General features: G+C 40.8%; 4 protein-coding genes and 1 pseudogene across 7 annotated transcripts; 1 reads left to right on the forward strand and 4 right to left on the reverse strand.

Annotated features, from left to right (window-relative positions):
* Window positions 1-385: 385 nt before the first annotated feature.
* LOC117710269 (glyceraldehyde-3-phosphate dehydrogenase pseudogene) lies at window positions 386-2,791 on the reverse strand (annotated as a pseudogene).
* A 1,712-nt stretch (window positions 2,792-4,503) lies between these two features.
* LOC117711519 (olfactory receptor 1P1-like) lies at window positions 4,504-10,034 on the reverse strand. Its single transcript, XM_076936334.1, has 2 exons — window positions 9,771-10,034; window positions 4,504-6,871 (listed from the first exon to the last, which is right to left on the reverse strand). The coding sequence occupies exon 2, from the start codon at window positions 6,782-6,784 to the stop codon at window positions 5,834-5,836; it is 951 nt and encodes a 316-aa protein (XP_076792449.1). The 5' UTR covers window positions 6,785-6,871; window positions 9,771-10,034; the 3' UTR covers window positions 4,504-5,833.
* A 4,560-nt stretch (window positions 10,035-14,594) lies between these two features.
* LOC117711954 (olfactory receptor 1A1-like) lies at window positions 14,595-21,011 on the forward strand. The gene is made up of 3 exons (XM_076936335.1): window positions 14,595-15,035; window positions 17,264-17,324; window positions 18,226-21,011. Exon 3 carries the CDS (start codon window positions 18,231-18,233, stop codon window positions 19,167-19,169), a length of 939 nt encoding a protein of 312 aa, XP_076792450.1. The 5' UTR covers window positions 14,595-15,035; window positions 17,264-17,324; window positions 18,226-18,230; the 3' UTR covers window positions 19,170-21,011.
* A 7,198-nt stretch (window positions 21,012-28,209) lies between these two features.
* Window positions 28,210-37,777, reverse strand: LOC117711667 (olfactory receptor 1A1). Of its 4 annotated transcripts, XM_076936337.1 has the most exons (4): window positions 37,484-37,777; window positions 35,199-35,338; window positions 33,166-33,372; window positions 28,210-30,884 (listed from the first exon to the last, which is right to left on the reverse strand). In XM_076936337.1, the coding sequence occupies exon 4, from the start codon at window positions 30,877-30,879 to the stop codon at window positions 29,941-29,943; it is 939 nt and encodes a 312-aa protein (XP_076792452.1). In that variant the 5' UTR covers window positions 30,880-30,884; window positions 33,166-33,372; window positions 35,199-35,338; window positions 37,484-37,777; the 3' UTR covers window positions 28,210-29,940. The 4 variants fall into 4 exon arrangements, 3 of the variants coding, with proteins under 3 accessions (XP_076792452.1, XP_076792453.1, XP_076792451.1); XM_076936338.1 differs by lacking the exon at window positions 35,199-35,338; XR_013111202.1 differs by lacking the exon at window positions 28,210-30,884 and having other exon boundaries at window positions 32,715-33,372.
* Window positions 37,778-50,469: 12,692 nt separating this feature from the next.
* LOC117711695 (olfactory receptor 3A1-like) lies at window positions 50,470-55,815 on the reverse strand. The gene is made up of 2 exons (XM_076935231.1): window positions 55,250-55,815; window positions 50,470-54,145 (listed from the first exon to the last, which is right to left on the reverse strand). Exon 2 carries the CDS (start codon window positions 54,137-54,139, stop codon window positions 53,192-53,194), a length of 948 nt encoding a protein of 315 aa, XP_076791346.1. The 5' UTR covers window positions 54,140-54,145; window positions 55,250-55,815; the 3' UTR covers window positions 50,470-53,191.
* Window positions 55,816-71,782: the final 15,967 nt, after the last annotated feature.

Genomic DNA, 71,782 nt, shown 5'->3' on the forward strand with positions numbered 1-71,782 from the left:
TAGTCTAGGTTGACATCGGTGGTCTTTAGGATATGCATAAGACACCTGTCCAGGCCCTTCTGGCTTTTAGCATCTCTACGCAGAAGTCATGTGTAATTCTGATAGGTCTGCCTTAATATGTTACTTGGCCTTTTTTTTCTCACAGCTTTTAATATTCTTTCTTTGTTCTGTACATTTCGTGGTTTGATTTTTATGTGGTGGGGGGATTTTCTTTTGTGGTCCACTTTATTCGGTGCTCTGTAAGTTTCTTGTACATTTATAGGTATCTCTTCATTAGGTTAGGTAACTTTGCTTCTGATGTCCCTAGTACCAGCATGGCCTGGGGACCCTTATGTTGGCTGGTCTCCAGAAAAGTAGGCTGGGTTGTGGGCTGGAAAAATGGAGTCTAGTAAGGCTGATGGGTAATTTTTAGGGGAATATGGCAGGCAGTGACTTGGAGCAGGGCCTTATCCTGGTTGTCTCTGGTGCCAGCAGATGTCTGAAAAAGTATTGGGTGCAGTTTACTGCTGTTGGGTATGGTTTGGCTGGCAGGGTCTTGGGGGATTGTGGTGGTACTTACCTGGTGTCCTTGGTGCTGGAAGGCCTCTGGGAAAGCAGGCAGAGTTGTTGTTCTATCAGTTGTTAAGTGAGGTGCTGCTCTGGATTCTCCACCTATACCTATGGCTTTGTCTATGTAGCCTGTTATGTCTATGATCTGTCTTTATATATGTCACAGCTCAGTTGCATGGTAAATGTACATGTAGCATGCCTGTGTCTTCTTATTTGGATATTGGCCCTATTACCACATAATATCTGTGTCTGTCCTTGATAAATTTTCTGTTGCTCTGAAATTAATTCCGTATGGAATTAACATATCCATTTCTTTTCCTTTTTTCTTCTTAAAATATTAATTGGTAATGTAATGCATTCATTCTATAAAGTGAGAGGTTTCTGATGTTTTCATTCAAATATAATATGTACCTTGACCATTTTCATGCTCTGTTGCCCATTCCTATCACCATTTCTGTTATTATTACCCCTTTAATTCACAAATAGTCTCCCTTCTAGTTTCATGGCATGTTTGTGCATGTGCATTTATGAATGCATGTATTATTGCTAATCTTGGTGGTCAACTTGATGATGTTTGGCTACCATATAGGAGACATACCTTTCGACTTGTCTGTGAAGGTATTTGCAGAGGGAATTAGTTGATGGGGGAAGACCCACCCTCAAAGTAGACAAGTTCCAATAGGTGAGCCTGACATTTTTTAAAAAATACATGGAGAGAGTCATATACAAACACCTGGCTTCATCCTTCCTAAACATCTCTCCTCCGTTGCTAACATCAGACTCAACTTTCTCTGACCTTCCAATGCTTACTCAATACCAATGCTTCTTTAGGGAGCTCTAGCCTTTCAGTGCCAAATAGGACCACAGGAGTATCCAGCAGGTTCCCTGACTCTCTAGCATCCAGACCACCATTACTGGACACTCCAACCCTTATTGTGTATGTTTTGAACTCTCTCTCTCTCTCTCTCTCTCTCTCTCTCTCTCTCTCTCTCTCTCTCTCTCTCTTTCTCTCTCGTCTTCTTCCCTAGAGAAACCAAGTTAATGTTTTTTTTCTAGTTTCTACACACGAGGGAAAAAGAGAAAAAGAGACGTTTGTTATCCTGGGTGTGGCTTGCTTTGTTTAACATAGTAATCCTCAGTTGGATCAGTGTTCCTGAAAATAACAGGATTCTGTTATTTTTAATGGATGATTAAAACATCATATGTATTTGTACCACATTTCCTTTATCCATTCATCTGTTGATGGTATAGGCAGATTCTTGACTCCTTGACTGTTACAAAAAAATGGGAAACAAACAAAACAAATACAAACAAAAATGAAATGGCTGGTTTACCTCCAAACACTTCATAAACCACATTAAACCTGTCTGGTCTAAGTATACCAGTTAAAAGACATTGATATAATTGGACTAAAAATAAATATTTCAATAGCAGGCTCACTACACTTTACCAAGGTTCTTAATTTAAATATTTCAAAGACTGCTTGCTTCATCACCTTTTTGATATTATTATACATGGCACCTTTCTTCAGGAAGCATTTCAGATCCATGACTGTGGGAAGGAACACACAAGGCCATGCTAGTGAGCTGCCTAGTCAGTTCTGGGATGGTCTTGCCTACAACCTTGGCAACATCAGTGGCTGCAGGGATGATGTACTGGGCAGCCCCATGGTCATCACATGGCAGAGTTTCAGAGTGGCCATTCTTAGTCTTCTGAGTGGCAGTGATGGCATGGACTGTGGTCATGAGTCTTTTCACAATGCCAAAGTTGTTATGGATGACCTTGGCCAAGGGTACTAAGCAACTGGTGGTGCAGAAAGATTTGCTGACAATCTTGAGTGAGTTGTCATACTTCTCATGGTTTACAACCAACACAAACACGGGGGCATTGGCAGAAGGGATGGAAATGATGACTCTCTTGGCCCCACCCTTCAAGTGGGTATTCTCCATGGTGGTGAAGACACCAGTAGACTCTACAACATACTTGGCACCAGTATTATTTATTTGATGTTGGCAGGATCTCACTCCTGGGAGATGGTGATGGCCTTCCCATTGATGACAAACTTCTCATCCTCAGCCTTTATTGGGCCATTAAACTTGCCATAAGTATGGAACTGTAGACTATGTAGTTAAGATTAATGAAGGGGTCATTGATGCCAATAATATCTGCTGACAGATGAGCAGACAGCCCTGGAAACCAGGTGCCCAATATGGCCAAATCCATTTATTCGGGTCTTCACCATCATGTCTAAAGGATGATGCTGGCATCATACTAGAAGATGTACTGTCTCTGGAACAGAAGGATCAGAGAGCTGCTTTGAATAATTTAAAATGGTCACACTAGGTATTACATTTTATACATCAAAACTCATCAATTCTACATAAAACAATTACCAGACTATGCTATTTTCACCATAATGTTTCAAATATGGTATAAAAATTCATTTTTAGCCATTCTTTATTTTTAGCTATTGTTTGTGCCCTTTCAGTAGACAATGCGAAAGGATGCACACCACTCTTCTAACTATGGTATCTGATACTGATTACTGTGAAGGCATATCCTTGCTTCTATACAATGATTCAAATCCACAGACATTTACTTGAATAACTCTTAGTGTTTCCATGAACAAAATAATTGTTAATTACTTCAGTCATTATAAAAAAAAACATAAAAATTACCAAGCACTTGGCCCCTGAATAGATAAAGGTCTATGCCATTTTAGTGCCATGCTGCAGTGTGAGCCTAAGTGATGGAATCTTGAGAGAGTGGTAGGGAATGGGGGTGATGATCTTGAGTCACACCCTTGGAACAGATCTACAGTAGTGGGGATATTTTCCTATTTGATTGTACTTGTATCTACAGTTCATAACTTGACACAATCTTCAAGGGGACTGTGAATTATGGGATTTATTTTTATCTCTGTTTGGGAAGGAGAAATACTGGATACATTTTAACACCAGAAATAAATTCAAGCCCCATGTTATAGGATAGAAGTTGGCTAAAAAAAAAGAGCTATAATTGGATCTGAGTGACAGAGGCAAGAGTTGTACTGAACACCAACCTGGTGCACTCCCCTGGGCTCTTTTGACTGCCACATTTCTGAAGGTTCTGCCTGGATCATGACACCACCACTGACATCTTCACTCGTGTCAGTGGCCCTTGGCTCAGCTCAAGGAAGCAAAACTTCTATGTGATCCATTAACATCCATGCCAATCTCTGGTGATGATTGCAGTCCTAAGGGAAGACTCAGAGGTGCATGTCCCCAAAGCAAATATACACCATGACATGTACAGTCAGCCAAGGTTTGACAAAATGAAGACCCAGCTAAGCCCATTAGTGGTACCAGTGTGTAAGGTTGCAGAAGGCCATCTGCTGGCTTATGTGCAACCTTTAAGGGGCCACATCCCTTGAGAAAATTATTTATTCTTTCTCCTTCAGTATTTATCAACTGCCAACAGTTCCTCATTAGTAAATGAAAATATATGTATAATATAAAAAAGAAAATCTGGAATAAAGTTAGAAAATAGTACACTTCCCATAATATTTAATTAAAATTATATTATCTTCTCATTATAAAGTATTCATGAATCTTTTTTTTACTTAAAAATGTGTCAGTGATTTCTATATTGTTGAAAGTTTTGTTTTTAACATCCCCAAATATGTTTATGGTTTATAACTTTTATGAAATAAATAGAAATAATTTTTTGTTTTCCTTGGGAAAATATACTTACTCCATTCAAGTTGAAAAGCCTTTGCCATCTGATATTGACCTTACATGTCAATATTTTCATTATTAATCCATTCTCCATGACCTCATTAATCAAGCTTTTAAACATTTATTAAACTTTTATTTTTATTCTTAAGTTTTAAACATCTTAAATTAATTAATTTGATCTAGTTAATTTATCTTATATAATTCATATATTTTATTATATATGATAAAATATGTTGATAAATAATAATACATTAAATTCTATAAAAAATTCACTTTCCCCTATTTTAAAGTGCTACACAGATTTTTAGAATTATGAACCCTGAAACAGACAGTTCTCCATGAGAAAAGTTACAAAAAGGATAGTCACACATATCTCAAAAGTGAGGAGAGATTCTGAAGACTATCATCAGACAGTGCCATTATTACAAGAACTTCATAGAGTGTACTGACATAAACATAAATGGTTCAGATCATCCACTCGATAGCCTCTGGATGTAGTCAGGAACTTTGTAAACACAAGATAGGAATCTGCCCTTAGCAGAACAAAGAACATTGTTTAACACAACCTTTTTGCAGGTGGAAGGAGTTTCCTCTAAAATGAAAAATGGTATAGTGAATACATAGACAGTTACCACCTAGTCTTTTATCACCAGCATCAGTGCTCTGTATTGTGTATAACTACATGTGCTAGGCTTTCACACATGGGCTCTGCAGTGGGTTTGTTTAAGCCAGTGTCACCACGAACAAGGGAGCAATGTGTTTCTAATGACAATAAAACACAAGGTCATAGGAAAGTAAGAATCGCTGTGGAAGAGAGGATGGAAAGAGTGTAAGGGCCAGAGAACCTGGGGGAACACTGCAAAACAATGTCTTCTGGAAATGACAGGGATATTACACCCATGAGCCTTCAACAGCTACAGTTGCCTGCACAAGTCTGTACCAGGTCCCACCCACAGTTTAGGAGCTACACCCAATCAGCTGCTGCTAATGAGGGAGAACCAATTTTTTTTATGGAAAGCAACTGTGGTAGGTTGCCAACATCCCAGTGCTCAATAGAAACCCCTTGTGTATGTGGGGAACATTAGTTTGAGTCAGTAGAAGATATATACATGTGAGTACATGTATACGTGTGTATACAAAAGATGAGGAGGACATGAGACTGGAATGTGGGGGAATCATTGGAGAAAGTGGATGGGGGAGGGTGGATATGAGTGAAATGCATTGTGGATGACAGTCTTCAAAATCTTCACTTTCTTTTGGACAAAAAAAATTGAATCTTCAGCTCCGGCATAATTGTCCCCATAGAAACAGTTGTCTTGTATGCCATCTGTCATTGACTAAACCATCATTCTGGGATACATGATTATAAAATAAATGAACAAAGAAGCCATTCATAGCAAATCAAAGTCTAAAGAAACATTTTCATTTTCCTCACATCTAAGAAATTTGAGGTGAGGAGCCAGGGAATGGGCTGAGAGGAAGCACATGTGGGATTCAGAAGGAGGTAGGAATTTCTGAAAGCTCCTCAGCAGAGCGGACCGAGGACACCTTCAGTTTCTCTGCATAAGTCACTTGGTCCAGGAGAAGACTTTGCCCTTGAGAATTCTGACCAGTGCTCCCTTCATGTCTTTGTTCCTCAGGCTGTAAATGAAGGGGTTCAGCAGGGGAGTCACCACTGTGTACATGACAGCAGATGCCGTGTCCTCTACCACTGAGTTAGAGGAAGAGGATGAGGGACACAGATAAGCCCTTATCACTGTCCCGAAGAACAGGGCCACCACAGAAAGGTGGGACCCACAGGTAGAAAAGGCCTTGCACCTCCCCTGTGCAGAAGGGACCCTGAGGATAGCTGACACAATGCGGATATAAGACACAAGGATGAGCAAAAAGGGGATTAAGATGACTGCACCCCCTAGGAAGAGAAGCACAAGCTCATTAATACGGGTTTCAGAGCAAGCAATCTTCATCAGGGGTCCTAGGTCACAGAAAAAGTCTGGAATGACCTTCTTAGAGCAGAAGGAGAGCCGGAATATGAGGAAGGTGTGTGTCATGGCGACAAGGTTTGTAAGGGTCCAACATGCTGTCACCAAGAGTGAGCAGCGCTGGAAGCTCATGATAATTGTATAGTGGAGAGGGTGGCAAATGGCCACAAAGCGGTCATAGGCCATTGTGGCCAGGAGGAAGATGTCCATGTCTCCAAAAGTCAAGAAAAAATAGAGCTGGACCAGGCATCCTGCATAGGAGATGGTCCTGCTTTGGGTGTGGATGTTCACCAGGGCCTTAGGTACTGTGGTGGAGGTGAAGAGGATGTCAGCACAGGACAGGCTGGCAAGGAAGAAGTACATGGGGGTGTGAAGTCGAACATCAGTACTAATGGCCAGGACAATGAGCAGATTCCCAGCTACAGTGACCAGGTACATCCACAGGAACAGCAGGAAGAGGATGTGTTGCTGCTGTGGCTGTTCTGACAGTCCCCAGAGGAGGAACTCAAAGGTGCTGGTCTGGTTCCCTCTTGCCATGAGCACAGAAGTAAGAAGGAAAGTCTTGTGTTAGGTTTCTGAGACGTTTCACTCCAGATGAGTGCTCAGCAAACCTTCCTCTGATCTCTAGAGAAAATGACAGTGTTTGCATCATAACCATCCTGTACATGTCTAGGATGCTTAATACAGCCTGCTGAAGATGTTCTTCCAGAAAGTTCAGCAAGATGCAAATGATGACCATTCAAATAGTCTTCTTGTATGCTTTTCTACATTTTATCTGCCCAATGTGTCTCTACTTGTACTATAGTTTTACTTAGTTATGCTCTGAATATCAAGGAAGATTTGTTCAGTCACTATCATGTGTCTTATAGCTGCTGAATGACAACTCTTCTCCTGGTTCAGTGCCAGATAACTAACACAGAAATAATGTTTAACCCCTGACAACCTTTCAATCTCAAGAGAAGGGCATAACTACCTACACTGAAATCTTAGATAATTTGGATTTGGTTTGCCATATCCATGCAAACCACTCTTGGATCCATGGGCAGCACCTCTTCTGATGCATCAGTGTTATAAACATAATATTCCCAGTCTTCTAGAAACTGTTTCTAGTAGGTAAGAAAACTACTTAGTGAAGACCTGTGATATCTAGACTACTCTTCAAAGCTTCAGTGAAATAGGAAAAAAGAAGATCAAAACTTCTGTTGTCTAGAATTGCAAAGAAGAAATTTTCCCTAACCTAAAGAAAGAAATGTCTATAAATGTACAAGAAGCTTCTAGAACACCAGAAATGTGGTGGACAAAAAAAAAAAAAAAAAAAAAAAAAAAAAAAGAATTTTTTTCTTACAATATAAAATCAAAAGACTAAATGTACAGAACAAAGAATGAATATTAAAAGCTGCAAGGGATAAAGGCCAAGTAACATATAATGTCATCCTGCAATAATAAATATAAGCAGTTTTCTAGATTCTATGGATAGTTTTAAAGATTAAGAAGGCCCAAGGATTTTAATATATCCTGGAATGTTCTCGTGTCAAAGATACCCATTCATCAAACTCTATTCACACTAGCAAGCATCTCTCGAGAACTTTCTGAGATTCTGTCTGGGGTTTTCTATCTCGTTTGTGTTGTTTGATCATTTATTTCCATTTGCAGCTGAGGAAGCTGGCACTCAGAGAGCTTGCCTAATGCACACAGAGACTTTTCCAGAACTCCAAAATTTCAGACTTTGGCTTGGACCATATCAAGTTGATTCTTGCCTCTCATTTTTAGAGGAAGCTAAAGTTGTGTCTCTCCCATGGTTAGAACTCCCTCTGTAGGTGGGAGCAGATGATGTTCTCAAGGCTAGAAGTGTGACATCCTCTCATGCCAATATGTGCTGTGAGCTGTATTAGGATCTATGAAGGGAGACTAGTCACTAGATGATAGATAGAGACTAGAGATATACATACAACTGATTTGCCCAATTTTGATAACCAAAACTAAAATTTTATAAAAATTACAGGAGTCAAATGGCAAAAACAAAAATATCTATAAAATATCTAAGAATAAATACAAGTAAAGCTTAAGATACACATAAAGAAAACAATAAAATTATATTTTAAAAAGGTGATTCTTTTTATTTTAAAAGAGAAGGATAAATACCCATATTCTAGAGTGAAAAAATTATTATCATAAGAATTCTAACCTTCCTCAAATCAAAAAATGATTATAATACAATTCCAATTAGATCAGTAGTCTTATTTCTTAAGTCTAACTTCAAATAGTGAGCCAGCTCCTCTGCATTATACCATTCACTTGATAATTCACGACACTCTCTATATGCTAAGGTTATTTTGTTTTCTTTCTTTTGATGCCTTTCTAAAATTATTTCTTTTATCTTTTGAGATTATAATATAATTACATCATTTCCCCCTTTCTTCCAAACTCTCCTACATACCCTCATTTTCAATTCCTTAACCAGGAAGATTTTCTGTCAACCCTTACCTAGAATTCATTTCTGTATATTGATACTCTTCCTTATATATGGGATATCTCTTCAACAACCCCTATCTCATTCCTTCATTAAATTTTTATTAGTTCCCAAAGACTCTAAAGCTTTTCCAGAACTGGCTAGCTAGCCTGAAATTAAATTTTACTCTCTGTATTTTAATACAACAATAATTTGCCACAATGATTAATAAACCCAGCTTTATCACCACATGTAAGGCGAAGCCTTTATCCATCAGTGTTGTTCTGCAGTGTTTGAGCTAATGTCAGGTACGAAGTGAGGTACAGTATTGCATATGTCTCCTGAGCCAGAAAGGCATAAACACTGGACATACATAGCTCAGCTCCTCCATTCTTCCCTCAAAAACTGGGGCACATGACAGTGAAAGAAACAAAAATCCAGTCACCCTGACTTTATGTGGAAAGTTCTGACCCAAGAACCAATAAATTAAAACTTTTTTTCCCTTCTGCAATTGTTTTCTATGGGCCAACTATGCACTTGTCTTAATGCAGACCCTAGTTTATAGGATCTATCCTACAGGCAGAAACTTCTCAGGCAAAGCATATACCATTCCCCTTCCAGAATACTGTTCTTTCTGAATGTGTGTTCTAGAGTGAGACTATGGCACTCAGTCACCCTAAAGGATTCCCTCCATATGAAGGATAAGATTTCTTTCACTTGTCTGTCCTGCCCATAAGGATGGCTCTGCCTCACTCCAGGCTTTTTGTTCTCAAAGCCTTCATTGGTCACATCAGCCCTCAAGACTTCCTCTCGATCAGCTCTCCCTGCAGCCTTTTTATCTGGACCCTCCCTCACTAAAAATGTTTGTAGACTGCACTGACTTCCTTGGAATTGCCTTTTGGCTGGAAAGACTGAGATGTATATTGTCTTTCCTTCCAAGGACTGCAGTTACCAGGACTTGGTTGCCCTTTCACTGTCTAATGATCACGTCTGCCCTCCTTTCCTTGTTCTTTGGACCTGGAAAGCAAGCCTATTTAATTGAAGGATGATGTTCCACCCCAGTTTTGAGCTCACCACATTGCTGGTGTCTGTCCCAGCCACCATCATAATGACCTGGTGCCTCTTCTTTAGTCCTCTATGTTGATTGATAAAATCTGAAAAATTTCCTGAGACTCTGAGACTGTTTCCCTTTCAGGTGGAGTCTAATAAGATCACAGCCAGGTGCCTCCTTTGGTACCCATGGAAGTCCTACACATCTCTGGTATCAGGACTGCAAAGTATGCTCTGTTTCTCAACATCAGGACCCCAGTAATACTCTAGTGTTCCAGGCTTGGGCTACCAGAGGACTTACCTACCTATTTCCCAGAAGAACCAATCTGAGAGCTTATCTCTTGTGGGATACTGGAACTTAGCAATTGTCCTAGATCCCATATATTCCCTCAGGCACAATTTATTGACAAGGAGAAAAATGTGGTCCACTAGCACTAGAATTCTTCAAAGAAAATTTATTAACTATCTTTTTCTTGGACTCTCCTAGAGAAAGCTACCTCATTCAACCAAATAAAATCTTGTTTGGCCTATGACATTATATACAATCCCCTTTAATGTAAATAATGAACTTCTGTTGAAATTGTTTCATTGTGTAGGTTTAAGATTACATATATACATATATATGTATATTTAAAGTATGTATATGTTTAAATATTTATTTATATAAGCACAAATACATTTTATATCATATATGCATATATAAAAATAATCGTTAACATTCTCTTTTTGGTGTGAATTTTTCTGTCTCTGAAGGTCACTCCATTAATAGCCTAGTGCTGTTAGAAGTAAGAGAGTAAGACTCCAAGATTGGTGGGAACAGACCAAAAGACAAGCCATATTACATTGTAGGGTTCCTACTGACTGAGTCTTGAATGATAGAACAACAAAAGTGTGATGCTAATGGATCATAACTAAGTGAATAAAATAATAATAAGTATATGACACTGGTATACGTGGACGAGTCAGTAGATGGATGGATGGGTGAATGACTGAATCATGAGAGTGGAAGTTAAGGGAAGCAATAGAAAGACAAAGCAAGAAAGAATGCCCATTCTTAGAATACAATTCAACTAGTAAAATTGAAAATTGAAAAAGCAATACTGGTGAAATACTACAGCAATTTTTCAAGCTACTTATAGTGAGACCAGAAAAGTAGAATCTACTGATACACATTTCTGTATATGTCACCTTTCCCAAATGATCAAAACTACATGCCTACACTTGAAGCCATCATGTGTTTTCCAATATGATATATTACAAAAGAAAAAAAGTAGTGCATGTGTATTCCTGGCCAAATCACTGAACCTACTGATAAAACAGTGACAATAATTCATAAAACACATTGTGGAATGATGTGTACAAGTTGCTGGTCTAGGAGGTTCAGCCCTTGCTCCCCAATAACAACAATGACCTAAATACTGGGAGAAATTACACTTACACATGTTCCTTCTGTTGTTCAATGAAGACAGACAACCTGTGACACTTTTTGCGTCTGTAGTGTGGACTCTCCTACAAAAGAAGCCCTTGTGTATTCAGGTTTTGATTATTTGTCTGGGGATCTGGTTTCAGTCTGTACATTGACATTGTCAAGTGTCTCCTGTTTCAATGTTGTGTAAAGATTGTTTTACATCACCTCTGATTGGTTAATAAAGAACTGAACAGCTATTATCTGTGTAGGAGAGAATAAAGTAGAACTTCCAATCCTAGTAAAAGGGTTTCTGGTAGGCATCAGAGAAAGGGGCAATTTGCCATGAGAATTTACCATGAATAGGTGGCTTGGAAAGAGTCACCATGGGAGAACACTAATAAAGCAGGGCAAGACAAGAAGTCAAATAAAGTAGGCCAGACCACCATTGTCAGGCTAAAACAGCTCAGTATTTGGGCAATTATAATGGAAGAAGGTTAAAAAAAAAAAAAAAGGTTTCTGTGTTATTATTTAAGAGCAAGGGTGAACATAGAAAATCTCCATACAGCTGCTTGGCAAGAATCTCCCTGTTGGGGACCGCACTAGCCCCAAGTTGGGACGGCCAAAATAAATGTTGCAGCCCAGGCAAAATGTTGAGGCCCGGGCCGACCCACGTTTGGGCGGCCACTGTATCCCGGCCCAAGCTGCTGCTCTGGTCTGCAGGTCGGGTTTCAGCAAGAGCGAGGGTGAGTGCAGATTCTACCTAATCTGAGATTCGTCTCTGATGATCCCTCTATAGTCTCTGATCTCAGTCTATATATTCTCTGATCTCTGGTTCTGTCTTTTATAGTCTGACTTCTAAGCCATGCCTCTAAGTTACACCTTTAATCATGCCCTTAGGTCTTGTCTCTAACTCTGATCTCTATACTTCTAAGTATACTATTAAGTCACACACCTTTAATCTCACACACCTTTAATCTCAAGGTATCTAAACCAAGATTATCCGAGTGTTCTCAGCTGTTGTAGGCTATTGTAATTTAAATCTCATGTCAGGGTATATGGCTCAAGATGGCTGCAAAGCTGATAGCCGCTTTCTGCTAAAAGTCGGCCCCCAACATCTCCCATGTTAAAAGGACAAGGAAATGGGCTTCTTGGCAGGAATATGATATTGGTCAAGGACAAGGAAGTAGGCTTCAGGCAGGAATCTAAATTTTAGGCTAGAACAAAGAAGTAATTTCAGGTAGGAATCTAAATCTTAGGTTAGAACAAGAAGTAGGCTTCAGACATGAAAATGACTTTGGGCTAGGACAGGGAAGTTGGCGCAGATATTTTGGTCATCCCGATAAGCCCTTAGAAACAGTGATCATGGGAGTGTTCTCAGAATTTTGTTTATTGCCTTGCTTGTTCTTTGACTATTTGTGTTTATTATCTTGCTTGTTCCTTGACTATTTGCATCTATTGTATTACTAGTTCCTCAACGTAGAACTGACCTTAATACATGCACGTAATTAAAATGGTATAAAAGCAAAAAGGAGGAGGGGGATGGGATAGGGAATTCTAGGGAGGGTAAATGGGGAAAGGAGATGACATCTGAAATCTAAATAAATAAAATGTCCAATAAAAATGATAGTGAAAAAAGAAAATCCCCATACATTTATGCAGCCCTTGTCTCCCATTTCAGTGGGTCAGAGGAAATGAAGGGTAGTGGGGTGTGTGTCTAGGTGAATCACCATAGCACTTAACTGAAGACATTTCTTCAAAGAAAACTGCTTCTCTCCAACACTGAGTACAAGGCTGAAAACATCAAAGAAGCTGCAGAGTGACTGAGGCAAGTCAAAGACTAGGAACCTGTCAGTGCTATACTTTACAACCTAGGAACCACCACAGCACTCTATGTATCATTACCACTCTCTATTTCTGAAGGTATGTTACACAATCATTCCTGTTTCAAAAAAGTATTCAATGACAAGAAAAAGAGCCAAGATGGATTTTTCCTAGAGACAATTACAGGTCATCTCCCTTACCTGGAGGAAAACTTCCAAGATCATTATGTCTATTTTGGGAGGAGAAAATGGTCACAATTCTTTTGCATTAGCCAACAAAACCCATTTTCAGTGCCCACAGAAAACACTGACAAATATTATAAAATTAAAGCATCATTTTTCTTCTATGTCATTAAGTAATTCCTTTCATGGGTACCCAGGAGATATAACACAGAAGAGACTTTAAGAAGGATGCCAACACCCCTAAATGTGTTAACTAAGAAAAAAGATGCTAGTCATAGTATACCATGATGTCTGTGTCTGGTAGTCCATGGACCAGACTTGGGACCAAAATCTATATACAGAACAGATATAGCAGAGCCAAAAACATGGTGCAATCTCTGATATATCTGCCAAAAATATGCTTCAAAATGTTTCAATATTGAATATATATATATATACAGTTTAGGATGTAGAGCTTGTCACATGACTACCAGTAAAATAGTGAATGCATAGTAAATTCTACACACTTTTATACAGAAATAATAGAACAATAAGAGAGGTGGGACTTTGGCTCAGTATTAGAGCACTTCTTTAGCAAGTACAAGGCCTCCAGATCAGTCCTCACCTCTGCAAAGAATAAAAGCAACAAAAGGAGTTAATATACCCAGAGGTTATGTGCCTAACACTATGTCAAGAATATGTAAAATTTAAAAATACATACTATTTTAAGAATTAAGTATAGTTCAATCATTTTAACTTTATGAGGATGTGTTTATTCTTATTACTGTTTTCATTTCAGTGTTATATAAAATAAGCAAATGTTGGCTCAAAGTAGGTACAATCAATATGCATCAAAGTCAGCAACTCATGAGCCAGCCTGGGCTCACAAGTATTCGCCACTACTTTCTGTAGAAGGCAGTGAGCTCTCTGCCACAGGAGGTACTAAATCACAGGGCAACACCCATCATTAGTGTTACTATAAAGGTGACACATGCACACAGTGCTCTAGATGTCTGTAGATTCTTTCTATCTCTTAGAATCTAGAAAATCTGGAGATCTGCTCTCAGCATGCTACATTAAAGAAAGCATAGTTTGCAATCTAATGCTTCTCTGACCAATTTCTAGTGAAAAGATGCATTGTTATTCTCTTTCTTAGAAACTGTAAACAGCAGAAAGACTTATGTATAGGCTTTCAGAAATACCAAGATCTCAGTCATATCAGGGTCCTTGCAACTCCCAAGTGGTTGTTCTTAGTAGAGTCTGAACAGCAGTGATAAGGAGATCCCAACAGAGAAGATGGCACAGGTCATCCCAAAGCTTGAACCCTGGAGACCCTCTCTCTAGGAAACTGCAAATTACTGTTGGGAGCCACTGTGTCCCCTAAGGCCATAGGCAGAGAGGCATTTCCATCAATCTCAACAATTATTAGGAGTTGACCCTGGATGACTATCTGGGAGAGTGATGTTTCAGGAGACTTTATAAGATGCTGGCAAGTTCCCACTGTTTATGCTAAGATCTATTGGGCTGCAGTTTGGGAGACCTCTCCTCTTCAGGCTTAATGCAGATCAGCACTTTTTGTTGTTTCTGCTCAAGGGCTGGAGAGGAAGAGAGCTCATGGATTCAACCCATCCCATTCTCATGTCCATCTAAACAGCACCAGGATGCTGCTCTGAGCATGCCTGGACCCAGGTCCTAGTCTAGCTGCTTACAATGTTTCATTTATGGAACAGGAGTTAAAACTGTGGGGACAGGATGTGTTATCACAATGTCTCTGCTGACTACCTGATAGGTCTGAGGACATTGGAGAGAGAGCACTTATGACAGCATGATCTAGGCACACAGCAGAAGCAGCCATATCACAAGCCTGATGTTCTGAGATCCCCAGAAAGTCTCCACAAGGTAAGTAGAGTCATCATGTCCTTTTATCAAATCATTTACTAGGTGAACTGAGTCACTGACACTCAGACAGAGAGGTTAGATGGACACAATCACAGTCTGACCTATGTTCTGAAGATCTAACTGACAAAAAAGGCAGATGGACAGAATTCCTGTTGACCACAATTTTTCTGGTACTTTGTCCAAGAACACAGAGCAGGGAAGGGGGCAGTCGTGATTCTGCTATCCTAGTCTATGCAATTTCTAATCTCTGAAATTTGTTGCATGTTTGTTGTGTGCCATGAGCATGTGGAGTACAGTCATGCAAATGCAGAAATTCAGGGTCTTAGGAGAGGAACTGCCAAGATGTTTCTGCTCCCACTCTTTTTTGGGTTTCACAGTGGACCCTTTGCAAATCAAAGTCTTAGGATTGGAATTACTACAGAATTCAGACAAACATTTGAAGCGTATTTTTCCCTTGTCTCTTCTATCTAGAAGACAAGGGCAAACAATTGGTTTCACCAGTCCTTGCAAAAATTTTTCTTAGTACCATAGCTCACGTCAAAGCGAGAATATGCTCCACGGGTATAAATATTAGTGGTGAGCTATGTGCGAGGCTGAGAGTTTTCGGGAAACTCAGGCATGTTCTTGTTGATGCATCTTCACCTCTTCTCTCTAACAATACAAGGTTCATTTTGCTTCTTGCCTGGGATTATACAGAAACCATCTCTTCCTCCCGACATGACTCTAACATCTAGCACCATGGACTTCTTTGCCTTAGCCCCTACACTCAACAAACCACTCTCCTCTTATTTCTTGTATCTTCTGTTTCTTTGTTGATTATACAGACCATTTCTCCTTTTCGATTGCATGTTTTCATTATATTCTTGAACTCCACACTTTTATTTTTTATAATTATGTAATTTCTGCAGTGGACTGTCTATACCCATCAACTTGTTGCCACATTTATTAGTCACTAAGTGTATTAAATAAAGGGCTGAGCATCTCTTTTCAGAAGGGGTTAGGGGGAACTACATTCAGTGTGCTGATACTTGTAAATAGAAAGTTACTGAATAAAGCCCTTGCATTGGTTAACAACCCTCCACAAGACAAACACACATTCCTTTTTCATGCTGATTCCTTCTTAGTCGTCAGCCTTGTCTGTACCCCTCTGCCTCGATGGGCTGATGTTATTGTCAGTTGTCCGAATTTCTGTCTGGGGTTTTCTCCACAATAAGAAACTTGGACTTCCATTATGAGTTAATGGTTAAGAGTGAGTGAGTTGGGAAAACTCTGTCATGTGTCACACATGCATTTATAAGCATATTTTTAGATCTATAAAGAGCAACTTCTGTAAACAAGCCTAGTTTAGACAAGGAGAACACAGTTAAAACAATAAAGAATAGTTGCTGGATTGGGTTACAAGGCTGAGGAGGGTTCACTGAAGAACTGAAGAGTCTACAGTGTGCTTGTGAGTCAGTAGGTAGGACATACAGCTATAACACTATAGGGCCAGGAAAGAAGTTGATGGAGTGAGATAGCTCAGAAAACAGAAGAATATAAGGGTGAGATAATGCTTGATACATGGATACATTTTTTTCCTTCTTGGGAGCAAGGGGGACAATATAGAGGCATCAGAAATATATTAAGAAATGGTCCTTTATGGAGCAAGATATTCCAAGATGAGTCCAGGATTTGGGCCATTGCTTTTGTGAGTATCATGATGAACTGTGGGAATAGCAGAGTTGTGGATGGATTTCAGTAGGTAATAGCAATGCTCGATGAAGAGTGTGATAGGTCTGCCTGGGATCTGGGCTTAAGAGTTCTAATCCCAAGACTGTGTGATTTCTCCTCTACCGTTGGGCAGCTCTGGGAGAAGAAAGTGGAAGAATGGAATGCTGTCTACAGGGTGGCATATTTGGGGCAGATGACATAAGTAACCCACTGTCTAGAAGGCAGATGTGAAGGTGGAATAACTGGATGGTTATCTTGATACAACAAACCTAGAAACCACCATGAATTTGAGTTGTATGTGGTTTATAGGAAATTATTAACCTGGGTGAAGAACACTATATAATTAAATGATGTTAGCCAAAGACCACCCACACTTTTGTGATTACTTTCACCTCAGTCTTTGTTGTACTGATCCTGTCTCACTTGACATGATGCAGGGTCACAGAGCCCTCTCCAGCTGTGAACACAAACCAGTCACTTTCCACTTCTCAACAAAAAATTCTATCTCTCTTTCTTAGCTTCCTTGAAATATTGTCTTGAGCTCCGTGGGCAGACTCTGAATTAAATCAACACCAACAGGTAATATCTTTATTTGAAATCCAATTTATTATCACAAAACTGGTGTTAAAAATGCAAGAACATCCAGAAAGTACCATGAGAAAGACCCGGGTGTTTGGTATCTAGAATATTATTTCTTCTTCTTCTTCTTCTTCTTCTTCTTCTTCTTCTTCTTCTTCTTCTTCTTCTTCTTCTTCTTCTTCTTCTTCTTATTATTATTATTATTATTATTATTATTATTATATATTTTTATTTTATTATTTTGTATTATTATTTTATATTTTTATTTTATTATTTTGTTAGTAGGACTTGAATTCAGTGATCCTCATGACTTATAATCTTCCTATTTCACTGTATACACTCTATACTATGAGATCACTCTGTGTTTGATCAAAGAAACAATAACAAATTGTAGGTTAGTTTTTCCTAGAGGACGTTTGAATTGGAGTACATGATAAGAGTGTTCCAAAGGCTGCCTCCCATAGGATGGTTAGCAAGAAAAGTGTGATTCTGGCCTCTCCCTGAAGTTGTAAGGCTCTTAGGAGCAGAGACTATGCCCTATATGTTGAACAAATAAGAAATAATCATAATTGTCTCATGTTTGTGACTTCTCTTTGAGGTCAAGCTGTGAATCTAAATCATGCAATGTGAACTTTAATTATGAAATAATGAAATATTAAATGGTGGTGTTGGTAGGAAAAATGAACATTGCTGTTTACAGATCCATTATTTCTTAGGCTTGATTCGTGTTCACAGATGAATGGCCATCTGTACCATTGAACAACAGGGATTTCTCTAAATTGTGTGACTCTGAATTTTATGGATTCATGTGTAGAGGGAGTCAACTGTTAGATGGGGAGTGGTAACATACAGATAATAATTGTATAATCATTCTTGGTTCATGTCTGATTTCATTTTGAAGGAGCCATGAGAGAAGAAAACGAGTCTTCTACCACAGATTTCACTCTCCTAGGAGTCACAAGGCAGCGGGAGCAGGAATATCTCTTCTTCATCCTCTTCCTGTTCATTTACCCCATCACAGTGATTGGGAACACGCTCATCATCCTAGCCATTCACTCTGACATTCGCCTTCATAACCCCATGTACTTTTTTCTGGCCAACCTCTCCCTTGTTGACATCTTCTTCTCCTCTGTAACTATTCCCAAGATGTTGGCCAACCATGTCCTGGGTAGCAAGGCCATCTCCTTTGGGGGATGTATGGCACAGATGTACTTCATGATAGGCTTGGCAAATACAGACAGTTATATACTAGCTGCAATGGCATATGACCGAGCTGTGGCCATCAGCCGCCCACTTCATTATGCAACAATTATGAGTCCACGACTTTGTGTCCTGCTGGTTGCTGGGTCCTGGGTGATTGGAAATACCAATGCACTGCCCCACACCCTACTCACAGCTAGATTGTCCTTCTGTGGCAATAAGGATGTGGCCAACTTCTACTGTGACATTACTCCTTTGCTCCAGCTGTCCTGTTCTGACATCCACTTCAATGTGAAGATGATGTACCTTGGGGTGGGGGTCTTCTCTGTGCCACTGCTGTGCATCATCATCTCCTATGTCCGGGTCTTTTCCACAGTCTTGCGGGTTCCATCCACCAAGGGCTTCCTCAAGGCCTTGTCCACCTGTGGCTCCCACCTGACAGTGGTGTCTTTATATTATGGGACAGTCATGGGCATGTATTTCCGGCCCCTGACCAGTTACAGTCTGAAGCATGCATTGATAACAGTGATGTACACAGCAGTGACCCCAATGCTGAACCCTTTCATCTACAGCCTAAGGAACCGAGATATGAAGGCTGCTCTGAGGAAACTCTTCCACTGCCCCTCCTCCTCATCCCCCATGTGAGACAAGGCACAGCAGACACTGTGGTCCCCAGTCAGAAGCACTAGGAAATCCAGCTTCAATGTCACCCTGCAAGGAGCTGCTTGTTATCTTTCTTGCTTGGAATTCCTTTCCTTGGGAACCTTCTGATGGTTTGTGGAGGTAACCTATGAAATGCACTGATTTCAAGACATGTTTCTGATCCTTTGGGCATTGTGCAGCACACAGCTCTGTGTCCCATTCTTACCAGCCAACTGACTAGCAGAGTGGAGTTGGCAGTCTAAGTGTTGACTTCATCACATAGAAAATCGGACTGATATTGTTTGTTTCTCCTGTTTCACAGGATATGTTCACATTAGCTCATGAGTTAAAGAGTATAGATTATTGTTTACATGAGCATTTTCTTTATTATGCTCATTCTGTTAGGCTTTTAAGCACGTTTGGGCAAGACTCATGTGACTATATATTGCAGTTTCTTTACAATTTTGGACATAAAAAGTACATCAATAACACTTAATAAATGTTAAATAAGTGGATGAAAATACTAGTTTGAGTTATGGTTAGAGAAAACTAGACCAGGTATTATTTACATATCTGAATAAATCTTTGAAGAACCTAACCTAGGTAAATGTTTTTCTGCCTACTTCACGTTTAATATATCTCTAGGCTCTTCAGACTCCATAAAAATGGACTAAATGACATTAATCATTTATATTATTTTTAATAATAACTATTATGTATTTAATTATTTTGATGGAAGTTTGGATTAGTTATAACATTAAAGAAAGCTAGGAAGACTTGGGTATCTCATAAGAAGTGAGAAAGCTTGAAGTGGTGGCACATACTTTTGTCCCCAGTACTTCTAAGGCTAGACAAGAAGAGCACTGTAGTCTAAACTTATAACTTGGGTGGGTGTAGTCCAAGATACTTAGTAACATTCTGTCTTAAAAAATCAGATATGCAATCAGTACAATCCCAAATGAATCAATAAATGCTGCAGGCCAGCCCCAGCTTGGTGGGAGAAGAGATCGTCTTTCCTTCCTCATTTGTTCTTCTTGAGGCAGATGAGGGGGTTTGGGCAGATGGTAAGACCTAGGGTTATACTCTTGTAGCTGGTCTGCCCTCAGCTATCCTCTGACCAGAAACTGCAGCCTCTGGTAAGTTGCACCTCAGCTCAAGGATAGCAAAGAATTAGGTAAATAGCCTTGTACTACCCTAAAAACTTCTTCTGAGGGCAAAAGACTGCAGGCTTAGGTGATTAACAACTGTAGCCTAACAGTAGAGAATTAGGCAAACAGCCTTTGTACTCTCTCAGCAGGAACTACTGGGCTGTAACTTAAGTCTGGTAGTCTGATGTCACAGGAAGAAAAGACACTTAGAGACGTTGCCATAGAGTTTATTAGGTGTAAAAAGTATCCTAGGAAAGCTATCTGAGGGGAAAGGTGTAAAGGTCCTAAGTGGGGGAAAGGAAAAAATTCTATCAAAGGAAAAATTCTAAGAGAAAAAATTTTAGGCAGAGGAGAAGGAAAGGAAAGGACAAATGGCTCCTAACAAACTTCTCCTTTGTCTTTGTCTTTAGTACTTATATATCACTCAGTGTACATGATCACATGTTACAAAGTTTATCACAAGTTCACACCAAAATTCAAATCACAAATTGAAATAGAAGTTTACAATGGAGAATGTTTACATTCATATTCATTAGGAGCAATTATCTGGCTAAACATCCATCACCTGTCTAGCTTCACAGGTTCACTGAAGATTTAAAACTGTAACTAAGAAATTAGTGAAGTTTTGTATAGATAAACCCAGACAGTATTTTCTCTTCTGTCCTAGTACCTATAATAAATCGTGAGTTACCTTTTAGTGACCTATGATTAATTGTTTTACAACCTCATTGGAATGTGCTCTGAGCAAGAGAAAGTCTGGTTACTATCTAAGGGCAATTAACTGATGACACTTGGAAGACTGGCAGAGTTCTCATTGCAGTTTTGACTATCAGAAAGGGACCTAATAGCAGTCGCATTATAAAAGAGCTTAATAATCATTGATATAATTTTAGGAATTCTTATAGGATCATCATTAAGACTTAAAAAATCACCTATTTGTCTATATAGCATCACTACAAGACAGTACATCTTCATGGATCTGCAGATATCTGCTCCAAAGGGGTGTGCTATCGCTTAGTGATTGATACACATGTTTAAATAATAATAATAATAATAATAATAATAATAATAATAATAATAATAGGAAAAGCATATTAATAGCAGGAATCCTTCCTAAAATGAGTCCGCCACAGCCTTGCTGAATGAGGGCTCACTTGTTGCAGATTATATAATAATCCAAGGCAAGCATTTCAGGATGATCACCTGCTAATTATTAGCTAGTCCCATTATGGCTTCTGACAAATAAAACTTTACAACTTAGAATGTAAGGAAATATAGGGAGACCATACAGACACAACTCTGAGCCTAGCAACAAGAAGGCTTAGGACCTACCGTGTCAGGGGATGAACAGTTAAAACACAAGCCAGGGAGAGAGACAGAGATGGATATCAGTGGACAGTTGTCCCATGCCAGTTGCCTGGCAAGAGATAAGAATTTATTTAAATATGAAGCAACCTGTAATTAGTTAGAGAATGAATTTACTTTTCTTTCTTCTCTCTGCTCAAGCTGTCCTGAAACTCTGCATTGACTATGCCCAATCAGACAGCCTATTGCTGAGTCGACATGAGTAGCTTTCTAGAACTTAGGGGCGGTGGAGATAGAAGACTGGACCCAAGTCTGTTAGTTACTTTTCTCACTGCCATGACAAAACCCCTGATAGAATAAATTATGGAGGGAAAACTTGACTTTGGCTCATTGCTTCAGGATGTGTTATGGCAGGAGTGTCTCCATGAGTGGCTGGGAGTGTGCGGGGTAGCTCACTGATGTGGAAGAGGAAGCAGAAAAACAGGCTGGAACAAGAAGTGGGCCAAATCTTCAGAGAACTATCCATACTTTTGCCAGCTGAGCCCCACCCCCTAAAGGTCCCACAGCATTCAAAATAGTACTATTCATATTTAAAAGAAAAGTTAATATTTGATGCTGGCAATTTTTTTAAAAATTAAAACTACACAGGTCTTTTTCTACACCATCATATACATCAGTTTATTTGGTATGGTGTAGTAACACACACTTTTAAAAACTGTGCTAGTGGCTATCTAGTTTACTAGTAGAATGATCATGTTCAAACCATTTTTATTCCTGGCCAAAAAGATGGTTCAGTGGGTAGACGTGTTAGCTGCTGAATTTGATGAGTTTGATCTCCTCCCAGGACCTATGTGATGGAAGGACAGAACTGACCTTCACATGCAAATTCTCTAATAAATAAATGTGAGAAACCAAACCAAAGCAAAGCAAACAACCACCACAGCTACCACCACCACCACCACCACCACCACCACCACCACCACCACCACCCTTTACTTTTTAAGGGGAGGAACTACCAGGGGTGGAAAGGAAAATGTGAGGGAGAGGGATAAATGAGAAAGAGTAGCTGAAAGAGTTAACATGATCAAAGTACATTATATTCATGGGTAGAAAAGTCCTAACTAGACCTTAACTTTTTACAATACACAATAATAAAAATGAATAATAGAATCAAATATTTTCTAGTTATAGTATTAAGAACCTAATTTTGCCTGAAGTTCTCTTTGTGTGGCACTAGGATTAGAAAGTGTTTCCCTGAATTCCTTCTCAGTCTTCAAATTCATGCTCTCCACCAAATTATTCCCAGATGTAAAATATAGATTATTAATACTGTTTAGATTTGTGTCAAGAAATCACCTAGACAAGTATCAAATATTGTGCTCAGTAATTTTGTTCTTATTACAATGATACTGTGGGTGGAGAGAAGGCTCAGTCAGTAAAATGTCTGCTGGTCAGGCATGAGGACTTGAGATTGGATCCCCAACACCCACATAAAGAGACAAGTGTAGTGGTATGTATCTGCAACCTGAGATCTGGGGCTCACTGGCCAGTCTAGCCAAGCTAGTGATTTCCAAGTTTAGTGAGAGACTCTGTCTCAGAAAGTAAGTTGGAGAGTAATTGATGCAGACATCATAATGTAGATCTCTTCTCTCTACTCATAAGTAGTGTTTGCTCATAAGTGGGTATGTACCACTCATGCATGCCTGTGCACACATGTGCACATGCACACATACACACATAATTCTGGTATTTATTTAGAATTTTCTGGCATTGGTGTTTCTGGGATAAATATGAATCAATTTGGATGTGTATTTAGATTATCCTTATTTTCTGACATTGATATTTTGTCCTGAAATATATCTTTTCAAAAGTAACATGTAATCATTTGCTACATCTATTCATTGAATAAATTTTAAATCAGATTAATCTTACCTCCTTAAATGTTTATGGTTTAAGTAATTTTAAAGTTAATTTAGGTTCTTATACAAAGTAATGTGTTTCATTATGGCATTTTCTTTTCTTCCTTTTTTTTTTTTTTTTTTTTTTTTTTTTTTTTTTGTTTTTTTGTTTTTTGAGACAGAGTTTCTCTGTGTAGCCCTGGCTGTCCTGGAACTCACTCTGTAGACCAGGCTGGCCTCAAACTCAGAAATCCGCCTGCCTCTGCCTCCCAAGTGCTGGGATTAATTCATATTATTCATATTTCTGGGATTGATTCATATTTATCCCAGAAACACCAATGCCAGAAAATTCTAAATAAATACCAGAATTATGTGTGTATGTGTGCATGTGCACATGTGTGCACAGGCATGCATGAGTGGTACATACCCACTTATGAGCAAACACTACTTATGAGTAGAGAGAAGTGCGCCACCACTGCCTGGCTCATTATGGCATTTTTATACATATGTGCCAGTATACTTTGCTTTCAGTCATTCTAATCTCCATAATTTATCATTATAACTTTTGAACCTCTTTCCTTTTTCACTTGAAATGTACAGTGACTGTGAATCCTCCTCCCTGAGGACTAGCTCTCCTATTATGGGATGGTGTTATGTAAGCTAGATGCAAGGAAGGAAAGCAATCAGTAATCCTACCTAGCTGTAAAGTCTACCAACAACATTGACCCTGAAAGATTACCAGTGGTAACTAATAGCCATCTAATTGGACTTAAGGCCCATCTAGTAGGAGAGCTCAAGAGGAGAGAAACTTTAAAAGAGGAGAGAGATCCAAGGAAATAAAGCTGTGGGTGCTTAGTCAGATGTAGGTGATCACTACATGGCAGGATTTTAGGATTGAGTGTATGAAATTTAGATGTGAAATGCCCCACACAGGTGCATGTGTTTGAACTCTTTGTCCCTAGCTGGTGGCACTATTTTGAAAGGTTATGGAACATATCTACTCACTCTAGGGAGGGGACTTGTGACAGACTAAAGTATGGATATCACCAAAGTCCAAGTTGGTGAACCAATGAAGTTTTGGGGGGTTACTTACAGAAATTTGGGTGAGGAGTTACTTATAGGAGCAGAAATGACTGAAAGACAGCTGCATCACCAAAGCCCACCCTAGCTCACAAAATCTGGGAATCAGGAGCATGCTGCTCAGCGTGTAGGCAGTCCAACAGGTTGGAGAGTATGATTTTCAAGTGATTCTGCTCTAAACTTCTAGGCAGCTCATCTGGTTTCTTATTCTTCTAGGGAGTTGGTCTGATCTTAGAATTTTTGAAGCTCGACTCTCTGAGTTTTCTTTACAGCACTGCTAGTCAGAAAGGGACTCTCAGCTTTTATTATTTATTCTGGCAGGCGGGGTCTAGTGAATCTGGTCCATTTCAGGGACTTCGAGAGCTTTTTTGAATTGTTTACTGTGGGGGATGTGGAAGTCAACTTTGTGAAGCAAAAAGTGGGAAGGAGAATGAGGTGCCACAGGCTTGTGCAACTCCTTAAAGAATCTTGATCTGCCATACATGACATTAGATCGAAGATTGCTTCCAGAACACCAGTGAGACAGCAAAAAGGAACCAAGACCAGGTCTCTACTCTTCACAGGTGTTGATACTCCCTCCACCCCCAACTCCTTCTGAGTTACCTCATCAGGCAGCGCTTTCACTGAAGCATGGTGATAGTGTGGTGAGATATGACTTGCTAAGGATTTAGGCACTAGGGATTGGTTGAAACACTGTATATAAGCTTATATGTTGGGCAATAAACCCAGATATGCACCCTCATGCTGGTCTCTGGTGTCGGATTTCCTGGGATTTGTCATGTGTCTCCATTGCATCTCACCTCCATCCTCAGTCTTGTTCCCACAGTTTACCTTCCTATTTAAGGAGCTTCCCTGCAGGATGAAATGCTTCACTATCCAAGGAAACTGTTTTTTTTAATAGTTAAATACTTAAAATTGTTTTTGTATATTCCTGAAAAGTATATTCTTCTGTTGTTTTAGTTGTATGTAGCCTTATAAACAGGGTATTGGTGATAATGATTGAAATTCACTTTTAAAAATATTTATTTTTAACTTTTATGATGTTATGGAATTCAAGACCACCAAGAAAGATTGCTAGAAAAAAAACTCGAATTTAAAAAGAAAAAGTTTATTTAAAACAACTTGTGGCAACAGTTTCCTTTGACAATATGAGAATTGCTGCTGAAAGGGAAGACAGGTGTAGTGAGAGTTTTGGTTTCTTTAAAAACCCAGATATGTTATGTGAATATGTTTCTGTTTTAATCCCAGGTATGGGATAAAAGACTGCTTCACAGTAGTTGATTATGATTTGCCTTGTGCAATAGCAGGGGTGTGATTTTTACCAGATGCAGATAGTTTAATTCTGGGTACTCTGGAGAGGGTATACATGTGAGAGTCCTGAGAGGGTCTGTGGCAGTTGATGCTCCCCTCCGTTGCTGCCTCTGTCTACTGCTGCTGGTTCATCCTGCTGATGTTTTTTGCTGTTGCATTTGCTATTGCTGGACTTCTGGATATTCTGACAACAAAGATTGAGCTTACCCCAAGAAACCTAATGCCCCTGATCAGCAGAAAGCAGCCTACAGAGGTCTACATCCCCTTTTCCCTCTACCCACTTTTCTCTCTTACCTAGTGTTGAGGGAGATTAGGGTAACATAAATGTTGGAAGGGAGGTAGCAGTATAAGGACCCAATAAAATAGTCAAAACATATGTCAACAGACAGGGGCTGGAGTTTTAAAGACACAAAATACAATTGTCTCAACTTTGGGGACTTTCCTGTTATATGAGGCCTTATCAAGGATTCTTCTCTTCTCCCCCCTCCCCTCTCTTCCCCCTTCCCTCTTTCCCCTCTCTCCCCCCTCTCCCCTCTCTCCTTTCCCCTTTCCCCTCTTTTCCCCTTCCCCCCTCTTTTCCCCTTCCCTCTCCCCTCTTTCCCCTCTCTCTCCCTCTCCCTTCTCTCCCCTCCCCTCTCCCCTTTCCTCTCTTTTCCCCTTTCCCTCTCTCCCCTCTTCCCCTCTCTCTTCTCCCCCTCCCCTCTCTCCTCTTCTTCTCTCCTCTCTGTTCTCTCTCCTCTTTCCTCCCCTTCTTCCCTCCATTGTTTCTCTTTCTGCAAGCAAGCAGCAGTTAATAGAGATGACAGAAGCAGAATGTACATCTGGTTAATGTAGAGATAATTTTTGTCTATTGTATGATAGTATCACCTGTCAATAAAAAGCTGACTGGCCAAGAGTTGAGACAGGAAATAGGAGGTGGGAGTTTCAGTACAAAAAGAATTCTAGGATAGAGTGGTGCACAGGAAGAGGAGACAAATGCATTAAGTGAGAGGATGTAACCAGCCATATGGAAGTTATAGATGGAATGAGTGGGTTAATTAAGTTAATAGCTAGTTGGGGAACAAGCCCAAGCTTCTGGCCTAGGCAGAATATATAATAAACTCTCAGAGTCATTGTTTGGGGAACTAGGGCATAGGTAGAAAACCCCATGGTTACAAATAGCATCCAACATTGGGCACAAAATACAAATTTAGATAAACGATTTATTTATTAGAAAAAGCCTTGGATGAAAAGGTAGGGAAACAAATACTTCCTTAAGAAGTTTAACAAGAAGGAAGGCCCAAGTGACAGTGCTTCACTTAGAAGGGGGAACAAAATAATCATGGGAGGCAAAGGGAGGAAAAGATCTGGGTAGGAGAGGGGAGGCAGAAGGGGAAAGGGAGGCAGGATCAGGTATGGGGGGAGGGAGACAGGAGAGAAGTCCAGAGGTCCAGGAGAATGAATGAAAATATACAGCTATGGGGGGTGGGAGTAGGGGACAGGGTGAACCTCTAGAAAGTCCCAGAGACCTGGGATGTGAGAGGCTCCCTGGACTCAGTGGAGATGACCTTAGCCATAGTGCTTAACAGTGTGGAGATGGAACTTGAAGGGACTGCCTTCAGCAGATAGACTGGGCTCCCAGTGGGGGAATGGAGTCACCAAACGGCCTTCAAAAATTTTGACTCAGAATTGTTCTTGTCTAAAAGAAATGCTGGGATAAAAATGGAGTAGGGATTAAAGGAAAGGCCATCCAGTGACCAGTCCAACTTGGGATGCATCCCATGGGTGGGCACCAAACCCTGACACTATTATTGATACCATGTTGTATTTGCAGACAGGAATCTATCATGACTATCCTCTGAGAGGCTCTACCAGCAGCTGACTGAGACAGAAGCAGATACTTACAGTCAACTATTGAACTGAGGTTGAGAACACCTATGGAAGAGTTGGGGGAGGGATTGAAGGAGCTGAAGGGAATGGCAACTCCACAGGAAGACCAATATCAACTAACCCAGACCCCTGGGAGTTCCCAGAGACTAAGCCAACTAAAGGGTATACACAAGGTGATCTGATGCCCTGGGCACATATGTAGCAGAAGACTGCCTTGTCTGGCCTCAGTGGGAGAGGATGTACCTAATCTTGGAGAGACTTGATGCCCCAAGGAAGGGGGAATCCCTGGAGGAACCCTCTTAGAGACGAAGGGGAGGAGAGATGGGGGAAGAACTATGCCAGGGGCAATGGTAAGAAGGGGTAACATTGGAATGTAAATAAATAAAACAACTAAAAACATTGAAATGTATTGATAATATAATTTTGGGTGTTTATGTGCGTATGTCCACACTTGAGTTTAGGTACATATTCAGTCACATACAAGTGCATGTGGAGGCCAGAGGTCAATCACTCTCTAGTGTATTTTCTAAGACAAGCTCTCTTATTGAACCTGGAGCTCACCAATTTGCTAGACTGATTGACCAGCCATTCCCAGGGACCCTGGCAGCCACAGCTTCTCACTTCCCACATTACAGAAGAATGTGGATATATACCCAGCTTTTTTACATGAGTGCTGAGGATCCAAATGAAGACCCTCCTGCTTATGAAGCAGATTCATTGTCTTGTCCTGGAATTTTCTAAATAAAACCTCTTTCCTTTCCCATTAGTTGAACATTCACTCACATTTGTAGTCATTCATACCGTATCCTTAGGTATGGAAGCTCCTGGTTTCGGTGCATTAGAGTCCTGAAAACAGAGAAACATCATCTTTCTTTATCCACAAACAAGGTTTTGATAGTGTGGATCACCTACAGAACATGATAATTTTAGATATTCTTGCATGATTAGCAAAGAAGCTTGTGTGCTGTTAGAAGATGTACTTTGTTTATTCATGGTGTCACCATGTTTGGAGATGAAACTGATGAATAGTTACTAATATTTTGGACAAATTTTTTCCCATTTTTCTCAAAAGGAGCATCAATTGATGGCACAGTGGGGTTCCACCATGGTTCTTCAGTGACTTCTGAATTAACTCCCCTATTCTGGAAGGAACATCCACGTGATCAGCATAGATAGTAGAATCATAGCCTCACTTTCTCTGGGCCACATTGGAGGAAGATGGCCACATTATTTTCTATATTGTTTTTGTCTCCTTCTTTATATTGAACCCATGTGTTTGCTGACTACATTTCATATTATACTGAATTAAACTAGAATTTTGTTATCTTAATCATGTAACAATTTTGTTGCTTAAATGAAAACAATTATATTAGTTACCATCACCTGAGTAAGGCTTTGATAAGAGTATTTTTGAGACAGTCTACTTTAATTAAACATGAAGGCAGCATAGAAATGTACCCCTGACAAAGTTTCTTTAAATGTTTAAAAATGGAGAACTTGATAAAATGGAAAATTTTGCAGTTTCATCACTTAACAGATGGGAGAAGAATACTGAGAGTTCAAATTCAAATCTGTGTTACTTATGAGACCATCTTCAAGACACAAAACAAAATAAAAAAGACATAAACTATGTCCAGTCTGGCAATATTTGATCATTATTAGATTAAACTTCAGAAATTAATATTTTAATTAACTAATACCATCTCTATTCACATTTTTTGGATGCATGTTAAATGACCAAGATTGTGAAGACACAGCCAGGTGTTGGTCTTGCAGGCTAGCAGTTGTGATAAACATAGTCCTTAGAAAGAAAACAGCACACAGTAATCTACAGTCTTTGAAGCATGCGCTACTATGATCACAGACTGTGACACAGGCAGCACAGACATTAGACTGATTTTGACACATTAAAGTCAAAGCTGGTCAGTCGGCTGGTGAGAACTAAACCCAGAGCCATGTGCTGGCAGAGCCTTCTGCCCAATGGGGCAGAAATACATTGATATTAGTGCATTTCATAAATTGCCTCATCAGACTATCAAAAATGCTCCCGAGGGAAGGAATTCCAAGCAGGAAAGATGACAAGCAGCTCCTTGCAGGGGTGACATTGAAGCTGGATTTCCTAGTGCTTCTGACTGGGGACCACAGTGTCTGCTGTGCCTTGTCTCACATGGGGGATGAGGAGGAGGGGCAGTGGAAGAGTTTCCTCAGAGCAGCCTTCATATCTCGGTTCCTTAGGCTGTAGATGAAAGGGTTCAGCATTGGGGTCACTGCTGTGTACATCACTGTTATCAATGCATGCTTCAGACTGTAACTGGTCAGGGGCCGGAAATACATGCCCATGACTGTCCCATAATACAAAGACACCACTGTCAGGTGGGAGCCACAGGTGGACAAGGCCTTGAGGAAGCCCTTGGTGGATGGAACCCGCAAGACTGTGGAAAAGACCCGGACATAGGAGATGATGATGCACAGTAGAGGCACAGAGAAGACCCCCACCCCAAGGTACATCATCTTCACATTGAAGTGGATGTCAGAACAGGACAGCTGGAGCAAAGGAGTAATGTCACAGTAGAAGTTGGCCACATCCTTATTGCCACAGAAGGACAATCTAGCTGTGAGTAGGGTGTGGGGCAGTGCATTGGTATTTCCAATCACCCAGGACCCAGCAACCAGCAGGACACAAAGTCGTGGACTCATAATTGTTGCATAATGAAGTGGGCGGCTGATGGCCACAGCTCGGTCATATGCCATTGCAGCTAGTATATAACTGTCTGTGTTTCCCAATGATATCATGAAGTACATCTGTGCCATACACCCCCCAAAGGAGATGGCCTTGCTACCCAGGACATGGTTGGCCAACATCTTGGGAATAGTTACAGAGGAGAAGAAGATGTCAACAAGGGAGAGGTTGGCCAGAAAAAAGTACATGGGGTTATGAAGGCGAATGTCGAAGTGAATGGCTAGGATGATGAGCGTGTTCCCAATCACTGTGATGGGGTAAATGAACAGGAAGAGGATGAAGAAGAGATATTCCTGCTCCCGCTGCCTTGTGACTCCTAGGAGAGTGAAATCTGTGGTAGAAGACTCGTTTTCTTCTCTCATGGCTCCTTCAACATGAAATCAGACATGAACCCCGTACCATTAGTGCAATTATGATCTGTGTTACCACATCCAACATTTTACTCAAGAGTTCAGCTCTCTACACCCAGATTCATGAAATTTAGAGCCATATAATTGGGGCAATTTGCTGTTGATCTATGGCAAATGTAGTCATTTACTCCTGAACACACATCTAAGTAGTGAGTGAGCACCTCTGACTCACATTTTTTCTCATCCACACCATAATCCATCTAAGATTTGATCATTTCATAATTAAAATTTACATTCAACTGCCTCATGTCATAATAAAGGTTAAATGAAATATTAATTGTTCATTCCACATGTAAAGCAATTTTTCCTTTTGTGGAGAGTTCTGAATTACAAATTTAGTATACAAGTGAGGACCAATTACCTTTTGGGGTAATTAACAAATACTCCAGTGCAAACAGCCTGTCAGTGTTAATGCTGGCCTGGAAATGTGGAGTTGTTGCACTGAACAAGCACTACGCCATCTTAAGGTCAAGGAGGCAACAGTATCTGCAGTGGTTACTGGAGGGTTTTAACCACGATAGTCACTGCAATTAGTCCAGTTAATGTTCTCAGGATCCCCACTGACAAAATAGATTTCATAGGCTTTTTCTTGGTGACAAATGCTCAAGTATACACAACCATGATGTGTCTTTCTCCAGTCTTTTCTGTTTTTATTTCTTTTCAAGTGTCATAGGACTACATCATGGATATATCTGCTGCTAAGCTAACTCTTAGTTTTATTTATAGAGGTTTCAATTTTCTGCCACATTTCCATGTTCAGGCATCTTGCCCACATGGCTGGCTAAACTGCCTTTAGCATTTATCCAGGCTAAGAAGAAATAGCCATGGTTTGGGGAGAAGAACGACACATAGTTCAGTGTGTGAAGCATGTGTGCATGAGGTCTTTCACTGTTTCTGTAGCATGTCGACTGGATTAGGATGGTGGCCAGCAAACTCCCATAATCTGCCTGTCTGTCCACCAATGCTGGAATTACAGGTATGCCCAGCCATGCTCAGCTGTGCATGTGGGTGCTGGAGACTTAAAATCCAGTTTTGAGGCTTTCAGAACAACTGTTCTTACCCACGGAGGCATCTCACCAGACTCACATTGTTTACTCTAACCCCCATTAGATTGTTGTTCATAGTGTACAACAGTCAACTAACATTCCATGTTTGTTTAGCTGAATAGTGTTTCATTTCTTGCCTAGTGTCCAGTTTATTTTCTCTTGAATGTAAATGTGATAGTGTTGATTGTTTATATAAAAAGTCATTGCACAGCCCAGCTTTTCTATTTTCTATCTTGATGCTTTAGTAGGTTAGACCACCATGGTTTACTACCTGAAATATTACAATATTTTCTTAGCTGTTTCTGTAGCCTCCTCCTCTTTTCCCTAGCTTGTGCTCTCAGTCATACTAATTATGACTAAGCCTACCAACTGCTTAGCTAAGTATGCTATTTTGGTCTTTTTTTGAGCAACAAATTTAAACTACGTTTCTTAGTCTCTGCTGCAGGGAGGTGCAGCTACGTGACTGAGTTCTAGCCAATGCAATTAGGCGTTCTAGTTGTGAGCTTCTTTCACACTCCATTGCTGACTAGAAATGTTGAAGAAATTGAATGGAATGATGGGGTTATGTTGTGGGATGAGGTTATATCAAGAGCTTCCCACATACAGGAAAGATTCCCCAAACAAAAAATTCATTTGTACATTTACCTTGTAGAAAATAGTCTTTTATTCTTGTTTAAGCCATAGCTTAAGATCATAGCTTATGATCATTTTGCTACAATAATTGAGACATATGTAGTTCACTAATCTTTCTAAAGTGATTTTTATTAAAATTAATTGAATATGTGATTGATTCAATCACAAATTTTCAATATTTTTAACATGAATTACAGAGTGAACATGGGGATGTAAGTATAATCATCCTTTTCATAGCTAAAGACCCTTTCATCACTGCACCAAAAGCAGCTTAGTTTGATCTCTTAAGAGTCCCTTTCTCTTCTTCATGATACCTCACGAAGGGTCAGTTAACACAGACACCTAAGACTGTGGGTAACACAGAGGCATGCTCATGTGGCATGGAAGGGTAAGGTTTCAGAGGGAGGCTTGGGCAACATGGTGGACTAAGTTGATGTTGACCACTCTCATTTACATGAGCTACACATTTCCATGAACTACACAGAAGTTGTAGACTATTATAAAAACAAAAAGTACATTAAAATGCATGACATTATTTAAAAGAATAACAGGGGAATACCTTAATATGATAACCAAAAGATTCCTCAGAACAAAACTTAAAGCTGTTGTCTGTGAAGTGTTGGCCCCTAGCGATCAGTCATGAGAGAGGTTGGACTCAGTGGCTGAGATGTAGGTCTTTATGTTCTTAGGTTCAAAGGACATGTCCACAGATCCACATGAAGCATAGGGATTCATTGTCTATGCCTTAAACACCTGAAATAATACCCTAAGTATAAAAAGAGAACAAGAATTTGTCCATGTAGACATGAGTTTAGGAATAAAATATCAAAAGAATAAAACCCACAAAAAGCAATGATTGTTCACCAAGAGAACCTGAGGGAAACTCTTGTACTGTAAGACATCAAATTCAAGTTTTTTTGTTTGTTAGTTTTTTCTAAACTAATACTTAAAAATCTTGTTTTTTATAATTTTACAAAAGTATCTTAGAAAATATAGTTTCAAGAAATATTCCTCATCCAAAATAATCATGGAGAGTGTTGAGAAATTGAGAAGTTATTGAAAGAAAATACATTTAAAATTAGCTGAAGAATTAGTAAAATTTAATACAGATTAAAAAAGAAAATAGGGAGGTGTAGAGATTGCAAAGCCCCATACAAAAATATCTGTTCTGTTTAGTTTGTCACTGAATTTAGTGCAATTACAATTTAAACAGTTACAGAAGGGTGTTCTGAAAAGGCAGAATTTAAAAAGCTGATACAAAACTGAGTTAGGATGATAGCAAGCCAAGGAAAACATCAAGACAACTGGAGGCAGGAGGATAGGAAGGAAGAAAGGGAGGAAGAGAGGGAGGGAGGGGGAAGAAAGGGATGAAGAATGGAGCAGTTATCCTATCAAGATGAAATAACACAATGCCATGATTCATAATGTGAACTGAATAAAAATTCACACCTGCATTGAAGTTTCTACAAGGCTGAGGAGTAATCAGAACTTCATAGCCATTACCTTAGCTATTCTTCCAGGTGATTGGAATATAATTTATGTGTTTTGCATATACCACCTTTAGCTATTTTTTCTGTTAATTAATTTATTCACTTTACATCCCAATAGCAGCCCCCAGAGGAGGGGAAGACCCACTTGGGTACTTGCTCACCCTGGGACATCAAGTCACAGCAGGACTAAGCACATCATCTCTCACTGAGGCTCAACCAGTCAGAATAGCTAGAGGAAGGGGATCCAGTGGTAGGCAACAGAGTCAGAGACAGCCCCCACTCCAATTGTTAGGGGACTCACATGAAGAGCAAGCTACCTTCTTATTAATGACTGCTAGCATAAGGGAGTGTATTGGAGTATAGCAAGAGTGTAAGTTGTGTTAATTACTATCAACTGCAGAATAATGGTTATGGTGTGAAGGACAGAAAAAGAGGACTTAGCATGAGAAAAAATGACAAATGAGTCTACAATATTTACTCTAAAAGTTGGGTCAAACAAATTCATATCCTGTGTATTAAAACTATATGTTAGATTTTTATCATATCTTTCTCTTGTTGTTCTGGTATTTTAAATACGATCCTTATAACATGATTGCACTTGAAATAAAGAGACCACAGATTTGGGAATGATTCAGTTCTGAGTATGACCAGGAACCTCGTGGCTCAAGACCATATCTCTGGGAGGTGAGAGATAGGAAGTATTCCTTGTAGAGAGGTGAAGGAGAAGACACTAATCAGAGTGGGAATTGGACCCTGAGCTCTGCACCATGTCAAGTGAGACAGGGTGAACCGAAGAAAGACACAGGCAAGAAGAAGCAGAGTAGCTTGGAGGATCCTTTGTACCACTATTTAATTACCAGGAGTTCCTCTCCAGATTATTAGTTTCCTATAAACCCAGTCTTCAACTCATAATCTAGTTTGTCACAATTTTGTTGCATTTCAGAAACAGTCCAGTTTCAGTACTTTCACATATAAACAATGGGATGCTTATGACTGTTCCCCCAAAATGCCATCCGAACACAACATTCCATTCATCCACTCTTCTCTCTCACACCTACAAACTGGAGAAGTCATGTAAAGTTGGGACTAGAATTCTTGATACCTGACTCCATTTGGACACTTTACATTCTTCAGCAAAAGCCCTAATTTTCCATGGATGTCCTCCCAAAACTTTTCCGTCCTCCTCCAACTCTCTATGACTGTTCAGAGGCTTGGACCTTACTTTCTTGTTCACTGAGAATCCTAAACCCATAAAATGAGCATTTCTTAATACTTTCTCGTACATATCACTTCCATGCATCTATATCTGTCTTATTACCCATAAAATGGCACCTATGTGTCAGGTCAGTCCTCCTATTCTTGGGTGTCTTCTCAGATACTTTGTTCCATGAACTCCCCAGTTCTCCCTAATCTCTGCAGTCAAACAGCCGCTCTCTCCTGCTGACTGGCAAGCACTCGCCAGCCCATCCAGCCACTCAGTTCTGTGACCTTCTTCAGAGCTACTCTTTTACTTGTGTCTATTCTTCCTTTCTGGACCAAGCTGCTTTAGAGAGAGATTTTCCCAGGGCTGAAGACATGTGTTTGCAATGTATAGATAAGATTATATAAATATCAAACCAGTGCATCATTCAGCACAAAAGTTATTAGATGACGTTTTTACTGTGTGTGGCTCAGTCTTCACAGACAAAATGCTGAAGCTCCAGAAGGGCTTTGGTGGAGGATGAGTGTAAGTCATGAATATTAGTATCTGTAACTTGCCTGGTGTGTTCAGTTGCCTGATGTGATTTGCAAGACACTCAATAGCATCCATTAGTGGTGGTAGATGGCATGGGCTGGTTTAGAAAGCTTAGACTGAGTGCTAAGGAGAGAGCTGGGGGCTAATGGCTACTGAGGTAGGAAAAGTGATGACTTTTCCAGGCAACTGGAGCAAGTGCATTAGGCATATTACTGAAGTAACACATCAGACAAAATATGCTATGCACCTTCATCTGTGGAAGAGGATATAGCACTGTCTGGGGAACAGGAAAAAGCCTAGACTTGAAGAGGTTGGGTAGTATGTGTGACTTTGGTCCCATGCAAGGGCTGTTCCTAGTTAGATACTAGGAATTATTAGAGTAGATGTGGACTCCACTCATATGTCTGGAGACAGAAGTGCCCAGTCCTTGCTTAATGCAAACATTGGCAATTTCTAAAGTGTCTAAGGAATGTGGCAACATGTGATTTCCAACCAGTTACAATAAAAAGTAAAGTCTGAGGAGCTGGAGAGATGGCTCACTGGTTAAGGGCACCAGCTGCTCTTCCAGAGGACCAGAGTTCAACTCCCAGCATCCACATGGCAACTCTCAACTGTTCATTACTCCAATTTTAAAAGATCTATCACCTCCACACAGACATACATGTAGCCAAACATCAATGGACACATAATTGAAATATATAAAATAAAAGAAGAGAAAATGAGAAGCAAGGACACACTTGACCCTGTGCTAGAATCTAGGGAAGTGCTGGCGAGATGGATTAATTGTTAAAGGTGTCTGCTTCCAAGCCTTATAACCTGATTTAGACATGGATCCTCTATTTTCTATGACACACATTATCTTTTCTGTGATGTGTGGGGTCAGAAGGTGTCTTTGTAGCTCTTCCCTGAAACCATATGCTTGTGTGAGTGCCTATACACATAACACAGAACAGACAATATTACTCCCAGGAGCACAAATGCTCTTCCTTGGTCCCATATGAATGGCTAAAGTCCAGGAAAAGTGTGGTCAGATGGCATTCCCTCCTACTGCCTTTTGTCTGTCAGGTCTTGAGGCTGATGGCCTAGGGTTCCCAAAGCCCTGGGCTCCATCCTCTCAGTACTGCATAAAGTAAGAGTGCTGGCCCATGCCTGTAATCTCAGTGCTCAGGAGCTGCAAAGAGGAGTTGCCTCTGTCTCCCCAGTGCTGGGAATAAAGGTGACCATTGCTATACCTGACCTAGCTTCCTTTATTATTATTTTTAATTCCAGAAAGGTTTTGTTGTTTGTTTTTGTTTTAAATCTCTTCATCTGTTACTTTTTTGTCTATTTGCTTTAATTTAAAATTCCCTGTTGTTCTTTCTGGTCTATGTGTACATACCTCCTCCCCATCTCTCTGTTTCTGTCTTTCTGTCTCTCTGTCTGTCTCTGTCTCTGTTTCTGTCTCCCTCTCCCTCTCCCCTCCCCTCCCCTCCTCTTCTCCTCTTCTTCTCTCTCTCTCTCTCTCTCTCTCTCTCTCTCTCTCTCTCTCTCTCTCTCTCTCTCTCTCTCTGATATTTGTGTCCCAGTTTTGATGCTTGCTACTCTGTGACTTCAGCACTCCATTTCACCTGATGAAAGATCTCTTATTAAAAAAATGTGATAATTTAACTTACCTTGTGGGGCCTTTGTGGGGTTAATAGAAAACAATGATGGTGACGCAGTCATTGGTGGACTGTTGCTTAAAGCTACAGTTACAGACACGATTTTCAGATTACCCAGTTCTATCTGATCAGATATTATTGTAAAGTGTCCTGACAGCTGATCTAGAACCTACTAGCATTCCTTTTGGGGAAGCATATTGGGGGCTGTGTTTTAGAGGGGTTCTAGTTTCTGGCCCATGAGCAGAAGGAACAGAAAGTGATGTCCTGGCTGGAACCTGAGAAAGAGGGATCTCCCGAATTACAGCTGGATAGATCTTAGCAGAGAGAAGATTGGGAATTTGTCAGCAGGTTATATAGTCTCTTGAAATATCATTCTCCCAGATCTTCATTCAGATCCAAGTCACAGTAATTGTTGATACTCATGGAAATTCTTTCTCATGTGCCTTTAGGGAACATAGTGGCTCTCAAGAGTGATTTAGAGTTTTCTGGAGAGAGTATCTCCAAGGTTCAAGCTCTAGGCTGACCTATTCTATCCTCTCTGTTGGGATATCCTTGCCTTTGTTGTTTAGACTCTATTAGGAACCACCTGGGAGTTGCAAGGACCCTGGTATTGAGATCTTGGTATTTCTGCATAGGTATACTTATGATTTTTGCTGTTTAGTGTTTCTAAGAAAGAGAATAACAATGCATCTTTTCACTAGGAGTTGACCAGAGAAACATTAGAGTGCAAGCTATGCTTTCTTTAAGGTAGCATGCTGAGAGCAGATCTCCAGATTTTCTAGATTCTGAGATATAGAAAGAATCTACATACATCAGAGCAGTATATGCATGTGTCACCTTTATAGTATCTCCAATGATGGATGTTGCCCTGTGATTTAGTATCTCCTGTGGCAAGGAGCTTACAGCCTTCTACAGAAAGTGGTAGTGAATGCTTGTGAGCCCAGGCTGGCTCATGAGTTGCTGACTTTGATGCATATTGATTGTACCTACCTTGGGCCAACATTTGCTTATTTTATATACCACTGAAATGGAAACAGTAATAAGAATAAATACATCCTCATGAAGTTAAAATGACTGAATAAATTGTATGTAATTCTTAAAAATAGTATATATTTTCAAATTATGTGTATTCTTGACATAGTGAATGCACATAGTTAGCAGGATATATTAATTCATTTTACCACTTGTATTTTTCAGAGGTCAGGACTGAACTGTAGGCTTTGTACTTGCTGGAGAAGTACTCTAACACTGAGCCAAAATCACAACTCCCTAATTATTCTATTATTTTTTTTTATAAAAATCTATATAGGATTTACTATGTAATCACCTTCTATTTTACTGATTGCTATGTGACAGATCTCTACATCCTTTATCAAACTGAGTATATTATCAATATTGAAACATTTTGAACGATATTTTTCTAGATATAGCAGAGCTCATGGTTCTGATCTAGATACAGCTGTTCTGTATCTAGATTGTTGTCTCATGTCTTGTCCATGAACTATCAGACACAGATATCATGGTATCCTAAATATAAATACATATAGGAGTTTTGATATCCTTCTCAGTGTCTCTTTGTTTTATCTCCTGAGTACCCATGAAAAGGAAGGAATTATTTAGTGGCATAGAAGAAAATGATGCTTTAGTCTCCTAATATTTAGCAGTGTTTTCTGTGGGCACTGAACACAGGTTTTATTGGCTCATGCAAAAGAATCTTGACCATCTGTCTTAGTTTGGGTTTTGTTACTATAGAGGCATTATAACCATAGCAACTCTTATGAAGAAAAACATTTAATTGGGGCTGACTTACAGTCTCAGAGGTTTAGTCCATTATCATCATGGTAGGAAACATGGCAGAATATAGGCAGGCATGCTGCTGGATAAAGAGCTGAGAGTTTTACATCTTGATCTGAAGGCAGTAGAAGGAGACTATGTACTATTGAGTGTAGCTTGAACATACTAGATCTCAAAGCCCACCTCCATAGTGACACATTTCCTCCAACAAGGCATACCTACTCTAACAAGGCCATACCTCCTAATAGCACCACTCTCTGTGAGCCAAGAATTTAAACACATGAGACTATGGGGTCCATTCCTATTCACACCACCACATTACCTTCTCCTCTCAAAATAGAAAAACAATAGTCTTGGGAATTTTTTTTAGGTGAGCAAGACTAAATGTAATTGTCTCTAGGAAAATCTGTCTTGGCTGTTTTCCATTTCACTGAACGTTTTTTCAGAAACAGGAATGATTATGCAACATATCTTCAGAAAAAGAGAGTGGCAATGATATGTTAAGTACCTAGAAGTAAAACAGAAACATAATTGAAGAAAGAGAGGTAAAAATATTTTTGAATCACTGTTTTATTTTGGAAAAAAATGCTACGAAAGACAATGTGGGAGTCAAGATGAAGCTGAAACTCATTTTCAGCCACCAGCTGTGAGAAACTCATTGAAGTGGATGATGAAGGAAAGCTTCATAAATTCTATGGGAAGGACATGGCCACAGAAGTAGCTGCTGATGTGCTGAGTGGTGAGTAGAAGTGTTAAGTGGCTTGAATCAGTGGTGGGAATAACAAACAAGGTTTTTCCATGAATAAGGGCATTTTGACCCATGCTGTTGGGTAAAGGGTATTCTTGTTGTAGACCAAGGAGAATTGGAGGGAGAAGGCACAAATCTGTTTACAGTTGCAATCTGTATGCCAATCTGAGTGTTATCGCCTTGCTTATTGTTTAGAGAAGAAAAGAGAAGGATATTCTGGACTGACAGATACTAATGTGCCTTTTCAGTTGGGACCTAAAGGAGCTAGCAGAATCAGAAAGCTCTTTAATATCTCTAAAGAAGATGATGCTTATCAGTATGTTTTCAGAAAGCTCTTTAACAAAGAAGGTAAGAAGCCCATTGTCTTGTTACTTCATGTGTCCTGTAACACATATGCCAACATATTACTCTGAAGACAAAAACATACTAAGAAAAACAAGAGGAAGCTACAGACTATGTTTAACTTTTGGCCAAGAGAATGAAGGGAGACAGAAAGAAAATCCCAGGGACATGTTGCACTCCCTGAGTGTGTCTACTTCTAACTCTGAGTCATCAAAAATAAGTTTCCAAGAGCAACAAAGAAATGATCCGACCTTGAAAAGAAAGAATGACAACGTGATGAAGAAATTTAGATGAAAGTGAAATCGATCCGGAATCAGAAGACTGTATTTAATAAGGCTATTCATTGAAATGGCTTAAATAAGTATTGTGGTTAGAAATTACATTCCACAAAATAAATGACACAACAAGCTAGACTTCAGAAGTATTTCTGAAAGGAATACTAAGAAGCAGAGACTCACACCAACATGAAATGCTGAGAGGGAACGGGCAGCTTTAAAAGAACAGTAGTTCCATAGAAAGGAACCCAATAGCAAGCTAAGAGCAGAATAACATTATAGACGCTGAAAACTTGTGCTAATTTAAAGCTTCAGTGTTCTTTGCATGTTACTGGACTTAGTATAAAGGTCTGTGCTTTGAGGAACTCTCGTGGGCCAGGCTTGGCCATCTGCTCTTTGTTCTTCAGTGGCCATCCAACTTGGTTCTCTTTAAAATGTTGTTTTTTAATTTTCATATAGTAACCACACAGTAATGAGTTTTAGTTTATTTTTTATTGTTCATTATTATTTTGTGATACTAGGTCTCACTCTGGCCCTGTTTCAGAAATGACATCTCCACACATGCATGTATATAGCATGCATTATTATGCTCACCCTCCATTACCTTTTTGCTCCCTGTCCTATGCCTGTTCATCTCCCTCCTCTTCCTGACTAGTCCCATTTCTACTTACTCGTCTCTTCTTGGAGACTCAATGAGTTTCATTAAAGTTGCTATAGAACATGATCTGGGCTCACTTCCAGGAGCATGGACATCTTATCAGTGGCTATACATTAAAAAGTGTTTCATTCCATTCCTTAGTGAAGTTAGCTGATGATAGGTCTTCATGGAGGGGCAGGGCTTCAAGAGCCCCTCTCCCTTCTATAGCAAGGTGATGGTCTCAATGTTGTGTAGACACTTCTAGCTACAGAGAGTTCAACAGTGGCCATGAACACAGCATTCTTCTGTGCTCTGATTTTTCTTATAGTACTTATATTCTTTACATCTCTCTTCTTCATAATGGACATCCCATTATGACTGAGCATTACAAAGCATATCTATATATTTATCTCTCTCTCTCTCTCTCTCTCTCTCTCTCTCTCTCTCTCTATATATATATATATATATATATATATCATCTATATCTATCTATCTATCTATCTATCTATCTATCTATCTATCTATCTATCTATCTATCTATCTATATCTCCTTAGCACTTTGATCAGTAATGAATGTTTGCAGTTTTGCTGCCCACAGCAGGGGATGGGGGGAAGCTTCTGTGGCCAAGATGATAGCAACACTAATAATGTGTGAGCACAAACACAATCATTTGAAAGCAAATAGACATAGATGTGCCCATTTAGCAAAATATCAGTATCCCTGCTATGACCCACAATCTCTCCAGCTGATGGAGATGAGCCATCTCCAGATGGCTTTGACCCATCTACAGTACCAGGTGTGAATACTCTCCAGTGGAATGGGCTTCATAAGCAGTCAGAAAGTTGCTGCTTACTCTCACAACAGATTTTCCACTACTGCACCAGTGAATGCATCTTGCCTTGCTAGTCATTAATGTCACATGCTCCTCCTCTATTACTGTCTTTCCTGTTGTCCTACTCTTATTCATTTCCCTCTTCTTCCTCACTAGGGTTCACACTGGAGTGAGGCTGTTGATGACAGTCCTCCAGTAGAGATCGGCTTTTGTTCTGTGTGAGGGATAGTTAGCAGGAAAGAAGTTTCCACCTCATCCTCAGCTTTGCTTCTCTGCATCCTCTGACCAGAGGTGTCCACTGTCTTTAGAGACAAGGCCTCTCACTGATCTGGACCTTATCAAGTAGGCTAAGCTTGCTGGCTGGTAAACTCCAGAATGTGTGACTATACTTGGCTTTTTAAAAATGTAGGTTTTATGGAATGAACTCAGATCATCATGCTTGCCTGGCCAGTACTTTATTGACTGAGCTATGTCTCCACCCAGGAAAAACACATCCCATTTCTCATGTTCCATGAAGAAGATTATAGTTATTGCTTTATTCTCAACGTTACCAATAGCTATGTGAAGATCAAAGATAATCTTACAGGAACAAAACTGCTCCTCTTGGGTAATAACAGCAGATGAACCCTTTATTTCATCACCATGGAAAACCAGAGCTGAGCAAGTGAAGAGTAAGACCACTCCTTGACCAGGATTGCTAAATTACACAACCTCTCCTTTTTCTACCTCAGTTCTTCATCTTTTAAAAATAAAGCTCACATCAGTACCCCTGAGATAAACTTGGGACCACCAGATCAGATTATTTGTTCTTCATCCTACACACAGATAAACATTTCCATAATTCACATCTTTCTTGTTTGATTGTTTTGAGACAGGGTTTCTTTATGTCAGCCTGGCTGTGCTGGAACTGTTAAAGCTGATACCATCAGCCGCATCTCTTCCTCCTCTCTTCCTGAAGCCAAATTCTCTACTTTAGATTACTTTATGACCCTGTCACTTCTCAACCTTATCCCTCAGCCTTCACCTCCCTAGTCAGCAACTTTTCCAACATAACTATTCCCTGTCCTTACAGTGCTTTCAGCTTAAACCTAATCATACAAAACCCAAATCAAAACAACAACAAAAACCACCAAAAACCCCTAAGTAAACCTATGATATTTTGTATATTCCATAATAGCAAAAGTTCGCTACATTCATGGTTTACAGAAATAAGCTTTATTTTGCTTCTCTGTATATTTTCAAGATTAGGACTAAATCAGATATGCTTAGTAAATACTCTGCCCTCAAATTCCTCAGAGATCTGCTGCATATGTCACCTAAAATGTTCAGCCTTCTACTCCTCACTTGGTCCTTGTGGCTGGGGCAGACACCTAGCTGGTCTGCTCCTGTGAAGACACCATATCCTGAGACATCCTGGAGGAGCCACTGCACCCAGAGCAGAAATGCTCAACATCCTTAGTCATCAGGGAAATGCAAATCAAAACAACCCTGAGATACCACCTCATACCAGTCAGAATGGCTAAGATCAAAAACTCAGGTGATAGTAGATGCTGGCAAGGATGTGGAGAAAGAGGAACACTCCTCCATTGTTGGTGGGATTGCAAGCTGGTACAACTACTTTGGAAATCAGTTTGGCAGTTTTTCAGAAAATTGGACATAGCATTACCTGAGGATCCAGCTATACCACTCCTGGGCATATACCCAGAAGATGCTCCAACATATAACAAGGACATATGCTCCACTATGTTCATAGCAGCTTTATTTATAATAGCCAGAAGCTGGAAAGAACCAAGATGTCCTTCAACAGAGGAATAGATACAAAAATGTGGTACATTTACACAATGGAGTATTACTCAGCTATTAAAAATAATGAATTTGAGAAATTCTTAGGTAAATGGATGGAACCAGAAAATATCATCCTGAATGAGGTAACCCAATCACAAAAGAACACACATGGTATTTACTCACTGATAAGTGTATATTAGCTCCAAAGCTTGAAATAGCCAAGATTCAACTCACAGACCACATGAAGCTCATGAAGAAGGAAGACCAAGTATGGGTGCCTTGGTCCTACTTAGAAGGAGTAACAAAATACTCAAGGGAGCAAATATGTAGACAAAGTGTGGGACAGAAACTGAAGGAGGGGCTGTCTGAAGACCATTCCACCTGGGTATCCATCCTATGTGCAATCACCAAAGGTAGAACTGATGTGGATGTCAGGAAGTACATGCTGACAAGAGCCTGATATAGCTGTCTCCTTAGATGTCTGTCAGAGTCTGAGATATTCAGATGCAGATATTCACAGCTAACCATTGATCTGATCAAATGGTTCCCAATGGAGGAGTTAGAGAGAAGACTGAAGGAGCTGAAAAGGTTTGCAGCCCCATGAGGAGAGCAACAATACCAACCAACCAGAGCTCCCCAGGGTCTAAGCCACCAGCCTGGGAGCACTTAGGGAGTTCAGATAGGCAGAGGAAGCACCTGCTGACCTTCCTCCTCAGCCAACCTCCCAGCATAAATCTCCTTTCTCACACTGTCTCAAAACAAAAAACAAAAATCATTCTTCAAACTGGATGTCCCTCCCTTTTACTTCCCACAGATCTCTCTATTCTTCCCTCCTGACTCCCCCTTACTCTCTATGGTTTCAGTCTTAATAATCCTATGTTCACTTCTTGTCAACTGGTTATGTGCTCTGTCTCTTAATCTACAGTTGACTTTATTTAATCCTGTTTACAATATTCAAGCAGAAAGTAAAGGAGGTTAGATGCAGGAATCTGTCTCTGTCTGTCTCTGTCTCTCTTTCTCTCTCTCCTTCTCCCCTACATCCCTTTTTCTCTCCCATCTAGTGTTAAGGGGATAAGAGGGGAAAGGGGATGAAAAGATAAACAAAAGGGAGGAGAAGGGGTGTAAGGACAGAAAGTATAGATTATTGCATCACCTTGATGAGGAAAAGAAAAGTAGGTTATTTTATATCTCCTTAGACTATAAAGCAACAAGCCTCAAATACTTTATATTGATTTTTGAATGATGATAGAAATGAAAAATTAAATTTTTATAACTGCTGTATGTATTATTCAACTCTTGTTTAAGGCATATGTGTATTTGCAACTTATTTAAAACATAATGTATAGCCTAGTCTTATGAAAGCTACTTTTGTAAACTGTTAGTGATAATTATGAAATGCAAGTCAGTAGTCAGTCACATATAAATAAATTGTAATCATGCTAGATAATAGTTTAGTTAACTGCAGAAATAAGCTAATTTAGCCTCCTGTGTATGTTTGCAAAGTTAACTAGAAACAAGCAAAGTTTGTCTATTTGTATATACGTTAGATAGGTGGTTCTCAAATACTTCAGAGATTTACAGAACATAGTATTTACGATGTTTTAATAACAAAAGGCTTTTCTGACAGAGAGACATGTCAGCTCTTGACAGCACCCCATTCTACTCTGAAGAAGAAGATGGTTGTTGAAATAATTAATTAATAAATCCCACCAGTGGGTTTACTACCAGCCTCATTGGTTTACATTCCTGAATGAAGGACACACATTCAGTCTTTATATATTGATGCCTTAAACAGCATAATAGCTGGGCCACTGCCTAACCTCTATTCCGTTAATCTTGAGTTACTACTTACTAATTGTATGTCCTATCTTTGCTACTTTAGACCCAGAGGTCTGACCAACTGGGCCATGCCTACTCAGGTAAAATTTGTCTTTCTCAGGTCTCTGGTGGGGTTAAAGAATAGATAGTCATAGTTACAATTTTCTTATAGTTACAAATAAATCTCTGTGTTGAGAACTTGTTTTGGAATGTCTTGTGCCAATACCAGTCCATTAAAAAAAGATAATGTCTCACAGTGGTTCTTCTGGGAAATAAATAAATAAATCTTCTGGTAATCAGAGCTGGAACACTAGATTATTATTGGGGTCCTAATGTTGAGTAACACGGCTCAATCTGCAGCTTTGCCACAAGACGTGTGTAGGGCTTCTCTTGTAACTATAGGATTGATTTTGCCAATAGCAAAACTCACTGCATTACTTTACACACAGCAGGTACCTCATATTCCTTAAACAAACAAGCAGGTGGTTAAAACATGCATGGGATTCTAAAAAAAGACTGGACCTGAAATACTTTCTGAACACATTGAAAAGTGGGCTAGACTCTTATGGATTAACATGATTTGAGGGACGTTGAGTTCCAGGTACAGGGTTGTTTCAGGGACTGCTTTGTGTTCATGAGACTATTTGGTCTGTAGCTAATAATCTGTATGTCAAGATCCTCCACAGACTGCCTCCAGACAGAGTCTGTATTGGGAAGGATCACTTTACAGATGGATGTAAGAAAAGCAACAAGATGACTCCTAAAACATTGCTGAACATCCAGCTTACATGATGCCAGGGGATTCTTGAATGAGTTTTTGATTCACCTGAGATGCCTTTAGCATTTCACAGAGTCACCGGAGTCCAGCTAGGAGCTCTCCTGTGAAGCTGTTCTAAACAGTGACAGCTCCCCCTTAGAACTCCCAATAGTAAAAGTCCTTTCTTACTCTCAGTAATGAACAGTTCAGTGAGAGAAGCTTCTAGGGTAGTCTGATGCAGAAGTGGTAGACTGTGCAGTGAACTATGCTTAGCCAATCCACTCATACTCTTAAACAACATAGAGAATATACTTCATAAGGAGGAAGAAATCAGGAAGAAGGAGACCAGAAAAAGGAGCCAGGGCCTGAACTTGGGGAAACTTACAAGTTAGTAAGGAAAACAATGTCCATCTAGATTAATCAGATGTTATTACCGTTAAACTGCACAACCCATGTCAATGACGTCTTGCCTCCCCAAACCCCACCCTCAGCCTCCTTACCCTATGATTTAATTGTGCTACCCCTTACAGCATGTATAGTGTTTTCTTTTGATTTCACCTCATCCAAAATTTTCACTACAAATGGCACAGTCACTCCAGTGACACCACTCCTTTTTTTTTTTTTTTTTAAAAAAAGGAGGAATTGTGGGGCAGTGGGCTGTTAGAGGCAGCTGGGTACTTGGCCGAGCACAAGCCTCGAACCCTGGATACCCTAAAGGGACAGTAGGAGTTTGGCCTTTCTCTTGTGTTCTGGTTCCTTTCACTTAGCATCGGCCATACACAGCCCCTCCCAAAGAAAGGTTTGTGGTCTTCAGTCACATAGCACAGGTAGAGGGTGTGACTACAGGCCTCAGAGCCTCAAGAGATCTCCATATTAATGAGATACCTAGAGGCCAGAGGGCATAGCCAATTAAGCATTCCCTCCCAGACCCTCCTACTTACAAAAGATATTTAACCTCAGTGCCCTCCCCTCCCCCCAGGACATGGGGTACAGCTTTATCCACTTTCTGCCATGACAATAAACATTTTAAGATCATGAACTTCCTCTTGTCTTTGCCCCCCCCCCCCAGAATCATAGAGGGGACCTTCAACCAATGAGCTACTGCCTAATCTCCTGCCAGAGGACTTCTCTACGTTCCAGCTATGAAGGCCTGCCAAGTCAAGTAAGCTAGCTGAGCCAGCCATGACCCAGCTAAGCAAGTTGTCTTGACCAAGAGTCTCATCTACCCCGTGGTGCACCACCAGAGCTTTTCCTCGTACCCCTTTTTGCTGTGGGCAGGTCCAACCAGTATGCCACCCTCCCTGTCTCAGTCCTTCTGCGGTCTCCCAGCAGCACCTGAGTGCCCAAGGGCTGAGACCAGTCAGTCTCTGGCTAGCTGCCTTGGCCTGGAGACCCCAATCCAAAACCCCTGTCCCCATGGGACCTCAGACTAGGATCTCCCCATGCCTGGAATGGAACTCAGTGGCTTTCCCTAGCCTGGAGCTGTGTGGAGTCAATCAGTCAAATTCCTGCGCTTCTACCCCCCTGAACCGCCTAGGGCGGCAGACACTCGGGACCCACAACTCGGCCCAACAAGACCCATGCCCATGTGTGAGCTATCGACCCACAACTATCATGGCTCTTATTTTAAGTTGATTAACCTTCTAGGACTATTGTTACACTATATATGATGCCATGTTGGAGGTGATGATGACAAAACTCCTTTCATGGTGTTATAAGAGCTGAGGAAGGACCTGTGAGCATACTTTACTGGAACAGACATTAAACCAGTGAGGGTTCACAAAAGAGGATGAGGAGTTGCACAGACTCTGCTGTTCAACCAGAGAGCAAGAGAGGGGCTGCTTAAATGAGATATATGTGAAGAAAAAGCAAGAGAGTATCTCCTTTGTCACAGCAGTGTCATTCTCTGGGTACTCAGAAGTTAGTCCTTCTGTATAAAGCAGAAGGATTAGGAGAGAGCTCTAAAACAGCCTTAACAGCCCTTAACACAGTCACCACTCTTTGCAGTTGAGGTTTACTCATGCCCCAGCCTAATGCAGAAGGAGGTGGGGCAGATGATGCAAGTCCCACTGAACAATAGGGTCACTGGGGCCCAAAGGATGTGACTATGTCTTTATTGGTCTTCCTGGACACAAGAGGTACAGTTGGGGACTGCAATGGGGCTTCTCAAGGAGATGTTTTCTTCCTCGGATGTCAACCCTTTGAGCAGATAGGAGTCCATTTTCAGAATTAACTTGAACCCGAGAGTAAGAGGAGACCCTAGGAGGGAGCAGGTGTAGAGGGAAGGCTTCTTCAGTCTCAGCTCCCCGATGAGTCCACAGGAATGTAGTAGATTCCCTCAGGGATCTTGTCAGAGCAGAGCACTGGGAGTGTGGCTTCTTCAAGTGTTTCTTCAAGTGGTGGGTTGCTCTGGACGTGGTGGGGTGTGTTGTTGGGAAGGCAGTTACTGGTGATTTGGGGAGGGATAAAGTTAATACACTGGAGATAGAATTGGGTTTCTCATTGTATATGGTTTAGCAATAACTAGTTCTGAAAACCCCAGAGACATTATTGTAGAAGACAAGGCAACATGCTGATGGAAGTCATGGGAAATGAGTGTTGGAAGGATGTGTCAGCAAGTCAAGGGATGCCAGGAGCCAATAGAACCACAGATATGGAACTGTTTCTCCCCTAGAGCTTCCAGGAAGAACTGTAACTGCTAATGTCTTTATGTTAGTTTTATTGGACTTATTTCAGATTTTTGGTTTTTAGAAAGATGAAATAATAGACTTACATGGTAGCATTCGGCATATGAGAAATGTGTTTCAGTAGCAGTATCGAGTTGACTTGCTCTCTAGGCATCTTGTTGGAGCTTGAGAATTTCCTGTATTTTTTGGAGGGATTGTAAGAACTTTAAGTTATGGCAGAGGACTGAGCATGTATGTGGTAACAGAGAGATTTTCCTGATAGGAGAAAACTTTACTTCAGAACTGTATTTTCTTGCAAAAATGCTTGAAGTTGGTGCTAATGAATCACTCAGATTGGTGTGGAAGCTCTGGAAGGATGATGGTTGACACATTGGATGAACACTCAGGAAGGAGCCAAAGGAACAGGAAGCAGAGACCTTACATGGGACCAGTGGGATCATTACTTAAGTTTTCTGAGAAGCTCCAGAGGACATCCCTGTAGTGAGGAAATGGACTGAAGGCTGAAGGGAACAAAGTCTTCGGAAGCTCAGCATTAGTGGCCTTGTGGATTTTATTTGTCTTCCTTTGATGGCTTGACCAAAAACAAAGATCAATTTCATGTAAATGTGAAACTCAATTTGGGCAGTGAGGGTTCAAACAGTTAGAGACAGATGGGGAACTGGGGATTATATGTGTGGTACACTGCGAAATTTATACAATGCATATGGATATTAAAGCATGTTAGGCCACAAATATGTACAGTTCTTACCTACCAGGTAAGTTTCATTTAATTAATAATGAAGGGAATAAAACTCTAAAAGTTAAACAAACTAATCAAAAGAGTAACTACTGCACTTCCCAAAACATGATGTCAGGTCTAAAGGGAACCCCATTTCCCCCAAAAGCATTGGATAACCCCAAAGTGATGGTTTGGTTCAGCTCAAAGTTGGGCAATAAAGGACTGTTCCTCAGGAGCCTATGAAATGGGTTCTGCCTGCCAGACAGGGCCATTTCCATTACCAATCAAAGCCCATGCTAGTCTCTAGATACACCCAGTCCCTATTCACAGGTACCTGTTGTGCATTTCAAAGTCCACACAGGATGCTGGCCCTTCTCACCTCCTTAGCTGTAAACTCCCAGGCTGCTCCAGCTCACATGATTCCCTCCCCTTTGGTATTTGTTCTTCTGATAGACACACATGAGAGTAGAATAATGTTGTATTTAATTGTTAAAGGCAAAAGATATATTATCATATCTAGTGACATCAGAGATGTGTGGAAACAAGCATTCTCTTACACTGCCAACCAAGATGGAAAATGCTGCATATTTTTTTGGTGGGGGACAAAAAGAAAGACAGAATATGTATCAAAGATTATATTTGCCTTTGTTTTAAAATTATTTTATAATTATTAATTATTTTATGTATTTATATTTCAGATGTTGCTCTCCTTCCAGGAATTCTACATCCCATTCTCCCCTTTGCCTCTGAGAGGGTACTCCACTGGCTTCCCTCTTTTCTGGGGCATCAAGTCTCTACAGGATTAGGCCCATCCTCTCCAACTGAGGCCAGAGAAGGCAGTCATCTGCTACACATGTGCCAGGGCAACGACACTTATACATTACTTGTAGGAATTTAACCACTGGAGGTAGTTACATATGCACAGAAACACAGATAAATATTTTCTTAGAATTATTAACAGGTACAAAAGAAAAACTATAAGTGAGTTGGTGAAGTAGATCACTTTAATCTATAAAGTGGATTATTTTGTAAATTTAAAAATGGATAAGATGGGCTTGTATGTTGGTTTCAAGAACTGTATAATGTAAATCTATGTGGTGTTTTGAATGTGTGTGTGAGTGGGTGGGTGTGGCACATTGTTCTGGCTCTAGTGTAGAAGGGCAGTGGTGACATTCTGCACCATTTGAGCTTTTGCAACAGAACGTATTTCATGGCTAATGACAAATTTAAATTATGAAGAGATTTCTAGTTTGGAATAGAACAGGACATAGATGTCACATGAAAAGGAGGCTTCCAAATTGTTCAAGAAACCCCACAGTCTTTTGGGGCAAACAGAAGTGGAGTCAATGCCAGAAGTGCCTTTTTGTGATACTGATGTCCATTGCTTTGTTTCACCTCACTGATGGTGCCATGGTGAGTCACTAGGCAAGTTATCTCTTGAAGCATGGCATGAATGGCAAGATGGTGAAAAGCCTGTGGCTCAGTGGTCTTGGAGTCAAATGGGGGTATGTTTTGCTGCAGTGTTAAATGCTGAGAAGTGATGATGGAAGAAGCAGCCATTCTTTGGACTAATAGAATAAGAATCTTTCTAGATACAGAGACTAACAGAACCAAAAACATTAGTGGCGTGAGAGAGCCTTATTCATTTTTGCCAAATACAGGGCAAGAGAGGGTAAAAAAAATTATGTGAGGTCAAGAACATTGTGAACAGCAGAGGATACAATCTGAGAGCTTTTTCTAGATCCTTGTAGGAAGCTCATTGTGTGTATCCTGAAGTATGTCTGATGAATGAAGCATAATCAAGAAAGACACTTGATTCTTCTGTCGTTGGACAGCAGTAGTAGGCAGGAATCAGAAGGCAGGAATGTGACCTAGTTGATAAGCTTTGTTGGACACACACTCATTACATCCCCTAACCCTGCTGTATTTCCTCATCTGGCAGACAAGTTCCCTGACTTTATAGGTGCCTCTCTGGCTAGAGAAATGGCAAATGAGCCCTCAGGCACTCCGGCACAATCAGCAAAGCTTGAAATACTGTTTTCTTAGGAGAGAGAATGGACTACAATAATGGGCTCAGGGCTGTCAAAACCAGTTATTGCTGGACCACACAGAATAGGAAACCCAACGCACCCATCTCTGACATATAAATTTAAACCCTCTGAAAGCCTTTAACAGCTTCTTGGCATCTTACCTATTTTTTTGCATTCTTTCTCACCTGCTATTCTATGCCTGTAGCCCATGTCAGTCTCTCTAATGCATCTGTTATTTCTTCTCAACCCCTTGATCCTTGATTCCAATCTCTCCTTATGCCCACATGGTCTATCTGCATTTCCCACAAATTCTTTACCTACTACCTTCTTTTATGTCCTCTTTCAATCTCTATCTTAGCCCATCCCTCCAGTCTACCCACTCACATCCTATATCATGGAGAAATTAATTCATAGATTTAGATCAGGTGAGAGTGTTAGATAAATGGAATGGATACATATCAATGAAACAGTAGCACTGTCAAGAATTGATGATTGGTTCTTAAAAAAACGTGGGAGGAGGAAGATGCACCTGAATGATGACCTGATAGATGGCTGGGAAACAGAAAACAGGATTGAGAACATTCTAGACTAGATCCACACTCTTTGAATGACAAGATAAGCTATGACAGTGTGATCTGCACTGACACTTAGATTTACAGCTTTGAGGTTTAGAGGTAAAGAGTGAGAATTTACAGAGAAATTTAATATTTTACGGTTTTTAAATGTTTATATTATAAATTTTTATCTTTAAGAAATTTAGAAATGTGAGGATGATACTTGAGGGAAGCTCTTTTTCTGTCATAACGTTTCTCTCATGTGAGTGGAGTTTTGTACTGTCAGGTCTGTAAGCTGCATGCAGATTCCAGGGATTAGGGAATATAAAACCACAGAACAAGATTTCTCTTATTTCCTCTGAATCATATAGAGTTGTATAAGAGGAAGGAGCCATTTTTCCTAAAGGGTTAGGTTGCATACACAGACCAACTGTATCCAAATTTGAGGAAGAAATAAGACTCCCTGGGGGAAGGTTTTCTGAGACACTCTGGGAACTCCAGCTAAAGGGAAAATACACTAAGTAAAGTTAGTACACATCAAAGGGCAGACCTAGGAGGACCTATGTATACAACATCATCTATACATGGGTATGACCTCTTTGGGCAATAATAATTATCATTCATTAAATTAAGCTATGAGATGAGAGTTCTGAAAATTTGTTCTTGCATTTGAAAATACAAAAACTCCTATTCTCAGCTGTAGTTTTAAATGAAATATGTGGAAAGAGACTTGAGACCCCCCTCAAGCTGCTGGCCGTCTCCCTGTGAGCACCCTCCAGAGGGCAGTCTGCACATCAGGGTTCCTGAGACTGTAGATGAGTGGGTTCAGCATAGGGTTGATGACAGTGTTGAAAATCCCAATAGCTTTATCCTTATCTGAAAGTTTGGTGGAACCAAGTCTCATGTAGTTAAACATGCCTGTGCCATAGAACATGGCAACCACAGTGAGGTGAGAGCTGCATGTGGAGAAGGCTTTCTTCCTGCCTTCAGCAGAGCGGATTCGCAGAACAGCAGCTGCCACATGCATATAAGAGGTAAAAATGAGTGCCATGGGGATTCCTGCCATTATGAAACCCACTCCAAAGAGCAGCAGCTCATTGAGCTGCGTACTGGAGCAGGACAGTTGGAAGAGCTGGGGAAGGTCACAGTAGAAGTGATTGATCACATTGGGGCCACAGAAGTGAAGTGTGGATATGGCCACAGTGTGGGTCAGTGCATTGCTGAAGGCACAAGCCCAGGATGTGGCCACTAAGATCCTCTGGACTGAATGGTTCATTCGGGTGCTGTAAGTGAGGGGCTGGCAGATGGCTAGGAAGCGGTCATAAGCCATGGCTGTCAACAGGAAGCAGTCAACCCCAGCCAGCAGATGGAAGAAGAAGAGCTGTGTGAGGCAGGCTCTATACGGAACTGTAAGCTTGTGGGCCAAGAGCCTAACCAACATGGAGGGAATAGTAACACTGATGCACCCCACATCCATCACTGAAAGATTCCCCAGGAAGAAGTACATGGGAGTGTGGAGTTTGGGTTCCACCAGGACAGCTGCCAGGATGCTCAGGTTGCCCCCAACCGTTGTCATATAAGCCAAGAGGAAGAGTATGAAGACAACTGGCCACAGCTCTGGTGTCTCCACCAAACCCAGCAGAATGAATTCAGTAACAGTGGTTCCATTGGCTCTAGGCTTCGGCTGCATGAGTTCCTTTAAAGAAGCATGCAAGGAGGAAATCAATCAGACCTCTCAGTGAAGAGGAGAAATTTAAATCATCACTATTTGAACACTTAAAATTGGAACTTATATCACCCCTGCCTTCCCTATCTTCCATCCAAATGATACAATTATATAATAATCTCAAAAATAAAAGAAATAATTTAAAAAGTGTGCAGTGTTGTTGTTGTGGTGTAGCAGTTTTAGGATTGGGAGTGCTTGAAAGTTATTATCTTTGTAACACATAAGGGGTCAATTGTCTAATACACACAACTCCCTGATAAAATACATTCTTATTTTTAAAGAAAAATATACCGATTTTAGCTGCCACGGCATAGTAATATTTACTAGAGTATATCTGTTTCTCCTGGGAGGATGAGAACTGAGAGGGATGGCAGCATTATTAAGACATATATTAGTGGACTCACTGTATCTATGCACCACTTTTCAAATAAATGAATGGCTGAACTTACTGACAAATACAAATTCTAAATAAAAATAAAAGTAAAAATAAACAAGAGAACCAAAACTTGCAAATCTCAAATCATGCATTGGTGGTTAGCAAAAATAACAAAAGATAATTTTTATGGGCCCACTGTGAATTGGGAAAGACTTTGAAGGACTTGAAGCTAGTGTGGTCCAATTGAGTGAAAAGCCCAGGTTTCCATGTAGTTGGAATGAATCTAGGTAGAACATAAAGCTGTAGAAACACATATGATTACAAATACTTTTCAATACAAACTCTAAAATAATTGTACAATCATAACAATTATTCCTTATAAAAGTCATACCATGACACAGAATGATAGTTATTACCTTGATCTCATCCAAGAAGAGAATAAGCATGTGTAAAGTAACTACCAGCACCATCCAAGATGTCTGTGTTTTATAGGATCTTGAGAAGACCATCAATGGTGAGGAGCATTGCTGATGCTGAATCTGATCTCTCCCTCACTTGAAGAAGACTTACCATCTGCTGCAGGTGTCTATTTTACTTTTGAGACACTGATCAACATATCTGTAAGACTAAGAATGTCAGAGAAACAGCTGAAGTCCTGCCTGGTGACTTAGGGCAGAGGAAAAGTCATGAATACTCACCTGGTGTTGGCACAGGAATCAGTGTGGTATCATAGAAGTGATGTGAGGGAACAAGGAACACACAAACTCATTCAGCTTTAGGGATGGCAACAAGGCGCTATATGTATATATAGAGGGAAGGAAGACAAAGAGAGGCTGAGGCATCTCTGTCCTGAGGATTTTCCATTATAGTGGTCCCTTTTGGGACCTCAAAAGTAGCCCCAAGGAGTGAGAAGAGATTTTGGAACAGAGAGGGTCATGTTAAAGACACAAGCCCTAATAAACACTACTGTCGTGAAGCTAGTAGAGCTTCACATCACAGTAGGGGTCCAGAATTTTTCCTATGTCTTTGTTCACACCTTCATATTGTCTACAGGCATGTAGAGGAGAAAGGATACAAGCTTAGTTTAACAGACAGGGCCATAAAGTGATGCCTGATGTCCCAAAGTTATATAGGGAACTGTAGTTGGAGCCAGGTCTGAACAGTGTCTTGAGGCTGAGAATATAGTTCCTCTACATGCCTGCTATAAACAGGATTTGAGGACTGAGCCAGGCTGACTTCTAAGCTTATGGCTGAGGAGAGAAGCTACTTTGGGACAGGGAATGAAAGAGAAACCCAAGAAAAAGGCATGCCAGAAGAGGCCTGTTGTAATCATAGCATATCCTCAGGGATAAAATATGTTCCCACCTAGAACCTTGTTAGGGAGTACCAGAGGGACTGTGTCTTGAGATTTCTGTAATGATCCTGGGAGAGGCCTAAACATAAACAGAAAGTTTATGGGGGGCAAAGTTGCTTCCTATTGTGGGTTTTGGGCCATGCCCCTTGAGGTTGGTAGCCTTAGCAATAGAGATGATGAAAGAAAGAATTGGAACAGCTGTGCAATACAACCTTCATACTCTTCAGCTTGTCAGTAAACTGATTATCTATTCAAACCCCAGAGGTAATGTGCTGTCTGTGAGATGGAGAGACTTGCTTTCCTTTCTTAGCAACTGCTTATCCCCTTTGGGCCTCAGCTTTTTTTCTTTTACTCTGTGAATGTACACGATATCCTTTTTTAGATATTCTATGAGAATTACATTCAACAACACCCGGAGTTCCTTGATGACTCATACTATTAGTAACAGTGACAATGAATAGCCTTTATCACATTTCTAGTATTCATTTACCAAGAACTTTACATTGGGTTGGTTGAATTCCAATCAGTCCTTCCAATGATTCTCTTGTGCCTATATTTCTCATGTTTTTCTCTTGTACCTATATTTCTTATGTTTTACAGATTAATGAATTAGTTTCAAAGTGATTCGGTAATTTTCTTATAGCCACACATAAATCAGAGTACTAGAGTTTAAATATGCATTTGTAACATTCTAAAGAACATCTAAATCTCAGCGTCTGTTCTATAGGCTCTCATTCTATTTTCTTCTATGAGACCCACCTACCACACAGTTGACATTTTTTTAAAAAAAGAATTGTTTATTTTATGTATATAAGTACACAATCATGGTCTTCAAACACACCAGAAGAAGTCATTGGATCCCATTACAGATCGTTGTGAGTCACCATGTGGTTGTTGGGAATTGAACTCAGGACCTCTGGAAGAGCAGTCAGTGGTCTTAACTATTGAGCTGTCTCTCGAGTCCCCACAGTTGACATTTAATTCTACTTTTGTGTGTAGTCCTTTATTTACACTATTCTCACTTCAGTTTGCCCTTCCTTAAACTTTGTGTCCTCCCGTATTTTCTGAAATTCATGACCTCTTCTTTAATTATCATTATACATATATTTAAATACAACTTACAGAGCCTTTCTAGTGTTGCTTATGTATATGTGTGTTTACAGCTGACTACCTGGGATTAGATAACCAATTAGTTTTCATCCCTTGAAGACACTGCCTCACAACAAACATTCTGGTTCTCTATATCTTACAGTGTTTCTGATTCTCTTTTTTGATGGTCTGTGAGCTTTAAATACAGGAGTTGTATTGTAGAGGTATCAACAGAGATTGTTACCCTAAAGTCATTTGTTTTCTGTAGTTTGACCAATTGTGGATTTCTGTGATGTGGAAGTGTAGGAGGAGCTAAGATGGGAGGAGTAAGGGAGGAAGAGGAGGAGTAAAGGGAGGAAGAGGAGAAGGAAGAAGAGGAGCTAAGGGAGAGACTGAGAATGAGAGAGAGGGACATGGAAGCTGATGTTCAATTGTCTGTAGCAGTCAAAGGTAGCTGGTATATCTAGGTTGGGTATTAGGTTACACTTCTGATTGTATGGGCATCTTGTTATTGATCATTACCAAATATATAAGTCTTTGGATAATCTAAGCATTAGAGTCTCATCTGTACTGAACCCATGTGGTTTGTGGGATGGTCCGGGCACTGCCCAGCCTTGCTGAGACAATGTGGAAGATTGGCAGAACCATCTCCCATGCTGGCATCTCATGGGTGGTAGGGCTGGTGTTTCTAGCTGGCCATTTCTAGCTGCACGTGCCTCTGGCCACGTGGCTGAGCTAGGCAGAGACACCACAGCTTAGATAGTCGGCTTTGTCTAGCAGCTGCATTTTAAAATAATTACAACAACATGTAAGTTGTATTTCTGTGATGGTCTCTGTCTGCTGCAAAGGGAAGCTTCTTGGATGAAGGGTGAAAGCTAAACTTGTTCGTGGATATGAGGCTAAGAATTTTAAATGCTGTTACGAATTCCACTGGTTTAGAAATTTTGCAAAAGTAGGTTCTCTTCTAGAGTTCATGACCTTACCAAACTTGTTTCATAGAACTAGGCATAAATTGCCCCAGCAGGTCTTAAGGACAATTATTCAGTAGTTGGTTTTCTCCAAGATGTCACTACTGCACTCTTGGGCATGTCTTGCCATTCTGCTTATTGTTGGGATCCATTGGCTTTATGTATGGGTAATAACTTTGATTGCCCCTCTTCTTGGTAGATTGCAAAGCACCTTTGGATACTATTAGTAGTTATGATATTTGAGGTGATCTTTATATAGGATGAACAATGTTCCAGAATTAGGCCAAGACATCCAAATCCTAGTACTAGCAACCTGTGATCTATCCCTGTGGAACCAGACATGGAACTTTCAGTTACCTATCTACCACCATATCTGTCTTCATGCCACTATTCTTTCTGTCATGTAGATAATAGAATAAACCTCTGATTAAACAGCCCCAATTCAACATTTTCCTTTAAGAGATTTACTATGGTCATGATGTCTCCTTACAACAATAGAAATCATAATTAAGACAATTTGCAGCCTGATCTCCATGCTATTAGCCTGGTTCATAGTGCTAATATACTTTCATCATCTACTTCTGAGGTAACTCTCTCACCATCATTCTGTTATATCTACCATGGAAACCAAGTATCCCACAACTCTCTCCTAAGCACTCAGTCCACTCTTGTACACTTCTAAATCAGCTCATGCCATCTACCACTGTCTAATGGATGCTCTTCCATGCCTTGCATGCTACATTGCTGACTGGGCACACAACAAAGCAGAAACTCGTGTGATTGATAAGCAAAGTGAAAAAACCCAGTTAACTAAATGAAAGTTAACCAAATATTAACTAAATAGAATAGGTCAATAAAGTCTGAGAGTAAAGGGCTGGAAAAAAGTTTTCCAAGCAAATGGTTTCAAGAAACAAGAGTGGCCATGCTAATATTTAATAAACTAGACTTTGAACCAAAAGCTGTCAAAAGAGATGAGGAAGGACACTTTATATTCATCAAAGGAAAAATGCACTAAGAAGAAGCCTCTATTCTAAACATCTAGCCCCAAATGCAAGGGCATTTACATTTGTAAAAGAAAGTGGAGGGACAGGGTAACTCACCCACTGCCAACATTTCTGATGCAATTGTTTCCGCCTAAAAGAACTGCAGAGACAAAAATGGAGAGGCAACTGAAGGAAAGGCTGTCCAGTGACTGGCCCAATTTTGAATCCATCTCATGGGGGGGGGGTGTCACCAATTCCTGACACTATTATTGATGCCATGATGTGTTTACAGATGGGAACCTGGCATGGCTGACCTTTGAGAGTCCCTACCAGCAGCTGACTGAAACAGATGTTTATACTACATCCAACCATTAGACTGAAGTCAGGAACCCCTATGGAGGAATTAGGAGAAGGGTAGAAGGAGATGAAGAGGAGTGCAACCTCATGGGAAGACCAACAGTTGCAACAAACCTGGACTCTTGGGAGTTTTCAGAGACTGAGCTACCAACAAGGCAGTATACATCACCTGATCCAAGGTCTCCAGCACATATACAGCAGAGAACTTCCTGGTCTGGTCTCAGTGGGAGAAGACATACCTAATCCTCCAGAGACTTGAAGCCTCAGGGAAGGGTGATACTTGGGAGGGAGAAGGGGAGCACCCTCTCAGAAGCAAGGAAGAGGGGTAATGGAGTGAGGAGCTGTGAGGGGCCTGGGAGGGGTGGTAACAGCTAGAATGCAAATAAATAAAATAATTAATTAAAATAACTCAGAGTTTCAAGCATTGCAAAGAAATAAACACTGGCATTTACATAATGAGCCCATATGTAAGGAAATCCTAATTCATATAACCTCAGATCAGCAAATATGCTTTCTATATTCATACAAGAAACATGTTCAGGGACACAACTGTCATATAGAAGACATGGAAAGAAGGAATGATAAGTAAGAAAATCTCGTTCACTTCTTATGAGTAAATTTTAGAGTAAAGAGTTATATTGCGATATAGCAATAGTGTAAGTTGTGAGTGTTAGGTAAAATCAACAGCAGAATAGTGCCTATGGTGTGCAGGGCAGGCGAAGTAGGTCTTGCATGAGAAGAAAATGATAAATGTGTCTGCAATATTTGTTTAATGCAATCAGTAAGTTGGATCAAACAAATTCATATTCCACTGTATTAAATCAATAGGATGGATTTTTATCCTTTTAGTATCTGGTATATTAAACACCACCCTTAAAACAAGAATTGTATTTGAAATAAAGACACCATAGTTTTGAGACTGATTTAGTTCAGAATATGACCATGAATCTGGTAGCTCAAGACCATGTTTCTGGGAGCTAATGGACAGAGGAACTATTCCTTGGAGAGAGGTGAGGGTTGAAGAGGTTTATTCATAGTGGGAGTTGGATCCAGGGGCCCATCTAATGTCAAGTGAGACAGGGCCAATGGAAGAAAAACACAGGCAAGAAGAAGCAGAGTAGCTTGGAGGATCCTTTGTATCATTAGTTAATTACCAGGCATTCCTCTCCAGGTCAGTAATTTCTTATAGTCTTCAACTCAGAATTCACACTATCTATAGTTTGTTCCATTTTTGTTGTATTTCAGAAATAGTCCAGTTACAGGATCTTTACACATTCCTTACAAACAATGAGATGGTTATAACCTGTTCCCCAAAAATGCCATCCCCAGACAACATTCCATCCATTCACTTTCCTCTCTCACACCCACCAAGTTGAGAAACCGTGAAAAGTTGGGACTAGAACTCTTGATATTTGGTTACATTTGGACCCTTCACACTCTTCAGCAAAAGTCCTAATAGTCCATGGAGGTCCTCCCAAAACTTTCCCATCCTCCTCCAACTACTCTCTGTGACAGCCATATGAACAGTATTCCAGGGGCTTGGACCTTACTTCCCTGTTCGTTGAGAATTCTCAACTCATAAAACAAGCATTTTCTCAACATTTTCTGATGCATATAAGTTCCATGTGCCTACATCTGTTTTATTACTCATAAAACAGCACCTATGTGTCAGCTCAGTTCTCCTATTTTGGGATATTTTCTTAGATACTTTGCTCCATGAAGTCCCCAATCCTCCCAAATCTTTGCATATGAACAGTAACTCTTTCCTGCTGACTGGCAAGCATGGTGCTCTTTATGCCTGCCTGGTTGTCCTGGAATTCAATATGTAGACCAGACTGGTCTCAAACTCACAGAAATCCCCCTCTTTTTGCCTCTGAAGTGCTGAGATTAAAGCTGTATGCTACCTTGCCCATCCTACAATTCATATATTTAATTGGTGCCTGGGTGACTGAACCTGGCTTGTTGGGGCTGCTATAGATGGAGCTTCTGCCCCCCAACTCCATTTATAGAAACAAATGAGTTTTAAAATGCAATGACCAGATTAGGGTGTTTGGAATTTTGTGTATGACAATGTTATGCTTCTTCTTGGGGGTACTGCTACAAGTGACAAACACACAGTGACAAGATTATTGTAAGGATTGTCAGCGGTTCCTCAGGATCAAATACAAGAGGATGCACAGAACTGGGGTATCTGGTGGTTGTGGCATTTGCTAGCAGTGAAGAAGACAATGATAAGACATTTCAGTATCAGGTGGTCCTTCTTGATGTCCTAGGAGCTAATGCAGAGAAACCACACCGTGATAGCAGTCATCTTTGAATGGCCAACTAGGAGCACACAAGGCAAACCAGCAATCCCCCAGGACACTTGGAATGTCATTAATTTCTCTGTAGAGACAAATAGGCTTCAAACCAAACAGGATCTGATTGTGAGGCTCTAAGTTCGCAACACATTTTAGTGCTCATTCTTTCTAGTGTCATGATTAGAGAAGGAACAGGGAGTGGGGATGGTCATGGGACTCTGACAAGGAATGGGGCACCTAGGCAGTGGAGTGCAGCACTGAAACATTCTTGATCTTTGAACTGCCTCAGTTGCTCTGCAGATTCTTTGCTGTATTGAGCCTCGTGCTCACTGTTGGAATGAAGCTGTCTGCTTTGAAGAAGTCGTCAGTCAAGTGATCACAAGCTATGGCGATCCCCCTTGACACCCATCCCAAAGCCCTTCACTTCCTCTGGCCCATTGAGATGAGATTCATGGGCTGCTTTGGGAGGAGAGAGTCTGTACAGACTCTAGACACCCAAAGACCCACAGGGTGCCTGTCTTCACTGGACATCAGCAGCAAAGTGTGTAGGAGTAATTTCTTCTAGTGGGCTGTGAGGTCATTGTTGTTGGGGAACAAGGGCTGAACCTCCAAACCAGCATCTTGTAGACATCATTCTAAAATACATTATATAGATTTTGTTTGTCATTTTATCCCTAGTTTTAGCTATGCCTTTGGCCAGGGATTCACATAAGCTACATTTTTTTTTGTCCTATGCAGTACATCAGATTTTAAGACACATGATTTGTCCAAGTGTAGGCATATAATTTTGATCTCTTGGGAAGAATGGCATATACAGAAATATGTATTGAAAGGTGATACTTTTCTATTACCATTAATAATTAGCTTGAAAAATTGCTGCTGTAATGTTTTACCAGTGTTACTTTTCCAAATTTAAAATTGACTAGTTTAATTCTATCTTAGGAATGAGCATTCTTTCTTGTTTTGTCTTTCCTTTTCTTCCCTTCCCCCCTCCTTGCTGATTAATTAACTAATTCATGAATCTATTCACTAATCCACAAATACCAGTGTTATATATTTATTTTCATTTTATTTTCGTAGTTGTGATCCATTAATGTCATTATTTGTTGTTCTATATTATCCAAGCCTTAGCCAATAACAACCCTTCAAAATGGGTTCTTTGTTTTTTGGCATGTTTCCAACAGTCTTGAGTGTGTTACTCTCCGACCTCTTATAGCACCAAGCTATTATTGGAGTCTTCTTTAAAGACTGAGGAAAAATCCACACTGAAATGTTAATGATTTAATATATGTGTATATATAATATTTGTACACATACATATATTAATATATTTATATATAGCATACACACATACATGCACAAAGATACACACATATCATATATATACACATATATGTGTATGTATGTATATATATATATATTCTCAAGAAGCTCACAAAATGAAACATTACAACAGAAGCTTGTTATTTACTTTGAAGGGGGGGTTGGTAAAATGTCATAGGCCAAAGAGGTTTTTTTCATAATATTTTTATTGATTATTTGGGAAATTTCATCATAATCCCTGAGCATGCTCTCTTATCAGTTCTCCCAGGTCCCCCAACCTCTCCAAAAGAAGAAGATAAATAAAAAAGGAAACTAAACAAAAATAAGCGAACAAAACTGTCCAATGTGTAAGGCCCATAAACTCACCAGAGCTTGGTCAAACCTCCAGTGGGCAGCTCTTTGAAAGCAACAGTCTTTCCCCATCCACATCCTGCCAGAACCAATAAATTGTGGAGAGTTACACTTTAGCTTCCTGATTAGACTTATTATTTTAAATATAAATTATTTGTGTATTTATATATGTATTTTATTATTAACTAGTCAGATTTACATCCCAATATCAGCCTCCCCTCTCCTCTTAGTACCCCATCATACAGATTATCCCCCTATTTCCCCCTCACCTTCTCCTCCGAAGGGAGAGCCCTCCGTCTGAGCATCACTCCCATACTTACCAAGTCATTGCAAGACTAGGTACTACTCTCTCACTGAGGCAGACAAGGCATCGGAGTTAGGGGACCTGGATCTATAGGCAGGCGGCATATTCAGGAACAGCATCTGTTCCAGTTGTTGTAGGACCTGCATGAAGACCAAACTGCACATCTGCTACATATATGTGGGGGTCTAGGTCCAGCCATGCTCACTCTTTTGTTGGTGGTTCAGTCTCTGGGGGTGGAGGTCTCTAAGGGTCCAGGTTAGTTGACTGTTAGTCTTCCTGTGTAGTCCCTGTCCTCTTTGGGTCTCTTAATCCTTTCCCCAAGAATTCTCTTCAATGGGTTTCTGTCTAGGCTGTTATATTTTGGGCTAGTGAAATGAGCTGGGGGTAAGGGTTGCCACTATGTCCCCCTTTCTCACCTGTTAGTCTGTAGCTATCAATACCATAGCAATAGTAGCCTCTTGCCCTTTACAGTCAGCAGGAGCATGGATTATGGACTTCTGTGGGGCGGTGGGCTGTGAGAGGCAGCTGGGTACTTGGTTGAGCACAAGCCTCCAACCCCGGATACCCTAAAGGGACAGTAGGAGTTTGGCATTTCTCTTGGGTTCTGGTTCCTTTCACTTAGCATCAGCCATACACAGCCCCTCCCAAAGAAAGGTTTGTGGCCTTCAGTCACATAGCACAGGTAGAGGGTGTGACTACTGGACTCAGAGCCTCAAGAGATCTCCATATTAATGAGATACCTAAAGGCCAGAGGGCATAGCCAATTAAGCATTCCCTCCCAGACCCTCTTACTTACAAAAGATATTTAACCTCAGGCCCCATGCCACCCCCCTCGCCCCCCCGCAGGACATGGGGCGCAGCTTTATCCACTTTGTGCCACGACAATAAATGTTTTAAGATCTTGGACTTCCTCTTGTATTTGCCCCCCCCCCCCCAGGAGAATCATAGAGGGGACCTTCAACCAATGAGCAGCTGCCTAATCTCCCGCTAGAGGACTTCTCTACGTTCCAGCCATGAAGGCCTGTCAACTCAAGCAAGCTAGCCCAGCCAGCCATGACCCAGCTAAGCAAGTCGTCTCCACCAAGAGTCTCATCCACCCTGCAAGGTGCTGCCGGAGCTTCTCCTCCTTGTCTCTCTCTGCTGTGAGTCGGTCCAACCTGTATGCCCTCCCCACCCCCCCCAGTCCTTCTGCGGTCTCCCAGCAGCACTTGGGTGCCCAAGGGCTGAGAGCATCAGTCTCCCACCAGCTGCGTCGGCCCAGAGACTCCTGACCCAAGAGCTCTGTCCCCGTGGGACCTCAGACTGTGATCTCCCCACACCTGGAGTAGAACTTGGTGGCTTCTCATAACCCAGTGCCCGCCTGGCGCCGTGTGGAGTAAACTCAGTCAAATTCCCATGCTTCTGCCTCCCTGAGCCGTGACAGACATGTAGGACCCACAACTCAGCCCAACAGAACCCATGCCCACGTGCACGAGCACTACAGCCCCACAGACTTCCACATGGTTTCTGGGATGATCAATGCCACAGATCTCAGTATGATCTCCAGTGGCAGCACAGACCACAGAACTCAGCCCTCTGCTGCTGCATGGGCTACAGACGCCGTCATAGCTCTCAGTGGCATCACAGGACAAATGCAGTGCCATGGTCTCAGATGGCAGTGCAGGTTACTCACAACAACATGGCCCCTGGGTGGCAGCACAGCACATGGACATCAACATGGGTTCATTTGCGACATAGCCCATGGGCATCTGCATAGCCTCTGGTGGTAACATGGGCCACGGGCATCAGCACAGACCCTGGCTGTATTAAGATCACAAACCCAGACATGGCCCTTTGCAACAACACTAGTGTGGACATCACCATGGCCTCAGGTAGCAGCGCAGGCCATTCACAATATGGCCTCTGTGGCAACAAAGCCCATGGGCACATGAACATCAGCATTGCCTTAGGTATTGGCTCAGATCAAGGATATCCATATGGCCTTCAGTGGTAACTCTGGCTAGGGACATCAACGTGGCTCCTGCTGCTGTTGGACCATGGACATCCACATTAAACTCAGGCTTCAACACGGCCTGGGACAGTGGACTACAGATACCTAAGTGGCCTCTGTGGGCAGATTTGGAATATAGAGGTCTTTTGTTCAATCCAGAATATGAAGTATTCTTTATCATGGACATCCTACTGTTGCTCCGAACCAGGGTGATTGTGTGGCTGCGCAGTGTGTTCTGCTGTGTTGGAGTGCAAGCTCCAGGCTGCTGCGCATTACCTCACTGTTGGCTCCACTCAGCAACAATGTGTACCTACCCACCATATACCCATCCACCATGTACCCATCCACTGTGTACCCATCCACCGGAGCCTTCTTTCACTTCCATCACTACCTTAGTGTCTCTAGTTCTGCCTCTCCCTACTACTCCCTCACCACTCCATTTCTCTCTTTCCCATCTCTTCATTGGAAACTGCAGTGTGTCACATAGACACATAGACAGCTCCACCTGCAAATATTCATTGCTAGGAGTTATTGGTCTGCTTCAAGGTTTCTGGTTTCAGGAGTTCTATAAATACTGGACCATTGCTGAGACTTGTCTCAGATATCTTGCTGTTGCTCAGAGGCAGGGTGGTGTTGCAACTAGGCAGGGTGTCTGGGGCAGGTTCTGTGTAAGCTCCTGGCTGCCACACACCTTCCTGACCTTGTGGTCTGCCACCACAAGGCTTGCCAGCCTCGACCTTTGTGCTCTTTCCATCTCACAGCAAGGCAAATAATAGGGGCTGCAGCTGCAATGGATTTATACTGGGTGCTGTTTGGCAGGCCTAGAATCGGTTGTATTCAGTTATGACATGTTTCTGCAGGAGTTCCAGGCTCCTGCACCCTACCTTGTCCTCCGTATCAGCTGCTCTGTGTCTTGGCTCACCTGGAATAACTGTTGAGCTTGTAGGTTGTGGGCCAAGCACGTTCTCCATCTCTCACCAGGGCAAGCAGTACAGGCTGAAGCAAGGGCAGATCCATATTGGTTGTTGTCTGGCTAGTGGGCCTGAGGCCAGCCCTTCTCAGCAGTGAAATGGCTCTGCAGGATTGTTAGGTATGATTGCTGTTCTGTAGGCTACAGGCAGCATTGCTGCCCCCTAGCTTTGCTTTGCTATTAATGCAAGCAGTAGAGGCCACAGCCTCTAAGGAGTTGGCTGGTGGGCCTAGCCCTGGCACTATTTAGCAATGACATGTTTCTGTGGGAGCTACCTGGAGCTGCACATCTCCAGTCTCCACAGTCCCAAGGCTTATCAGGAATGACTTTGTGTTTGCAGGTTGATGGTTGAGACGTGCCAGTAAAAGGTATATATTTTCCTTCTCTGTGAATGGTTCTGTTCTGCCATTTTTTTCTTCCAATTTTGTGAGTCCACATTTTAGAAGAATCTTCTTATAAGACTTGCCTTATTCCCTCTTAGTTCTTTTAGAGCTATTACAGGCCCTGTAGAATCCTTTCCCTCTACTTTCTCATTCTTTGGAGCTTCCATGGGTCTCTTAGATGCCTCAGAGCTCTGCAGTAGGTGACAATGACCACCACCAACCTTTTTTTCTCTCAACTGACAGGGAATTTTATTTGGTTGGATAGGGTAGCTTTCTCTTCTAGCTCGGTCCAAGAAACAGACAGTTAATGAATTTTCTTGGAAGAAGCCCAATGCTATGAAAACACGTCCTTCTTCTCTTAAAAAATTTTGCTCTAGAGGCTATGTGTGGGGTCTGATGCAATTCCCAAGCTGTAGCTTCCTTCCCACAAGTGAATGGACCCAAGAAGGTCTAAGCATGGCAAACATGGCTCTGGCAGGCCTTGCCCTTCTTCTCACTCCCTCTGCCTTTCTCAAAACCATTAGATTGCATTCCTGAAGCTAGCTGCCAAGATCTAGTCCCTTAATTGTCCTCTTCCTCTTTCAGAGGCTGACTACCAAGGTCCAGCTATCAAACTTTTGAAATCTAGCAATCAAAATCTCCCTTTGGTTCTCCTAATTAACACACCCAATTAAACAAAACACCTCATCCTAACATGAGGTTTCTCAAGTTTTAGCTTTATAAGCTGCCATTTGCCTGTGGGCATCATCCTTCTCCTCTGTACCAGAGTCAGTGCTTTGCCACTCTCCAACATGGACACATAATACTCTCCCCTCTCTTTCTTGCTCCTTCTCTCTCATCTCATCTCTTTCTGTCCCATCTTTGTCTCTTACTCCCTATACCTCGTCCCTTTGTCAAAAATAAATCTCTGTGCTGAGAACTTGGTCTTGGGGAGTCTTGAGCAAATACTGGTCCCTTCAACAAAAGATAAAGTCTCACAGTGGTTTTTTGGGGAAATAAATAGACCGGTACATCCCCTGGTAGTCCAGAGTAGGAACACTAGAGCATTATTGGGATTCTGATGTTGAGTAATAGGGCTCAATCTGAAATTCTGTCACAGGAGTATGTAGGGCTTCCCTGTGAAGTATAGGATTGATTTTTGTCAATAGCAAATCTCATTGCATTACTTTACATATACCAGGTACCAGGCACCTCATATTTCTTAAACTAAAAAAAAATCAGGTGGTTAAAATATGTATAAGATTCTAAAGAAAGAGAAGGCATCAATGTGAACAGGTCAGGATCTGAAACACTTGCTGAAAACACTAGAAATGTGAGGTAGACTCCTGTTGATTAGCATGACTTAATGGATTGGAGGGTGAGTTCCACATACAGTGTTGTTTCAGGGACTCCTTTACATTCATGAGATCACTTGGTCTGTAGCTAATAATCTACACGCCAAGATCCTCTATAGACGGCCTCCAGACAGAGTCTGTATTGGGAAAGATCACTTATAAATGGGTGTAAGAAAAGCAACAAGATGACTCCTGAAGCACTGCTAAACATTCAGCTTACATGATGCCATGGGGATTCTGAAATGAGTTGTTTTGATTCACCTGAGATGCCTTTAGCATTTCACAGAGCCACAGGCGTCCCACTAGGAGCCCTCCTGTGAGGGCTCCTTTGAGCAGTTACAGTTCCCTCTTAGAACTTCCAGGAATAAAAGTCCCTTCTTACTCTTAGTAATGAAAAGTTTGATGAGGGAAGTTTCTAGGGTATCTGATGCAGAAGAGGTAGACTGGGTGGTGAACTATGCTTAGCTAATCCACTCATCTTCTTAGTACCATAGAGAATAGACTTTGTAAGAAAGAAGAGGTCAAAGGAAAGAGGACTGGAAAATGAGCCAGGGCCCCTATGCCACTGTCCTAGCTCTTCCCTTAAGTGGGTTTTTCCTTTCAGGAGCATTGTTACACCATGTGTGATGCTATGCTTGAGGTGATGATGGCAAAAGTCATTTCTCTGTTGTATAAGAGTCGAGGAAGGAAATGTGAACATACATGGCTAGAATAGACATCAAACTAGTGAGGCTTCAGAAAGGAGGGCAAGGAACTGCACAGACTCAGCTATCCAACTACAGAGCAGGGAGAGGGGCTGCTTTACTGGTGTGAAGAAAAATCTGAAGAATATCTCCTTTGTCACAGCAGTGTCATTCTCTGGGGACTCAGAAGTTGATCCTCCTATAAAATACTGGAAGATTAGGAGAAACCTGTAAAAGGAAACATCTCAGCCCTTGACACAGTCACAGTGTCTCACCCTTTCTGCAGAAAGATAGAGGGTAGATGAAACACATCCCACTGAACAATAGGGTCACTGTGGCCCTGAGCATGTGGCTATGGCTTTATTGGTCTCCCTGGATGCAAGAGGTACAGTTGGGGACTGGAATGACTCTTCTCAAGGAGATGTTTTTTCCCAGATGTCAGCTCAGGGCAGTTGAGCAGAGAGGAGCCCACTTTCATACTTAACTTGAACCTGAGAGCAAGAAGCCCTGGGAAGGAGTAGGAGTAGAGGGAAGGCTTCTTTGTCTCAGCTCCCTAATGGATCCATAGGAATGTAGTAGTTTCCCCTAGGGGCCTTATCAGAGACACTGGGAGGGTGGCTTGGAATTTGAAAATAATTCTGGAAGTGGTAGGTTGCTCTGGAAGGTGTTGATTGTGGTCACAGGAAGGCAATGTGTTGATGATTTAGGGAGGGTTTAAATCAATACATCAGGGATAGAAGATTTGTCTTTCCTATTCTGTGTGGTTCAGCAGTAACTAGTTCTGACAGTCTCAAGGACATTATTGTAGAAGATGAGGCAACATGATGATGGAAGTCATGGGAAATAAGGGTTGGAAGCATGTGTCAGCAAGTCAAGGGATACCAGGAGCCAACAGAACTACAGACATGGAATAGTTTTACCACCCCAGAGCCTTCAGGAAGAACTGTAACTGTTAATGCCTTTACATTAGTTTTATTGGAATTATTTCAGACTTTTGGTCTCTAGAAGATGAAATAATAAATTTCTGTGGTTTTAAGGCATTCAGTATATAGAAGTGTGTTTCAGTAGCAGCAAGGAGGTGACTCATTCTCTAGCAGTCTTGTTCAGACTTGAGAATTCCTGTTTCCTGGAAGCATTGCAAGAACAAGTTACGGCCAAGGTGTGAGCATAGTTGTGGTAACAGAGATTTACCTGGTATGAGAGAATTTTCCTAAGTCAGATCTGGGTCTCCTTGCAAAAATGCTTAGAGTCGTTCCAAGTGAACTACTGAAGTGTGTTTAGAAGCTCAGGCAGGATGATGGTAGACCATTAGAGGAGGGCTCAAGAAGGAACCAGAAGGCCCAGGGAGCAGAGACCTTACCTGGAACCAGAGGTATCATTGCTTAAGTTTCCTGTAAAGCAAGGAAATGGACTAAAAGCTGAAGGGAACAGAATCTTCCAGACATTCAGCACCAGTGGCCTTGTGCCTTTAGTTTGCTTTCTTCTGATGGCTGAATGTGTTGCATATCTATCCTGTATCTGTATATCTTCCTTTGTAAAGTATCTGTTTGCCTCTTTTGCCTATCTGAACTCCATGTTTTGGCGTGCTTCTAGTATTGTAAGAGGAATAATGTTTCCATCGGGCACCACTGAGTTGTAGAATTCCTACAGGATTTGTCTGTTTTCTTAGTACATGTTGGTTATTAGGCAAATGTCTCTTGACTAAAAGTCTCTCTGGGATGATAGCTTGGATATTATACAGTATTTTGATTTTTGCTGTTCATCACACACATTTTCTAGGTGAACCAAGGGTATTTTTTTTTTTTTTTTGTGATGAGATAGTTGTAATCAATGGAGATCAAAGTTTGAGTACATATACAAATAATCACCAAGTACATCAAATACTTAGCATAAAGGGAAACCCGGAAGTACTAAAGAAAGCATTAAAGATAGCACCGGCAGGTACAACCTTGATACAATGTTTAAATGCAAAAGTCTTTTTACCATGAGCTTGATACAAAACAAAGAAGATGAATTTCATGAAAATGTGAAACTTCATTTGGGTATTGGGGCTCTAAAATTTAAACACAGTGGGGAATTGAAAATTATGTGTGTGTGTGTGGTACAGGGCAAACATCTTGAAACATGAATAGTGTTTCTTAATCATTGTCAAAGTTATGCAATGTGTATGGGTATTAAAGGATGCTAGCCCATGAATATATACAAGTTTTACTTACCAGATAAATTTCATTTAATTAATAATGAAGGAAGTAAAATTTAAAAAGGTAAACAATGAATCAAAGGGCAGCCACCTTACTCTCCCCAAAACTGGATGTTTGTCCAAAGAGAACCCCAATTCCCCAAAAGGGAGATGACAGTCTTGTTTCAGCTCAAGTTGGAGTATAGAGGGAATAGCACTTTATAGGTTTCTTAAGAATTTCTACCTGGCAAACAGAGCCATTTCCCTTACATATCAAAGCTCGTGCGTCTCTCCAGAAACCTGCAGTCTGAATTAACATGAATCCTTATGCATTTCAAAGTCTACATTCGCATGCTGGCTATTCTTCTCACCTCTTTCTCTACCCTAAGTTCCCAGGCTGCTTCAGTTCACAGGCTTCCCTCCCCTCAGCTATTTGTTCTCCTTAAGCCCACATGATTTTTCTGCTCTCTGCTTTTGTAGCTCTGGCCACATTCAGTCCTCTTCTTTCTTTTCTCTGCTTTAGACTCTTCTAGATGCCTCTGGCTGTTCTCTCTTTTATCTACAATAAAAACTTGCCCCTAAACATGAAGCAGTCAGTTTGGTGGTTTCTTTACTACAACCTCGCTTATGTAATGCCCAGTTTACGAGATCTCAAAGAGACTA

This window comes from Arvicanthis niloticus, chromosome 6 (genome assembly GCF_011762505.2).
Source record: "Arvicanthis niloticus isolate mArvNil1 chromosome 6, mArvNil1.pat.X, whole genome shotgun sequence".
NCBI classification, from domain to species: Eukaryota; Metazoa; Chordata; class Mammalia; order Rodentia; family Muridae; genus Arvicanthis; species Arvicanthis niloticus.

Bases quoted from the DNA above. Each gene is read 5' to 3' on its own strand.
- LOC117711519 (XM_076936334.1), bottom strand. From the start codon at position 6,784: ATGGCAAGAGGGAACCAGACCAGCACCTTTGAGTTCCTCCTCTGGGGA.
- LOC117711954 (XM_076936335.1), top strand. From the start codon at position 18,231: ATGAGAGAAGAAAACGAGTCTTCTACCACAGATTTCACTCTCCTAGGA.
- LOC117711667 (XM_076936336.1), bottom strand. From the start codon at position 37,535: ATGACTGCGTCACCATCATTGTTTTCTATTAACCCCACAAAGGCCCCA. The intron at 30,885-37,483 runs GTAAGTTAAATT...TTCATGTTGAAG, and splicing joins CCCCACAAAGGCCCCACAAG to GAGCCATGAGAGAAGAAAAC.
- LOC117711695 (XM_076935231.1), bottom strand. From the start codon at position 54,139: ATGCAGCCGAAGCCTAGAGCCAATGGAACCACTGTTACTGAATTCATT.